The following is a 70,338-nucleotide window of genomic DNA, read 5'->3' as shown; positions in this document are numbered from 1 at the left end:
GCAAAGTGAAATAAGCCAGACACAAAAGGGCAAATATTACATGATTCTACTTGTATGAGGTATCTAGAAATATTGAATTCATAGAAACAGAAGGCGGAATGGTTGTTTCCAGGGGCAAAGAGGAGGGAGAAATGGGGAATTAGTGTTTAACAGGCATGTTTCTGACCCTTAGAAGCAGAAAATAATAAAAGGCATGGAGTTTCAGTTTTAGAAAATGAGTAAGTTCTAGATACAGATGGTGGTGACAGTTGCCCAACAATGTGAATGCACTTAATAATGCCACTGAACAGAACACTTAAAAAACTATTTGAATTGTAAATTTTACGGTATATACATTTTACCACAAAAAATAAAGTTTTTAAAATGCACATAATTTTACACCATAAAAAGTTAATTTTACTGTATGTATTTAATAAAATTCTTAAATAGTAACTAAAAAAGCCTTATCTTTGAGAGATACATGCTAAAATAGATAAAATGATACGATGTCTGGCATTTGCTTCAAAACAGTTCAGGAAGTTGGGATGAAAAGTATAGATTTAAAAAACGCCATGAACTAAAATCAGGTGAAGGTGGGTGATGGGTACATGCAGTATAGTTCATTATACTACTCTGTATTTGTAAATGCTTGGAATTCTCCATAATAAAAAGTAAAAATTACTGTTCATTCACATAATGAAATAGTGCAATCAATGAGAAAAGAATGAGGAAAAGCTTTGTGCAGACACGCAAACACTTCAAGATAAATAATTAAGTTTAAAAAAAGTAAACCACAGAGTAAGTTGATGTCTAGTGTGCTAGTATTACTATGAGCAAAGGGGACATGTAACAGACAAGAGACGGTAATAGAGGCTGCCTCTAGGAAAGGACCCAGGGAAAAGGGTATGTAAATAGGGAGACTGCCTTTTCAGTATGTACCCATTTGTACTCTGAGTATATCTACGGGATAAAGTCCTAGAACAAAACTGCCATGTTTAAGGGAATATACATTATAAATGTCATCAGATATTGTCAAAATGCCCCCCAAAGAAATTGTATCAATTTCTATTAACAACGTAGGAGTATACTTGTTTTCCCATACACTAACTTCGGATATTACCCATTGTATTGACTTTTGCCAATCTTATAGATAAAATATAACATCTCCTTGCTCTGATTTACTTAAAAAAAATAAATAACTTGGGGAGCTTTTGTTCTATTTTGTATAATGGAAGCTATCTCAATTCATCAAATAAATACAAAACAATTCCAACACACATATTTATTATCTCACAGGTCTCATGGGTCAAAGTATAGCTTATACTGACCCTACACTCAGGGTCTGATTTACTTTCTTTCTTCTTTTTTTTTTTTTTTTCCCGAGATGGAGTCTGGCTCTGTCACCCAGGCTGGAGTGCAGGGGCTTGATCTCAGCTGACTGCAACATGCACCTCCCCAGTTCAAGCAATTTTCATGCCTCAGCTGCCTGAGTAGCTGGGATTACAGGCGCACGCCATCATGCCTGGATAGTTTTTGTAGTTTTAGTAGAGACGGAGTTTCACCATGTTGGCCAGGCTGGTCTCGAACTCCTGACCTCAAGCGGTCTGCCACCTTGGCCTCCCAAAGTGCTAGGATTACAGGCACGAGCCACCGCACTCGGTCTGATTTACTTTCATTTAATAACAGGCTATTTCTTCATTTGTTTATCGGCCGCCTATTTATTTCCTTTTCTGGGAACTTCCTGTTCCATTTCCCTTTTCTCATTTTTCTATTAGTTTTCTTTTTACTTAATGACTTCTTACTTAATGACAAAGAGCTCTTTAGACATTAAAGAAACTAAGTCTATTGCAATGTATTGGGAATGTTTTTCCAGCATGCCCTCTGACTTTATTTACCATGAGAAGTTCTTAATTTTCAGGTAATCAAATATATAAAACTTTTTCTTTGTCTTTTTGGCTTCATAACTCATCACCACGCTAATATTTTTACTTTTTTTCTTCTGGCAAATCAGGCAGCATCCTGAACCACAAATGGTTCAGAGCAACTCCCACCATACTGATATATTCATTCATATCTTCTTTTACTCATTTTAGAATTTTTTAATTTTTACATTTAAATATCTGATTATCAAAAGATAACTTATATAGGTAGGATGAATCCAGCTTAATTTTGTCCCAAGTTCCAAATGGCTTGCCAATAGTCTCAACATCACGGATTTAAAAGCAAGGCCCAGACACAGCATGGTGGCTCACACCTGGAATCCTAGCACTTTTGGGAGGCCAAGTCGGGCAGATCCCTTGAGCCCAGGAGTTCGAGACCAGCCTGGGCAACACGGCCAAATCCTGTCTCTACAAAAAAATACAAAAATTAGCTAGGTGTGGTGACGAGTGCCTGTAGTCCCAGCTACTTGGGAAGCTGAGGTGGGAGGATCCACTGAGCCTGGGAAGTCAAGGCTGCAGTGAGCCGTGATCGCACTACCGCACTCCCGCACTCCAGCCTGTGTGACAGAGCAAGACCCCGTCTCAAGATATATAAATAAATAAAATTAAAATAAAATAAAAATAAAAGCAAGGCCATACATGATAACATACTTCACCCATACACATAGCCCTAACCTCATCTGCTATAATTAATTCTCCTTCCTACTCCATTAACAGCCACTCTGTTCTCTTTGTGGCTCCAAACACACCAGCCACACTCCCACCTAAAGGCGATTGCCCTGGCTTCTTCCTCTGCCTGAATACTCTTCCCCAGATATCCACCTGGGTTGCTCTTTCACTTCCTTCGGTCTCTGCTTAAACATCAGCTTATGAGAGTGACCTTCTCTTATCATCCCATAGGAAAAACCTCCTCCCCAACCCTTACACTCTGAATTATTTTTCTCTATAGCCCTTACCACTCCCCAGCTAGCATGTTACAAGCTCCATGACCACAGGGACTTTTATCTATTGTTATATTCCAGCAGGACAACAATGTCTGGCACTCAAATATCTGCTGAATGAATGAAGCTGAAATGTCACTTTTACCAAAACAAAATTCCTACTAAGCATACTGAACAGGAAAAAAAGATTTTACTCCCCAGACTTCAAGTGTTAAATGGAGTAGTCATACAGGCAAAGAAAAGGTGGGAGGATTACGGAGGGGGAGAAGCAGCATGCCTCTTTAAACAAAAGGGTCTGTCGGTTTCAGTTATCAATGCCAGATACGTCACAAGTACATCTTAACAGCCTCGCTCTGCATCCTAGACATACTGAACCCCAATTTTCAATTCAACTGCATTAAAAACTCACTTCACCTAAGCAAGACCAGGAAGAGACCTTCCAACTGCCGAGAACCGTCTTAAGCCCATAGGCATTCAGTTACGCCAGAGCATTAAAATAAGTCTGGTACGCCTTTATACTGAATCTACCTGAACATAACAGCAATCTTTTTTAAAAAGGAGTCTGTGGAATATCTCTTAAAAGAAACACAAGAAGCCAGTTATCCCGTGGGTAGCTGGTGGACAGGAAGGACGAGATCATTTTTTTTTTTTTTTTGAAATGGAGTCTCGCTCTGTCACCCACGCTGGAGAGCAGTGGCGCAGTCTCGGCTCACTGCAACCTCCGCCCCCCGGGTTCAAGCAATTCTCCTGCCTCAGCCTCCGGAGTAGCTGGGACTACGGGAACTCTCCGCCACGGCCGGCTAATTTTTGTATTTTTAGTAGGGGCGGCGTTTCGCCATGTTGGTCAGGCTTGTCTCCATCTCCTGACCTCAGGTGATCCGCCCGCCTCGGCCTCCCAAAGTGCTGGGATTACAAGCTTGAGCCACCGCGCCCGGCCAAGAGAGAATTTTCTATATACTCTTTTTGTAACTTTTGAATATAGAACCATGTCAATATTCTAGTCAATGGGAAAGTAAATTAAAACTAGACCAAGAAGCTGGGTGTGATGGCTCACGCCTGTAATCCCAACACTTTGGGAGACGGAGGCGGGAGGATCGCTTGAGCCCAAGAGTTCGAGACCTGTCAGGGCAACACAGCGAGACCCCCATCTCTACAGCAATTTTTTTTTTTTTTAATTTAGCGGGACATGGTGGCGCGGGAGTGTAGTTCCAGCTACTTGGGAGGCTGAAGCCGGAGATTCGCTTGAGCCCGGGACGTCCAGGATGCAGTGGGTCTTGATCGCGCGGCTGCATCACAGCCTGGGCGACGGAGCGAGCCCCCACTCAAAAATTAAAAAATAAAAAGGACGAGAGGCCGGACGTGGTGGCTCACTCCAACACTTTGGGTGGGTGGCCGAGGCAGGAGGATCGCTTGAGCTCAGGAGTTCAGACCAGCTTAGGTAACACAGACCCATCGCAAAAAAAGAACAATAATAAACAACAAGGGAGGGAGGAGGCAAGAAAATGGTGCAAATTTACCCGGATGTCAACAGCGGGAGGGGCCAAGCGCTGCTACCCAAGATGCCAAGATGGACGCCAAGCAGCCAGGAAAAAGACCCCAACCCCACCCGGTGTCCCCGAGGCCCCGCGCGCAGCCTCCTCACCCCCGCTATCCGCGGCCTCCGGGTCCTCCTCCGCCTTCCGCTTGAGCTTCTGAGAGGAGGGGCTCACCGGCGCGTCCCCCAGCAGGTACTTATGCTCCTGGCCCCGCAGGTGCTTGAGGTAGCGGTCCTTCAGGGACTGCCACGAATGCTGCGTGAGCGAGCTCTTCTCCATCGCTTTCCACAAGGCGTTACCAGTGACGGAGCTGGGCGAGCGGGCATTTTCCTTCACGTAGGTCAGGATGGCTACGTCGTCCGCATCCGTGAAGGCGATCCGCCCCGCGAGCCGCTGCGGCTCCGGCTCCGCGGCGCCCTCGGCCAGGGCCCCGGGCTTTGCTTCCGAGCCGGTGTCCGCCGCCGAGGCGGGGCCCAGCCGATAGGCCTCCAGCTCCAACCTCTCGTTGCGCTCCACGCAGTCCAGGATGTACTGCGTGGAGATGAAATCACCCGAGGCCTCGGCCAGCGCCTCCCCGGGCTGGGCCAGCAGCACGGCCCCGGGCTCCTGCACTCGGCACACGGTGCCGCCGCCGTGCAGGATGAGCGTCGACAGCCGACGCTTGGCCGGGCTGGGCCGCACGTAGAAGGACATGGAGCTGCCGTCGTCCCTCACGAACAGAGTCGAGGAATGGGTGGGCCCGTTGGGGTCTTTGCCCAAATCCATCGCCTCCGCCATGTCTGACGCCGAGCACTACTAGAAGAGCTGCCCCCTCGCGAGCGCCTGGCACACACAGCACAGCTGACTGAGCTGTCGCCGCAGACGCCTCTCTGGCGAAGCGCAGCACTGGGCCTGCGCAGCAGCCCCGGCGGCGTATCGAGAGTGCCCGCCCCCTCTCCCCCGGAAGAGGTGGGGCTTCGCACCTTGACCTGGAAATTAACGTACTATCCTCCTTACTTTTGGGTCGGGCCCTCCGGGAAGATGGCGGCCGTGCAGGCGGCCGAGGTGAAAGTGGACGGCAGCGAGCCGAAACTGAGCAAGAAGTGAGTGTCGCTGCGAGTCTTTAAAGCCTTTGCGGTAGGAGAGCCTGGGCTGGGAAGCGCCGCGAGGTTCCCGCCAAGGCTGCTGTGCCGGGGCCTTCTTGCCGGCTCTCGTGGGTACGCACATGGTGGGACGTGGTGGCTGCGCCCTGCAGACCACGTACCCCGGGATACCCCGGGCACGCCGGCTTACCGTTCCCAGCTGGCACCGGCAGGATCCTCCCTATCATACCCCTAGAGTTAAGAGACTGTGGGGGAGGAACTAGGACGAGAACTAAGAGTTATCAGGAAAGAAAAGCGAAACTTCCTGCTTAGCTTCATCCTCCTTCCTTCTGAGAAATGCATTATTTTGTCGAGCCACTCAGTAAACGTGGAAGTTGGAGAAATGTTAAAACCCTAGCTTTTCAGAAAGACCTTCAAAATTTTCTGGGCCTCACTAAGGTCGTTCTGAACGTTATGTATTAAAAGGGATCAGTTCTAAAACTGTCATGCATCTACCCGTATGGGTTATTCAGTAGATACCTGTGAGTATTAAGTGATCAACGTCTAACAGTAGAGACCATCTTAATTCAGCCTGATATCTTTGTTAACCACTCCCAAATCCCTGGAGTATGTAGGTTAACATAGATAAGTCAGGATTAGCCACCGTTTAACTGGCTGTCTTCTCATTAGCGTTCCCCATTTGAACCACAGAACACAGGTAATTGAGTGTTTTATCATTGCTAGGAAGATGATACATAGTACCATTCCAGAGGCATACGAGAGGGCTTAATCCCCGTGGCGCGCACTTGTTATCCCAGCTACTCGGGAGACTGAGGCAGGAGAATCGCTTTAACGCAGGAGGCGGAGGTTGCAGTGTGCTGAAGCCATTGCACTGCAGCCTGGGAGACTTGAGGTAGCGGTCCTTCAGGGACTGCCAGGAGTGCTGCGTGAGCGAGCCCTTCTCCATCGCTTTCCCCAAGGCGTTACTGAGACAGAGCCAGACCCTGAATGAAAAAGAAAAGAGAAATGATGTTTCCTTTTTTTTTTTTTTTTTTTTTTTTTTAAGATAGAGTCTCGCTCTGTCGCCAGGCTGGAGTGCAGTGGCGCAATCTCGGCTCACTGCAACCTCCGCTGCCAGGGTTCAAGCAATTCTCCTGCCTCAGCCTCCCAAGTAGCTGGGATTACAGGCGTGTGCCACCATGGCTGACCAATTTTTGTATTTTTAGTAGAGACGGGGTTTCACCATGTTGGGCAGGATGGTCTCAATCTCCTTACCTTGTGATCCGCCCACCTTGGCCTCCCAAAGTGCTGGGATGACAGGCGTGAGCCACCGCGCCCGGCCTGATGTTTCCTTTTGTGTCCCTGGCTTTTTGCTTCAAATATCTTAGAAAAAGTGTAAGAGAAATTGTCTAAGTTTATAGTTTGGTAGCACCTTAATATATTGTCCTTTATTAGAGCAATCCGATGGACTTGCATAAAAGTTTGGAACCTGGTCTTTGGACTGCTACCTTAGAGAAAATTGACTGGACTTTAATCTGTTAAGTCAAATTTAGTTGAATGTGGTATATCTGTGATATACAATCCTAAAGTTTAGTTCATTCTTTCAAACCACCTATGATAATCAATTACATTGAATTGAATTTTAGGACTATATATCACAGGTGAAAACAGCGTTTCCAGTTCAGAGTGTGTTTTTAGGTAAAGTAGATAAACTGAGAAAACTGGTTAATTCCTCTTTACTTTTTTTTTTTTGGAGGCAGAGTCTTTGTTGCCCTGGCTGGATTGCAGCGGTGCAATTTCAGCCCACGGCAACTTGCAACTCCCGGGTTCAAGCAATTCTAGTGCTTCAACCTCCCAAGTACCTGGGACTACAGGCGCATGCCACAACACCCAGCTAAATTTTTGTATTTTAGTAGAGATGGGATTTAACCTTGTTGCCCAGGCTGGCGTCAAACTCCTGAGCTCAGGTGATCCATCCGCCTCAACCCCACAAAGCGCTAGGATTATAGGCGTGAGCCACCACTCCCTGCTTCACTGACTTTTCTAAAATTAAATACAGCTACTACTTTTTTGACCAGCTTTTCTGTGCCAGGCACAATGCTAGATCTCTACAAGCTTTCTAATTTCAATAATAACCTTGCAAGAGGAGTTATTGTCCATTTTTCAAATTAATAAACTGAGGCCCTAGTAATTAAATGCATTATTAAAGCGTGCACTTCTAAAATATAGTCTAGCAGTGATCCAGAGCACTGGAGCAGGGATCTGAAGTCAGGCCTGTGACACCACAGTCCATGCTCTGTATCCTGACTGCACAGCACTACTCATGTTGTCTTACCTGTCATTGATGTCTATTCCTCTAGTTACCATGAGCTAAAATAATTTTTTTCTGATTAACATTTCCTTCCGTTTATTGTTCTGGGGAATTCCTTGGTCTGAAATTTTCAGTAAGCACCATTTTATGCCAGGTATTGACTCCAAGTTTAAAAACAGATGTGCTCCCTGCGCAAGTGAAATAGCCTCCTCAAATTTATTTGAACACGGTGAAGAAGGTGATCTCTGTAATTCTGTTGCCTTCCAGTGTTGATAAAGTATAAACATAATGCAGTCTAAGGACCTTCCTGAAATTCTCCTTTCCCCTTGTTCCTAGAGTTCCAAACAAGTCTTCTCTTTGACACGTATTTTTGTGTGGCTTGCATTTATCTTTGTCTAGAGTTGGCAATTGATAGTGACAGTTTCCTCTTACTTTATATGCTCCCCATTGCCATCTTGTGGCCAGGTATTTCCTCTCCAGGTGAGAAACCACACTTCAGGGCTTCAGAAAGTGCCTCACATCCTGTTCCCATATTCTAGGATGTTGTGAGCATTTTTACCTGTAAGCTATCCATTAGCTTGCTGTTGGCTTTACCCCAGATATGCATGTTTTTCCATAGTCAGTACTAAGAACATTGTCAGTTACAGTTGTAGCACAGGGAGTGTTACAGGGTTGCTATCAGTTAAGACAGTCTTAAATGGGACTAAAAGGTAGTAGAAGCATGGTCCCCCTCCCCAACCCATAAGAGAGTTGGTTGGGTATATGTATACTGTCTGTCCCATCTGACACCACATCTCTGTGTTTCCCACTAGGTGGTGGTAATCATTAGTTCCAGGGTGCTCTGCCATGTTGACGCAAGCTGCTGTAAGGCTTGTTAGGGGGTCCCTGCGCAAAACCTCCTGGGCAGAGTGGGGTCACAGGGAACTGCGACTGGGTCAACTTGCTCCTTTCACAGCGCCTCACAAGGACAAGTCATTTTCTGATCAAAGAAGGTTGGTGCCCATTACCTTCTTTATTGCTCTGGAAGCAAAAATTCTTTCCTTACTTGGTTCATTTTCTGTTAAGCCTCTGGCTAAGTCTTTGGACTTGTTGCTAAGGAAACAAGGAGCCCTAATACCAAAACCAATAGTCCTTTCTCATTTTCTCTTTAATAAATTCAAATCATCTCTTCTTAGAGTCTTGAGATGACATGTGGATCTTATTCTAGAAGAGTGCTGAGAACAAAAGCCTTGTTTGAACAAATAATTTCTAATGCCAGCTATTTCCCTTTTCTGTCTTTCTGGAGTTTTGTTTGCTCTTGAGATTAATTTGGTTTCTAGTCTTAGTGCTATCCCTAGGACCTTTTTGGATTATCCTTAAGATTGATTTGATTTAAGAGGAGCACCTGGTTGAGTGGAAAACAGATTTATCTTAATTCTAGAAGAACTAGACAGCCTAGTCTTAGCAGTCCACTGACTGAATTATAGCATGATAGCACCAGCACAGTGTTTTGGAAAGGTTGTCTTTAGAAATGTTATAAGACATTATATGTAGAAAAAGCTGTCAACTTTGAAACCATTCAGAATCTGTTTTTCTTTTTTCAAAGATGAAAGATTCGGCCAGGCATGGTGGCTCACGCCTGTAATCCCAGCACTTTGGGAGGCCAAGACGGGCGGATCACGAGGTCAGGAGATCGAGACCATCCTGGCTAACACGGTGAAACCCCATCTTTACTAAAAATACAAAAAAAATTAGCCGGACGTGGTGGCGGGCACCGGTAGTCCCAGCTACTCCGGAGGCTGAGGCAGGAGAATGGTGTGAATCCAGGAGGCAGAGCTTATAGTGATCCGCGATCGCACCACTGCACTCCAGCCTGGGCAACAAGCAAGACTCTGTCTCAAAAAAAAAAAAAAAGAAAAATGAAAGATTCAAAACCTCAATTCATTTTTTTTAAGTTATTCTAAATTCATATTGAAAATGAAGGATGTGTCCTGAAGCCAGAATGTTTGCAGGCATGACTTGGGATCTTTTGCTGTGGTTCACTATTGCAGAATATTTGATTATGTTCAGCGGTTTGAAAGAATGATCCATAAATTGTCTTTGAATAGTAAAGATATCCCTCCCTACACCAATCTGTTTAGTTTGTGGGTTCAGATAGCAAATTCAGACCATAAGAGACATGAACATATCATACGGAACAGCTCAAAGTTGTCCGCATTACTTTGGTTTTTGAGGTTCAAGTGATAAGTATCAAGAGTTTGGATACCAAGTGATTTAACCAGAAATGTATTCAAATCAGTATGGTTTCTATATGAGGCGCAGAGAGTAGAGGGTTAAGATACTGAAAGATGCCTAGAAAGCTCACATTTGGTTAGCTGAATGCCAGGGTCAGGGTAATCCCTTTATACAAACATTATCTCATTACACACCACAACAACTGGTGGGGGTTGTCTGTTATTATTTTCGTTTCACAGGTGAGAAGTTAATTCACTCGTCCAAGTCACGTAATTGACAAGTCTGTTGGAATTTAGTCCCAGGCAGCCTGACTACAAAGATGGTATATTATCCCCTGTACTTTGCACACCGTTCTACTTTGTTGTCCAAGTCAGGCTCCAGTGGGCAAAGTGAGACTAATGCTGACAGCCATTTTTGGAGAGACTGTTGGTGGGGGAGGTCTTGAGTGCTAAAGAGCCAGCTCTTCCTTACTATCATCCTAACTCACTCTTAGGGGAGGGATAGAGAGAGGGGGTGGCAGAGGGCTGGAGATGTTGCCTTATCATGTGTTAGATCTGGAATTGGAGGGGTCAGGTGGCTCACACCTGTATTCTTAGCACTTTGGGAGGCCAAGGCGGGCAGATCACTTGAGGCAAGGAGTTTGAGACCAGCCTGGCCAACGTGGTGAAAACTCGTCTCTACTAAAAATACAAAAATTAGTTGAGTGTGGTGGTACACACCTGTAATCCCAGCTACTCAGGAGGCTGAGGCACGAGAATCCCTTGAAACCCGGGAGGCAGAGATTGCAGTAAGCTGAGATTGTGACTGCACTCCAGCCTGGGCCACAGAGCAAAACTCTGTCTCATTAAAAAAAAAAAAGACGTGGCACTGTTGGAACTTCACCTTCTGGGGGATACTAAACAACTGAGATTCAGTCACTGTCCTCAAGGAGCTCCCTAACCTAATTAGCTCAAGAAAAGCCTATTCTAATTTTCTAGAAAACCTTTTCTCCTATTCAAAACTAATGCATAGGGTTTTCTTTGTCTTGGGACATCTTGGTTTTAGTTGGGACCTAATGCCAAGGACCTGAGACTGGCAAGCAGAGACTGAGAGTGATCTTTCACGTCTTTGTTCTAAGCTTATTTTTCCCTTTGTGTCTTTCACAAAAAGAGTTTAGTGACAAGCTACTTGAGCTGAGCTGTGGGTGTGGAATTGAGGGGTATAGAACTGAGCAAGAGCGTTTCTCCCAGGCGATTCGTGTTTTTGGTAAGTTGCTAGGGGCAGAACATAGAGGACTCTTCAGGCAGCTAACACATTGAACGCTTTCATCTTTCCAACAGTGAGCTGAAGAGACGCCTGAAAGCTGAGAAGAAAGTAGCAGAGAAGGAGGCCAGACAGAAAGAGCTCAGTGAGAAACAGCTAAGCCAAGCCACCGCTGCTGCCACCAACCACACCACTGACAATGGTGTGGGTCCTGAGGAAGAGAGCTTGGACCCAAATGTGAGTTCCCTGGGCCACCAGCATAGCTGGGCACAGGAAAGCTTCTGATGAGGCTTATGACAGATTCTTTGGGACTGGACAGTAGGAGGGACCAGTACGCCTGAGGTCACTGCCAGGGATAAGGGAGGGTCTGCTGCTCCATCTGGTTAAAGGCACAGACCCTGAGTGTTTTTTATGTCAACCCCCAAAAGGCATTTGGGAGAGTCCAGCATTCAAGTGAATTAATCTTCCTTGGAATTAGCTTGACCTTGAGGCCCCAGGGAAAGTGTCCCTCTAAAGATTGCCTGAGGTTTACTTTAGACCAGAGGCTGGCAAACTACAGGCCACCAGCCAAACCCACTTCTCCATGCCCCCACTTTATCCTTCCCTCCGTGGTTTTTTGTTTTTGTTTTTGTTTTTTTGAGGCAAAGTCTCATTCTGTCACCCAGGCTGTAGTGCAGTGGTGCAATCTCACTGCAACCTCCGCCTCCCCAGTTCAAGTGATTCTCCTTCCTCAGCCTCCCAAGTAACTGGGATTTGAGGCGCACACCACTACACCCTGTTAATGTTGGCCAGGCTGGTCTTGAACTCCTGGCCTCAAGTGATCCACCCGCCTCGGGCTCCCAGAGTACTAGGATTACAGGCATGAGCCACCACACCTTGCCTCTCCTTGGATTTACTAGTAAAATTGTATTGGAACACAGCTGTGCTCATTTGTTTACGTATTTCTGAGGCTGCTTTCCCCCTGAAACAGCAGAGTTGAGAAGTTGCATCAGAAAAACTTTGTGAGAAAGGCTGCTGTAGAGTATTCCTTGTTTACATTCTCCAAGCCCCATGCCTTGGGGAAAAGTCTGATGTGTTGCCAGAGGTAGGAGAGTAGTTAAGAACATAAGTGACTCGACTCACCATGCAAATGTGGTCTACAAAAGTTGACAACAAGGCCACCTATACCCATTAAAAATTAAACTTTTATGATTTTAGGCAGAACTTAGATTTTTCTTTTTGTTGACTCTTGCATTTTGAAATGCTGGCCTCTGGCCACCCTGCATATTCTAAATGCAAATCTCACTCCATATTCAATCCTGTAATGCAGAGGTCTTGGTTAAAGAAAACAATGTATTGGGGTCATGCTGGGGCAGAATACTGCCCTCTGCTAGGTGGGTCCCACTGGTCTGACCAGGTTCAACTTCTCAAGGGCTTTTTTTTTTTTTAACAGCAATACTACAAAATCCGCAGTCAAGCAATTCATCAGCTGAAGGTCAATGGGGAAGACCCATACCCACACAAGTTCCATGTAGACATCTCACTCACTGACTTCATCCAAAAATATAGTCACCTGCAGCCTGGGGATCACCTGACTGACATCACCTTAAAGGTGGCAGGTAGGAACTCTCCCTGGCAAATCACTGAACTCCCACAACAGGCAGGCCTGCGGCTTCAGTAGCACAAGGGAAGGTCTGGGTTGGTCTTGTTCTCAAGTAGCCTGTGTCTGAAGCTACTTTACTAAGGACAGTGCCATTATATCTACACAGAAAGAAACAGAGCAGCCCTGAGACATGGAATCATATTCCAGATGAGGTAGTGCTACAAAGAGAGGGGCTTTCTCCATAAGGATTCCCTTCCTCAGCAAGAATCAGCAGTAGAAGTCTCAGGCTTCTAAGAATTCCAGTCTTTGGCCTAAGAATGCTTTGCACTGAGACAGTATTTCTAGAACATTGCTCTTTTGGAGTTATAGTATCTTGGGTGAGATCTTCTTTTCCTAAATTAAAAAAAAAAAAAAAAATCACATCTTTTCCTTGCCCTCTCCCACCAAACAGTAAAACTATCAGTTGTAGAAAATTTAGAATAGTCAAAGAAGCAAGGAGAGAAAGTTTTGATTACCCATAATCCTGCCACCCAGAGAGAATTTCTGGCAGGACCTAAATGCCCAAAAGATTTCTTCTTTAAAATACAGTGATTTTACTAAAATCTTTTTTTTTTTTTTTTTTTTTGAGATATAGTCTCACTCTGTCGCCCAGGCTGGAATGCAGTGGTGCCATCTCAGCTTACTGCAACCTCTGCCCCCTGGGCTCAAGCGATTCTCCTGCCTCAGCCTCCCGAGTACCTGGGATTACAGGCAGCCACCACCACGCCTGGCTAAGTTTTGTATTTTTAGTAGAGATGGGGCTTCACCATATTGGCCAGGCTCGTCTCGAACTCCTGACCTCAGGTGATCCACCTGCCTCGGCTTCCCAAAGTGCTGGGATTACAGGCATGAGCCACCACACCCTGCCACTAAAATATTTATTGATGTTAGTTATTCTAGTTCAGTATTCTCAGATACACAGTGTGCTCTGAGATCTTTTCACATCTGTGTATTCAGATCTTTTTTTATTTTTTATTTATTTTATTTTTTTTTTTTGAGGTGAACTCTTGTACTTGTCCCCCAGGCTGGAGTGCAGTGGCGCAATCTCAGCTCACTGCAACCTCCGCCTCCTGGGTTCAAGCGATTCTCCTGCCTCAGCCTCCCTAGTAGCTGGGATTACAGGTACCTGCCACCATGCCCAACTAATTTTTGTATCTTTAGTAGAGACGGAGTTTCACCATGTTGGCCGGGCTGGTCTCGAACTCCTGACTTCAGGTGATCCACCTGCCACGGCCTCCCAAAGTGCTGGGATTACAGGCATGAGCCACTGCTTCCAGAAGATCTTTTTTATTTTAATTGTTTGTTTTTATTCTGTTTCTTGCTTTACATTTCCTTTGGGACTTTTATCTGCATACTGGATCATCTTTGATTCTTTTTGATAATTGTCACTTTATCTCAAATCCTTTTTATCTTTCTTCATACTTTGATTTTTAAATTTTATCCTCCTTTTCACTTTCTGTTTCTCTTAAGGCATTATTTGTTGTATTTAGTCACTATTATTTCCTTATAGTTTAGTCTGCGTTTTCTGAAAGATTTTTTACTTTAATTCTTTCATGTGTTATCACCTCATTTCTTAGTTTTTCTAGTTCTAATTTGTGTTCTTTCATGTTTTGTGTCTTTTTCTTCATGTCTTTCAGCTCATTGTTGAATAGTAAGTTAGAATTTTTTGCTTTTCACCGCACGTTCTCACTCATAAGTGAGAGTTGAACAATAAGAACACATGGACACAGGGAGGGGAACATCACACACTGGGGCCTGTCGAGGGGCGGGGGGAAAGGGGAGGGAGAGGATTAGGACAAATACCTAATGCATGCGGAGCTTAAAACCTAGATGACAGGTTGATAGGTACAGCAAACCACCATGGCACATGTATACCTATGTGACAAATCTGCGTGTTCTGCACATGTATCCCAGAACTTAAAAGTAAAATTTAAAAAAAAACAAAAAGGAATTTTTTTGTTTTTCTGAGCATGTCTGTCTTGAGTGCTTTTATTTTGTCTAGAGGGGTGTTATTCTCCTTCTATCTCTCCATTTTTAGTTTTTTAAGTAACTTTATATGGTATGTGAGCCCAGTGCTTTTATGTTGCTTACATTTACATGAAATCAGTTTTCCTGAATGTTCAAAGGAAGCTCGGTTTCGTTTTACCACTGAGCTCCCTCTTGTTTCTGTGGCATGTTCAGAAATACAGCAGCTTGCTTTTTGAGATTTCCCAGTTCTCTTCTTCTTCCTCACTTTTTTTGAGTCTTCTTTTTTTTTTTTTTTTGGTCTCTTTTTTCGTTGTCCTGTTCAGTTTTGTACGGTGTTGTCCTAGAAGGGAGCCTGGCTTTTGAGAGGGTGTCTGTGGGCTCTACTCTTCGTTCCCTTTAGATTTTTTTTTTTTTTTTTTTTTTTTTTTGGAGACTGAGTTTTGCTCTTGTTGCCCAGGCTGGAGTGCAATGCCACGATCTCAGCTCACCGCAACCTCCGCCTCCCAGGTTCAAGCGATTCTCCTGCCTCAGCCTCCCAAATAGCTGGGATTACAGGCATGCGCCACCACGCCTGGCTAATTTTGTATTTTTTTTTAGTAGAGACAGGGTTTCTCCATGTTGGTCAGGCTGGTCTCGAACTCCCAGCCTTAGGTGATCTGCCTGCCTCGGCCTCCCAAAGTCCTGGGATTACAGGCGTGAGCCACAGCACCTGGCCCCCTTTAGATCTTCTTAATGCACGCCTCACCTGTATGGAAACGGGCACAACCCCTCCTAGTTTCAGCTGCTCTCCCCCAGTAAGCCTGGAGGAAAAGGCTCACATTTTCCAGAGGATACCTTTGGCCATTTGGGGGTTTTCCAGAGGTCTTATGACTCTTGGTGGTTTGCCTTGTTGCTTATATTTGGGGGTCCTTGGCAACATCTTCCCACAGCATTTTGTTGTAAATTTTGTCCATGGATTTTTCACTTTGCGTCTCTAGCTGTGCTTTCTATTTTTATGTGAGGATTCAGGGAAATCCAAAAACTATGCTGCTACCAGCACCGCCATCTTCTAGGCATCCAGTGACTTATCTTGAAAGCTAGATCTTGAAAGTATGTCTTTAACTGGTTTGAATGGACATCGTTGGCTTGAGGGAAAAGATGGGGATTAAACGTCAAGCTAAAATCAGATTGTACTGCTTTGCATTGTGCCGTGACCAAAAAAAAAAAAAAATGCAGGCCGGGTGTGGGGGCTCATGCCTGTAATCCCAGCACTTTGGGAGGCTGAGGTGGGTGGATCACTTCAGCCCAGGAGTTCGAGACCAGCCTGGGCAACATGGTGAAACCCCCTCTCTACTTTAAAAAAAAAAAAAAAATTAGCCGGGTGTGGTGGTGCACACCTGTAATCCCAGCTACTCAGGAGGCTGAAACAGGAGAATCACTTGAAGCTGGGAGGCGGAGGTTGCAGTGAGCTGAGATTGTGCCACTGCACTCCAGCCTGGGCAACAGAGCAAGACTCTGTCCCAAAAAAAAAAAAAAAATGCAGACGGAGTTTTTTTTTTTGACACTGATACCATAAAATGACTTCTCGTTCTGTCAGTCAGTATTTTTGCTCTTCTTTTTCTAGGTAGGATCCATGCCAAAAGAGCTTCTGGGGGAAAGCTCATCTTCTATGATCTTCGAGGAGAGGGGGTGAAGTTGCAAGTCATGGCCAATTCCAGGTATCTCGAAATATCCAGTTATAGACCTTTCTTGGTTGGCCTAGAGCAACACAGCAATAGGCTGACGTGGTCTTACTGGTATTTGAAGTTAGAGTAAGAAGGAGTGGGACATGGTTGGGGAAGGCTGAGAAGAGGATAATGTGGCCACCTGGTCACCTGTAAAGTAATGACTACTCTCAAGTTATATGACAGTAAAGTAAAGGATAGTCCTTTTTTAATAGTGGCCCCTGAATCTGAGGTCCTTCTTGGGCTCACATTAACTAGGTATTAACAGTTGAGTGAGGGTTCCAGAGGAGACCAGTGGTCAGTGTTCATTTGAATTGTTGTTACTGAATTACATTTCCTTTTCACTCAGAAATTATAAATCAGAAGAAGAATTTATTCATATTAATAACAAACTGCGTCGGGGAGATATAATTGGAGTTCAGGGGAATCCTGGTAAAACCAAGAAGGGTGAGCTGAGCATCATTCCGTATGAGATCACACTGCTGTCTCCCTGTTTGCATATGTTACCTCATCTTCACTTTGGCCTCAAAGACAAGGTAAGCATTCATGGCCTCCTAGCTGTGGCCTCCTAGCTTTCTGTTTGTTTTATCATACCATTGGATCAGACATACTAGTGATTTCTAACTGCTGTTTTTGGTTTAGGAAACAAGGTATCGCCAGAGATACTTGGACTTGATCCTGAATGACTTTGTGAGGCAGAAATTTATCATCCGCTCTAAGATCATCACATATATAAGAAGTTTCTTGGATGAGCTGGGATTCCTAGAGGTAAGGAGAGTTCCTTGCCTGACATGATGAGCTGCCTTGCAATGCTTGCCTCCTCCTCTCCCTTGCCTTCCTTTTCCAAAGCGTATCCTGTGTCAGGATCCTTCATGCCTAATGAGAATGTCCACTTTCTTCCCGTCGTCTCTGTTCTACCTTGTCCTGATATAGGAAGGCAGGACCTGACTTCCAAGGTAATGGACAAGGTGTAGGGCCATCCACATGCTAATGATGTCACATTCAATATGTATTCACGTCATTTTGCTTTTTTGTACGTTAAGAAATATTTTTTGATTATATGAGAAAGGCAAACACACGTACCATAGAACAAATTCAAACAGTAAATTAAATAGAAGCAAAACTGAAAGTGCTCTTTCACTCCTTCTGACTAACTTCCCTACCCAAACTCGAGTTTGATATGTATCCTTCTGCACCATTTACTGGGCATATATACGTGTGTACATATGCATGTTGCAGATGAAGTGCACATATGTAAACATTTTGGAGGAGTTTTAATTTTGGTTTAAATATGAATGAAGTCACACTGTATGTATTGTGATGGACCTGCTTTTATTTCACTTAAGATATTCTGGATCTCTTTGTATGAGATAGATAGTTACTCTTTCTTAATGCTGCATTATTTGTTTCAACAAGCATCTTTATACACATGTTCAAATGTTTCTGTAGGATGGATTTCTAGAAGTAGAATAAGTCAAACAATATAAGCAGTTAAAATTTTTATTAAACAGTCAGTTGAGATAACTCACTACCTTCAGACCAGCCTAAATTTTTTTAATAAATACTGCGAATTGGGCCGGGCGCAGTGGCTCACACCTGTAATCCCAGCACTTTGGGAGGCCGAGGTGGGCAGATCACGAGGTCAGGAGATCAAGACCATCCTGGCTAACACAGTGAAACCCTGTCTCTACTAAAAACACAAAAAATTAGCCAGGCGTGGTGGCAGGCGCCTGTAGGCCCAGCTACTTGGGAGGCTAAGGCAGGAGAATGGTGTGAACCCAGGAGACGGAGCTTGCCATGAACCGAGATCGGAGCTTGCCGTGAGCCGAGATCGCGCTGCTGCACTCCAGCCTGGGCAACAGAGCAAGACTCCGTCTTAAAAAAAATTAAATAAATACTGCAAATTGAACTCAAGAGAGGCTGTATCCATTTAGATTCTCATTTACAGCTTGTGAAAGTTTGTGGTACTATATTAATGATATTAGGTATTAATAGAAATTGAGACACTGTTGTAAAAAATCATACTGTCCTTTTTTGTCAAGTACTTGCACGTTTCTGTTGAACTTATTAACATTTAGTTTGGGGTATAACAGGCTTAGACTATATTACATGCAAAGCATGATCTGTCCCCAAGGCCTCTGGTTATCTAAGGACTGATGTTTCTCCCTGCCTTTTTTAGATTGAAACTCCCATGATGAACATCATCCCAGGGGGAGCCGTGGCCAAGCCTTTCATCACTTATCACAACGAGCTGGACATGAACTTATATATGAGAATTGCTCCAGAACTCTATCATAAGGTAGTCAATAATAGTACACCCTTTTCCCTTAAAGAAGCAGAAAGCTGGAAAACCACTGGCTAGACGGGTATAGTCAGAAATAAGAGGAACAGAGAGTAAAGCAGCCAAGAAAGTGTTCTGATGGGTCAGGTGTGTGGATGTGAGTAACACTTCCAGAATTTCTCTACAAGATTAATAGAGCATTGCAGGGCAGAGACCAAAGGGGTTGTCTTTCCCATGTATACAGGCACTCCTTACCTACTTTGGTTCCCCTAAAACTTTTCAGATACAGTCTTACTTGGATTAGATCTGATTTAAGTCTTTCATAGAAGAAAGAGCCTAATCTCTCTGTGGAAGTTGGAAATAAGCATCTTCAGGCCTGGTGCGGTGGCTCACACCTGTAGTCCCAGCACTTTGGGAGGCCAAGGCGGATGGATCACTTGAGGTCAAGAGTTTGAAACCAACCTGGCCAACATGGTGAAACCCAGTGTCTACAAAAATACAAAAATTAGCTGGGCGTGATGGCGGGTGCCTGTAATCCCAGCTACCCGGGAGACTGAGGCAGGAGGATCGCTTGAACCTGGGAGACGGAGGTTGCAGTGAGCCGAGATCCTGCCACTGCACTCCAGCCTGGGTGACAGAATGAGACTCCATCTCAAAAAAAAAAAAAAAGTATCTTCAAATCGCTATAAAGATGTCTTTTCAAATTCCCAGGTAAATATTGAAGATTATTATTCAGGATTCTTAGTTGCAGACAACAGAACCTGTTATAACTAGTTTAAGCAAAATAAAAATTTATTCAGCTCTATAGGTGAGGTATTGCTCCTCACAAGAGGGCATTAGCTGCGGGGGTCTGCCTGCAGACTGTGACCTAAACAACGGATGAATAAAATGTACACTGAAACACAGATACTCCGTTTTGCCAGTCCTGCTGAGTGTCCGACCACCTGCACACCAAGAGAGGTGTATTTGTCACTGCGGCCGACCCTGAGCAGCTCTCACTCCAGGCATTTATTTAGTATAGAATTAACAGAAGCTTTGAGTAAACACACTTGTGGATAATTAACATGGTAAGAGAGTAGTTCTAGGAATTATTAAAGTCCAGGTACCATGGTCTAAAGTAAATACCATTAGGGGGCAGTATCTTTGGTCAGCCTCCCCCTAAGAGGGCCATCTGGCTGAAAGGTTAGTTAATGGAGGTAGGGTAAACAGACTTAACTGGGGAAGCCTCTGTTTTCCCTAGTATTTACCCTATGACCTAAAGCTCTAAGGTAAGAACCAGCTGCCTTCATGCCTGTTCAATTATTACAAGCTATGTAACCTTTCGGCCTTCCAAAAGGTTTGTGACTATTCCTTATAACTTTCCCCAGTATTTCCCTTTAATATTTCTACCACCATCCTGAGTGAATCCCAACATATAGGAAGCTCACAGTCCCCAGGAGGATCAGAGAATCAGGCTTGGAAACTATACAACTAGGAATGATTCTGAGTCATATTAGAATGGGCTGTTCTCATGGAGAACCCAGTATTTTTTCCTAGTAGGCACAGTTACTACAGCTCATAACCCTGGCGCTAGGCACAAGTCACTGCCACTAGGACCTCTGCAGTCTAAAAGCTACATGCGACTGTCCGCCTTCACCAGAATGAATTCTGTGCAATACCCACATCTTTTGTTAGTAGTTTCCATGCTGAAGTCTCACAAGTGTATCTGACTGGTGGAGCTTGGGTCACTTGCCTGCAGCCTAACCCCAAGAGAGGCTGCTTCCTTGGGGAGGTTCAGACTCAACGATGGGGGATGCCCAAGACAGGAAGAGTATCCAGAAGTCCTGGGCAGCCAAAAAAGAGGGGTAACTATCCACACTACAAGGGTATAAAGAGAGCAGGGTGCTTGGCATTTTGACTAGAGACCTGAGAGCATGCCTAACCTGTGAAAACCCAAGTTACAGCTTTTGGAGACAAACTTCCCAGAGCTGTTAATACAAGATTAGCTGTCATGGGGCCGGGCGCGGTGGCTCATCCCTGTAATCCCAGCACTTTGGGAGGCGGAGGTGGGCGGATCACCTGAGGGTCAGGAGTTCGAGACCAGCCTGACCAATACAGAGAAAACCTGTCTCTACTAAAAATACAAAAAAATTAGCCAGGCATGGTGGCACATGCCTGTAATCCCAGCTACTAGGGAGGCTGGGGCAGGAGAATTGCTTGAACCCGGGAGGCGGAGGTTGCGGTGAGCCAAGATCGCTCCATTGCACTCCAGCCTGGGCAACAAGAGCAAAACTCCATCTCAAAAAAAAAAAGATTAGCTGTCATGACCGTGGCCATGTGTTGTTGTTAGATACTTGTGGTTGGTGGCATCGACCGGGTTTATGAAATTGGACGCCAGTTCCGGAATGAGGGGATTGATTTGACGCACAATCCTGAGTTCACCACCTGTGAGTTCTACATGGCCTATGCAGACTATCACGATCTCATGGAAATCACAGAGAAGATGGTTTCAGGTGACTCCTGCTCTCTCATACTCATTGGGTGGTTGGTATGCTGCTTTCAGAGGAGGGCTTCCTGGGTTTCATTCCCACTAAATAACAGGTTTCTCTCCCAGGGATGGTGAAGCATGTTACAGGCAGTTACAAGGTCACCTACCACCCAGATGGCCCAGAGGGCCAAGCCTACGATGTTGACTTCACCCCACCCTTCCGGCGAATCAACATGGTAGAAGAGCTTGAGAAAGCCCTGGGGATGAAGCTGCCAGAAACAAACCTCTTTGAAACTGAAGGTAAAGTGACAACACTCACTCCTCCATTGTAAGGCCGTCCTTTCTGTTCAGCTCTGAATTTGATTGGGTCAGAGCTAGAATTTCCCACACTATTCTCTTTATGTACATTTTTACTTGGCTAGTGTGATGTCTCCTGCCCTAACTTGTGAATTTGTGTCCCAGAAACTCGCAAAATTCTTGATGATATCTGTGTGGCAAAAGCTGTTGAATGCCCTCCACCTCGGACCACAGCCAGGCTCCTTGACAAGGTGAGAGGCCCCGCCTTTGTTGTACATGTCCTCATCTGGTGCTGAACAGTTCCCTCTTCCCTGGGAAAATGAACCCCACTGGGGAGAGTTCATTTCTGCAGCTTCACAGGACAACCCTAGAGAGAGAACAAGAAAATTAACAGACTTTGAACTGTCATACTAAGCTCTGTGCCAAATAATTTATGTGTGTGATCTCAGTTAATCCCTTCCAGCTTTTAAAAAGCTGTAGGGTAGGGTGGGCGCGGTGGCTCACACCTGTAATCCCAGCACTTCAGGAGGCCGAGGCGGACGAGTCACCTGAGGTCAGGAGTTCGAAACCAGCCTGGCCAACATGGTGAAACCCTGTCTCTACTAAAAATCCAAAAATTAGCTGGGTGTGGTGGCGGGCACCTGTAATCCCAGCTATTCAGGAGGCTGAGGCACGAGAATTGCTGGAACCAGGAGGCGGAGATAGCAGCAAGCTGAGATCGTGCCACTGCACTCCAGCCTGGGCGACAGAGCAAGACTCCATCTCAATAATAATAATAATAATACAGAGCAAGACTCCATCTCAGTAATAATAATAATAATAAATAAATAAATAAAACTATAGGATAAACCCATCTGGATGGGAGCTGAGGTCTTCTGTCTGGGCTGGAATGATCAAATACTATTCAGAAATGGTGACTAACTCTGCTTTGCTTTCTCATTAAGCTTGTTGGGGAGTTCCTGGAAGTGACTTGCATCAATCCTACATTCATCTGTGATCACCCACAGATAATGAGCCCTTTGGCTAAATGGTAAGATTCCAGCTACCTATTGCTGCATAACAGCCCCAAAACTTAGTGGTGTTAACAATTTATTATTGTCAAGATTTTGTGGTTTGACTGGTGGTCTTTCTGCTGGGTAGTGTTGACTAGGTTAACCCAAGTGGCTTTTTTTCAACTGGGGATTCTGCCAGGGCACTTTGGTTCTCCTCCATGTGGTCACTCCACATACAATCTTGTCCTCCAGGGCCTCTTCATGTGTCCTGTCTGGCAGCACAGCCTGGGCTTCCCTTCACCATGGTGGTTGGGCTCTAAGGGGAAGCTTCCAAAAGAACAGACCTCATTGTGCAAACACGTATCAAGCCTCTGGTGATAACCCATTGGCCAAACCAAGACATGTTGCCAGCCCAGAGTCCAGGTGAAGGAGACTACACGTGGGCATGAATACAAGAGGTGTGGTCCATTGTAACAGTCTGCCACACTGGCCTGTTAGGAAGAGCATTAAGCCTTCCTGGTCTCTGACCCTCCTCACCGTTGTACCAAATGATTTGTTGCTGAGAGTGCATGCAGGCTTCCGACTGCAATCAGTAACGCTTTTGAGTCCACTAGAATTCCGTTATTGTATTAGATGTTTGATCATTAGACCAACCTGGCCAATATGGCAAAACCCTGTCTCTACTAAAAATACAAAAATCAGCCAGGCATAGTGGCATGCGCCTGTGATCCCGGCTACTCAAGGCTGAGGCAGGAGAAGTGCTTGAACCCAGGAGACAGAGGTTGCAGTGAGCTGAGATCACACCACTGCACTCCAGCCTGGGCGACAGAGCGAGACTCCGTCTCAAAAAAAAAAAAAAAAAAAAAAATTTAGCTCATTAGGGGCCTCTATATTCAGCCTCCTCTTTGGTCTCCTGTCCCTAGGCACCGCTCTAAAGAGGGTCTGACTGAGCGCTTTGAGCTGTTTGTCATGAAGAAAGAGATATGCAATGCCTACACTGAGCTGAATGATCCCATGCGGCAGCGGCAGCTTTTTGAAGAACAGGCCAAGGTGAGAAAGGGGACTGTGAGCAGAAGCTGTGCCAACTCACCAGGAAATACCAGCCTTAACCCTGATCTGTGTCAGCATATACGTTCTTGGTGACTTCAGAAGTGAAAGATAAAGCCTTAGGCTTTGCTGGAGGAGTCACATTTCAAGATGGTGACTTCACCTGGTATTGACTCTGTCGTACATAAGAGGAACGTCATTATTAATCTCCATATGGAAAGCGTGACGCTTGCCTTGAAAATACACTTGCCAAGCAAGAACATTATTTTCTTAGATTGTACATGTATTGAGGTGGCTTAGGGCTGGGAGGTAAAGATGAATGGAGAAGACAGAGCCCCCACAGGCTACCTGCAGCAGGTGCTGACACTGAGGGCTGTTTTCAGGAAATGGGAGAAAGACTCTTGGAATTGTCACAGTCTCTGAGAATTAACCTATTTGGAGTCCCAGAGCCCCAAGCAGCGGAAGGGTTTTCTTTCAGAGAAATTTGTATGTGTTCTGAGGTCGATTTCATCAGTCCTGACCTCCAGGTCTTTGAAAGAAACAGCTGCATCTTGGAGTTACTAGGAAATGAATTCCCAGCAAGTCCTGAGTGTCAGGAGCATCCCTGGAATGCTGGTACTCCCACCTCAGAGCCTGGTAACATGTTCACTCACACACTGAGATATCTTAGAAGAAGGTCATCTTTTGGTGCTCTTTCCTCTTCTAGGCCAAGGCTGCAGGTGATGATGAGGCCATGTTCATAGATGAAAACTTCTGTACTGCCCTGGAATATGGGCTGCCCCCCACAGCTGGCTGGGGCATGGGCATTGACCGAGTCGCCATGTTTCTCACGGACTCCAACAACATCAAGGTACGCAGCAGCCCTCCACAGAGCACACTGCCCTGAAGAAGCTCCATTGTGTTTGAGCCAGGGCATGGTGGGCCTGGAGGATAAAATTAAGGAAGGGCTTCGGGCTGGGAAGAGGAGCAGGCAGAGGAGTTCCATGCCACTCACAGGAGGGCCAGAGCCTCTGACCTTAAAGGATTTGGGTTTTTTCCTACCAGAGGCAGAAGGAATACTAATTGTTTGTATTTCTTGAGGATCTAGGGAAGTCTCCGTGCATTATTGCAGCTAATTAAGTCAGCCCTATGAGGTGTAGAAACTGTTGTTTCCCATTTTTATAGATGAGGAAATCAAATTTTCATAGAAATGCGTCTATTCATCCTTTTGACATAGTGCCCTAGGCAGTGCTATGCATTTGTTGTTTGTCATCTGTAACTGAGAGGGTCTGAGTTGAAATAAAAGAACACATGTGCCTTTTCAGCTGGAATATACTAATCTCTGGATTTTGTTGGTAACAACAGAGGCAAAAGGAATGGGTAGTAGCTGTGAAACAGTGTTGAGAGTGCTTCTCAGCTTCAAGGTACATTCTTATCTCCCACAGGAAGTACTTCTGTTTCCTGCCATGAAACCCGAAGACAAGAAGGAGAATGTAGCAACCACTGATACGCTGGAAAGCACAACAGTTGGCACTTCTGTCTAGAAAATAATAATTGCAAGTTGTATAACTCAGGCGTCTTTGCATTTCTGCGAAAGATCAAGGTCTGCAAGGGAATTCTTGTGTGCTGCTTTCCATTTGACACCGCAATTCGGTTCAGCCATCAGAAGAGAGACAAAGAATTAAAAATTTCTTTTTAAACCTGTTACCAAATAAGCCATTTGTCTCTTCTCTTTACTTTTAGAATGTCAACTTTTTTTCCCAGACTTCTGGCCTAATGAATGTTTAGGATTTTACCATCTTATTCATTTAACAAATTTATATTAATGTCTGCCCTGTGCCAGGCATTATTCTAAGAGATTGGGGACATAGCAGTGAACAAAAGCCAAGTTCTTGCTTTTGTGGAAATTGTATTCTTTCTTTGGGGTAGGGAGAAGAAGTAGACAAACAAAAAACAAGTTAAATACATGTTCTTTCTGGTGGTGGTATATACTAAGAAGAAAAATGGAGCAGGGTAAGGGGACAGAGGTGCTATTCTAGAGGTGGAGGGAACAGTGCTACTTTATGGTGGTCAGGAAGACCTCTGCTAGGCATTTCAGTAGAGGTCTGGAGACTGAGCTGGGGAGGTCTGTGGGAAAAGGCCATTCAGACTAAAGGACCATGTTTTTGAGGAATGGCAGAGGGTCTGATGTGACTGGACAGCGATGAGTGAAGGTCAGTGAGGGGCCAGATCACGCAGGTCCCTGGAAGCCACCCAGAAAAGTATGTTTTCTGAGGGAGATGAGATACCGTGGAAGGATTTTGAGCAGAGGAGTGTTTTTCAAGGATTATTCTAGTTTCTGTGTGGAGGACAAGAGCAATGAAGGGAGACCAGCTGAGCAGTCACCATGGGCTGAGGAGACAGTGGCTGGGACGTGCGTGGAGTAGTGGAAATGGTTACAAGTGGTTGTACTTTGTCTGTGTTCCTGAGGGCAGAAGAATTTGGTGATGGAATGTGGGTTGTGAGAAAAAGAAGCCAAAAATGATTTCAAGGTTTTGGGCCTGAACAGCTGGAAGAAAGTTGCCCTCTACTGAGATGGGAAAAACAGGAAGTGCAGGTTTCAGAGGGAAGGTTGGAAGTTTGGTTTTGGACATGTTAAATTTGACATGCCTGTTAGCCAGATGGAAATAGCAGAATGTTGAGTAATGAATCTGAAGTTTTCTCATTATTTTCAGCTCCATTCAATAGAGCTAAGAATGTGACAAGGGTGTGGCTGAGAGCCTGCTGTGAAAGTGGAGCCCCTGTTTCCTGACACGCAGACAGCTGGGAAGACCTTTTTTTCACATGACGGAAGACTTTACCTTCTGCACCTCAGCAAAACCTCTGCAAGCATCCCAGTTTGGGAGCAGCCAGTCTCCTTTCACATAGCAGGTTTCTGTTTCTGTAGCTGGTAAAACAACCTAAGCATTCAGAATTACGTAAATGAACTATCTCAAGCAGTGCGGAACATCCCCACCCCTGCTGGTGTTTAAGCAGTACGTGACCAGGTGGCATGTCAGAAGAAACATTTTCAGATGGCACATCCTCAGAAAGGGAGTGGTAACTAAAACGGGAGATAATCCTCTCACCAAAGGAGGTAGTGGAAGGTCAAGGCCAGGTAAGGGACTAGGTTTCGGGTAATACTGTCAATGCAGACGATTGAAAAAGGCTACAAGGATTGATGATGTCATGAGTGACTTTACAGAGTGGTTTAATGGAAGGATGGAGGCAGAAGCCAGCTGTCTGGTCTTAAGGAGGCTAGGGATAGAAAGGAACTGAGGCAGCAGTAGACAACTTGTATGTGGGGGTTGGCAGGAAAAATGACCAAGAGTGTGAAAGCTAGAAGGGACAGAAGGGTCATAAAGTCCCCATTTCTTCTTCAAACAGTTGCAGGCTCACAATTTGCTAACTGCTCTGCTGGGGTGAGCAGAAACAGGCATGGTCCCAAACTTCATCAAGCATCTACACTTGTAAAGAAAATAGATATGTAATAAATCATCCTCCAAAATTGTATAAAATGGCAGCTCAGGTAACTGGTTTGAAGGAGAGGTCCATGGGGTATTGAGAAACTATAATGGACCTAGTTAGAGGAGGTTTCTCTGAGGACATTAGATCTGAAGGGAAGAAGGCTTTCTATGGTATGGCAACAAGTGCAACAGCCCTGTGGTAGGAAGGGACATGGAGACCGGTGAGAGAGTATAGAAGCCCAAAGAAATATGGCACCAGGTGAGGCGGGAAGGGGCTGGCCATGCAGGACTGTGAGCACTACTATGGGATTTTTGTCTGTATTTTAAGAGTACTGGGAAGCCAGTCGGGCATGGTGGCTCACGCCTGTAGTCCCAGCACTTTGGGAGGTCAAGGCAGGCGGATCACTTGAGGTCTGGAGTTCGAGACCAGACTGACCAACATGGTGAAACCCCGTCTCTACTAAAAATACAAAAATTAGCCGGGTGTTGTGGCATGTGCCTGTAATCCCAGCTACTCGGGAGGCTGAGGTAGGAGAATTGCTTGCACCTGGGAGGCGGAGGTTGCAGTGAGCCGAGATTGTGCCACTGCATTACAGCCTGGGCAACAGAGTGAGACACCATCTCAAAAAAAAAAAAAAAAAAAAAGTACTGAGAAGGCATTCACTGAAGTATTATTTAAGCAGTAAATGTGTAGTAGTCACAAATCTGACATCAGATTTGTGGTTTGAAAGGATTAGTCTTGCTGCTCTGTGGAAAATGAGTTGGAGTTAAGCAAGAAAAGGTGGAAGTTCAGAGATGAGTGTAGCAATCCAAGAGGAATACCATAGTGGCTTTGACTAGCATATCAGCATGCAAGTGGAGAGATGGATGGATTCAAGAGATAGGAAGTAAGATCAACAGGACTTGGTAATGGATTGCACTAAGGGGATTAAGGGAGATAACGAGATGACTCACTTTTTAGTTACACAACTAGATTGCTAGTAATACCAATCCCTGAGATAAAGAACCCTAGAAGAAGGTCTTTGATACCCCTTACCCCCACTGGAATATTTCTTTAAAGACAGAAGAGGCAGTCACTTGCAGATTAAAGATATTGGAGAGGAATGAAGAGCAAAGTCTTTGGCCTTGGAGGAGGGCCATGTCCCATTTCCTTTGAACTAGAGAGAAGGATGGGGTTGAGCAAGTTGCATAAATTTTTGAGGGGTAACAAAGAAAAATGAATTCTTTCATTTTTAGTAATAGAGGCATTCAGTTACTGGGTGACAAAGGCCCCTGAACTATCCAGGCAGCTATATTACTTATTCCTGGTAATCCAAAGGTTTGTAGACCTGTTCTGTCCACTACACTGTAGTAGTACTGTACTACAGTAGCCACTAGCCACATGTGACTATATGGCATCTGAAATGTGGCTGATCCAAATTGGGATGTATTCTAAGTGTTACACACACCAGATTTCTTAAACTTCGCATTAAAAACAGAACAGAAGTATTTTTTAAAATATTGAGACTGGGCGGCCAGACGCGGTGGCTCACGCCTGTAATCTAGCACTTTGGGAGGCTGAGGCGGGCAGATCACGAGGTCAGGAGATCGAGACCATTCTGGCTAACATGGTGAAACCCCGTATCTACTAAAAATACAAAAAATTAGCCGGACGTGGTGGCGGGCACCTGTAGTCCCAGCTACTCCGGAGGCTGAGGCAGGAGAATGGTGTGAACCTGGGAGGCGGAGCTTGCAGTGAGCAGAGATTGCGCCACTGCACTCCAGCCTGAGTGACAGAGCAAGACCCCGTCTCAAAAAAAAAATAGAGAGAGAGAGAGAGAGAGAGAGGGAGGGAGAGACACCCCGGGCATCGTGCCTCACGCCTGTAATCCCAGCACTTTGGGAGGTTGAGGCTGGCGGATCACTTGAGGTCAGGAGTTCGAGGCCAGCCTGGTAACATGGAGAAACCCCGTCTCTACTAAAAATAACAAAAATTAGCCAGGTGTGATGGTGGGCGCCTGTAATCCCAGCTACTTGGGAGGCTGAGGCAGGAGAATCGCTTGAAGCCGGGAGGCGGAGGTTGCAGTGCGCCGAAATTGCGCCGCTTCCAGCCTGGGCGACAAAGCGAGACTCCATCTCAAAAAATTTTTTGATTATATGTTGAAATAATACTATTTGGGATGTATGGGTTAAATAAAATATGACTGTTTCTATTTTGACTTTTTTAATGAGGCTACTGGAAATTTTTAAATTACGTATATGGTTCGAATTATATATCTATTGGACACTGATGTTACAGATAGAAATACAGCATAGTCAGGAGAATCGCTTGAACCGGGAGGCAAAGGTTGCAGTGAGCCGAGATCGCGCCTTTACACTCCAGCCTGAACAACAGAGCGAGACTCTGTCTCAAAAAAAAAAAGAAAAAGAAATTCAGCCGAGTGCTGCAAGATACGTCATTCTAGTTGAAGGCATATGTAAGCCAACAGGCGTCTCCCACCGTCCGGTTTCACGCCTCTCTAAGACGCTGCCAGGGCTGCGGGACTTGAAGCGCGGGAATCTCGGCCCTGGCACCGACTCCTCGGAAAAACTACAAGGCCCGGCGTGCACTGCGCGCCTCTGGGAACGGGAGCTGGAAGGAACCGGCGCTTTGTGACGTCACGTCCGCCTTACCGGCGGATTCAGTTTGCTTTCTCCTAGGCGCGTGTCCTGAAGGTGGGAGGGGAGCGTCCGCGAGGCACTGGGGCGACGGGGCAGGTGTATCCGGGCTAACTTTACCGAGTCTGTTTTTGAGGGAAGAGGTTGTGAGGACCGTATCTTCCGGGACGCGTTTCACGTGGGAAGGCGCTCCACGCCCGGATGTCAGCAGCCGGCGCGTGAAGAGCCGCCGCGGGCGGGCGCGGGGCCTCTGGCCTGGCAGCCGCAGGACCCAGTGGGTCAGGCGCTCACGCTGTTCCCACTGCACGGCTTCAGTGCCTTGCCTGGCACCTCCTATCCTGTAACTGGCCGACTCGGGGTCCCACCCAGGCTTCTCCAACGGCCGGGAAGGGGCTCTGCTTCCGGAAGTATTTAGGAAGGGAGCCAGCGTAAAGCAGGAGTCCCTTCCTCCAAGCATCGCTAAAGCCTTTTCTCCCCTGGCTGCCGATTTCCTTTTCTTTGGAAAGGACGTCAGTTTTTTAGCTTGTTGAAACTGTTCAGAGATGCGGTCTTGTGGGCAAATCAATGCCTGTTTAGCTGAGCTGTTATTTTCAGCTAAGAAGTTCTTAAAGTTTTTCAAGATCTAGGAGGGGGTGTAGGTTCGAATTATAATGGACCCAGTGTAGCAAAACATTTATTCATTTAAACGATTGTGCATGCTCATTCAGACGCACTACCCGAGTGAGATGATGCCGTTCTGGGCTGCTTCATCTTAAAGAGAGTCACTGTTTCTTCTGGCAACTTCTACCTGCCTTGGCTATTGAGGTTTGTGAATTGCACCTCTGGTTTAATTTCAGGTCGATGGCCAGGTGGTCTTCATAAACTATACTGCCTTGTGATGCCTCCCTAGAAATGAGAGGTGAGTCCCTTCCAAACGAGGATTCTAGGATCTTATGCTTTCTTTTCTTGACAAGGCTTGCCCTGGCCCTCTGACTTTCAAGTCATAGTGTCTCATTTCCTGCAGATTTTTGTTTTAAATCACTGTGGTCTGATTTACCAGTATCATTCACTACAGTAGCGAGCCTGCACATTGCGCTGCAGGGGATTCATAACAATACCATCTTTCAAAAGCTGCATGCACTGGAGGTCAGGAAAGCCTTTTTTGTTTTTTTGAGAGGGAGTCTCGCTCAGTCACCCAGCCTGGAGTGCAGTGGCACAATCTCGGCTCATTGCGACCTCCGCCTCCCGGGTTCAAGCGATTCTCCTGCCTCAGCCTCCCGAGTAGCTGGGACTACAGGCACGCACCATCACGCCCGTATTTTCAGTGGAGACGGTTTCACCACGTTGGCCAGGCTGGCCTCGAACTCCTGACCTCAGGTGAGCCACCGCGCCCGGCCTTCAGTTTGTTTTACAGTGCTTAGCTTCGTCTGTCACCATACAAGCTCATCTTCTACTGAGAAGCTTTTTGTATAATTGAGTCCAAATGAGATCAGGATGTGCCTAGTGAGCATTGATAGGGCCAAGAGTGAGAGATTTCCCTGCAAAGTATCCTAGGGATCTGCTTGATGGTTTTTTTCTTCATGGCTTTCTATGCCCATTACAGCCCTCCCCCTTTCACCCCCACTACCAAGTAGCTCAAGGCAAATTAACCAGGAAAATCATCAAATGTTATTTCTTGTAATAGTAATCACAGTTGACCTTAATTAGGCTCAACATTGTAGCAATTGCTTTTTATAAGTATTACTTATTTAACCCTCACAGTAACCCTAAGTATTAATCTTCACAATAATCTAAATAGGTTAGATACTATTATTATCACTATTTTCACAGATGAGGAAACAGACACAGCAAGGTTAAGTAGTCTATTCAGCATCACAGTTAATTTGTGGCAGAGCCAAAATTAGAACCCAGAAAGGGTGAATCCAAAGCCCACACCCTTAAGTAGAGCTCTATGAGAACACGTAACTGCTGAGAAACATTTAAGTGGGAATTTACTAGAGGGCGGTAGAGAACCACTCTGCTGTAGGGGAAAGAAGAGAAAAATAAAATGCGTGGAAAAAGAAGATAGATAAGAACATCTGTCCAGAAAGATAAACCTTATACAGTGAGGGTCTGCCGAAAGCAAGTGAGTCTGCAACCCTTTACATGCTGTTTCCAATGAAAATTGGAGTAGTGAGGACATTTCCTTCTCGTGTCCTTTAATGTTGAGTAGAGGATGCAGACTCCTTAGAAATGTATCAGATATCTAACATTAAAAAAAACTTGAAACAATAATTTTGGGGATTGGTAGAATTTGGGGTTTCTTTGATCTTTCATTAAAGATGAAAAGGGGGCAGGGAGATAGTGGGAGAAAATGATCCATAGAGTTCCAGATAGGGAAACCTCGATCTGCTCCACTGAAAGACTCGAAGCATGGATATGAGAGGCTGTAGCATCGTGCACTGGTTCTCCTTTCCGTACTTCTTATGGTTGTGGTTTTTGATCAAGGTCTCAATACCAGCTCAGACCATGTGGACCGCGGATGAGATTGCTCAGCTGTGCTATGAACACTATGGGATCAGGCTGCCCAAGAAGGGGAAGCCTGAGCCAAACCATGAGTGGACGTTATTGGCAGCCGTGGTGAAGATACAATCTCCAGCTGACAAGGCCTGCGACACCCCTGATAAGCCGGTGCAAGGTGAGACTTTTCTCCTTGGCACGCTCCTCACTGTGGGAGATGGTAAAATTATGCATTGCTGTACTGTGTGGGTACAGTCGTGGGTAGGGTGTGAACTACGATGTTAGGCATGTGTGCTTGTTCTCCGCTAGGTGGCGCAGTACCTCTGATGGCGGGAGACCGCCGTGCTGGAACCGCAGCCCTTGGTTGAGTGGGCCTCTGGGAATCCCCTGGAGTGTGCAGGCTGATCACACCTGAACACCGGGGAACATTCCGTTTCTCAGAACTCACACGATTTGCTTTTTTCCCACAGTGACAAAGGAAGTTGTATCAATGGGAACAGGAACAAAATGCATAGGCCCGTCCAAAATGAGGAAAAGCGGTAAGCAAGGGTGGGAATCTAAACAAAAATTTAGCTTCAAACCAGTGTCCATGTTTTACTCTCCTTGTCAGGGAAGAGGGGCCATGTCAGATGAGGTGCATGGCATTTGTTTCCTACTGACTATCAGTCCAGTTGGAAGGACAGTACTCACTTGGAGAATGGAAATCCACCATCAAAGCAGAGGCCTCTAGAAACATGCTTTCCGAATAACTGAAAGTTAACCAGTATTTTCATGCTCAAACCACAGAGTCCCTGGGATTAGCTACTCCACATTAGGTCTGGAAGGCTTTGGGGCTCTATAGCAGGTAGAGGATGCAGCTTGAGTGGCTTCTGAAGCCCAAGAAAGCAATCTTTTTTTTTTTTTTTTCTTTTTTGACTCGGAGTCTTGCTCTGTCACCCAGGCTGGAGTGCAATGGGCGATCTCGACTCACTGCTCTGCAACCTCCCCTTCCTGGGTTTAAGCAATTCTCCTGCCTCAGCAGGCACCCACCATCACGCCCAGCTAATTTTTGTATTTTTGTAGAGATGGGGTTTCACCATGCTGGCCAAGCTGGTCTTGAACTCCTGACCTCAGGTGATCTGCCCACATTGGCCTCCCAAAGTGCTGGGATTAAAGGTGTGAGCCACCGCACCTGGTAAGCAATCTTGAATGACAGGAAGCTTTGGGCCTCAAGAAGAATATGAAAATTCCTTAGAGATCTGGGGGTTTTTATTTGTCTGTTTCATTGGGTTTTTTTTTAAGAGACAGGGTCTCACTGGGGTATGGTGGTACCATCATAGCTCACTGCAGCCTTGAACTCCTGGGCTCAAGTGATTCTCCCACTTCAGCTTCCTGAGTAGCTGGACTACAGGTGTGCACCACTATGCGCAGCTAATTTTTTTCATTTTTATTTTGTAGAAATTTGGTCTCACTGTGTTGGCCAGGCTGGTCTCAAACTCCCAGCCTCAAGCTATCCTCCTGCCTTGGCCTCCCAAAGTGCTGGGATTACAGGCATGAGCCACTGTGTGCCTGGCCGAGATCTGGGGTCTTTACCTCTTCTTCTAGCTAGCAGGTTCCTCTTTGAGTTGGCTTCCACCATTCTCCTTGCCTTAACCTCCTGTATATGAGGAACCTGTTACAGGATCACTGTGGATTGGATTAGATGGAATTGTATCACCATGAGCACAAGTAGGATACCTCTGTACAAAAGATCTGGACCCTTGTTCTCCGAATGAGGTTTGTCTATAAATTAGTGTTTCTCAGCTGGGGGTGATTTGCACCCCAGAGGACATTTGGCAATGTCTGGAGACATTTTTAGTTGTCACAACTGAGGGAGGGGTGCTAGTGTCATCTCATGGGTAGAGGCCAGGAATACTACTAAAAAACAGTCTACAGTGTATGGATGGAATAGACCCCCCACAACAAAAAATTTTCTGGCCCAAAATGTCTACGGTGCTGGGTTGAGAAACCCTGCACCTAATGCATTGTTATTCATGATTGTGGTACCTTCTGGCAAAGCTCTCCAGGAGCTACATGGCCATCCTGGGTGCTGGTGGGACTGCTGTGTTCTGCTTCTAGGAACCGGACCCTCTCCAGCTTCCATATGTCTTCACCTGGTGTCCTATCTTTGCCGCAGGAGACATCCTCAATGATAGCCATGCTGAGGTCATAGCCAGAAGGAGTTTCCAAAGGTAAAGCCACATCTCCAGAGTATGGTTCAGCAGGACTGGGGTGGGAATCCCGGAATTTACTTTTTTTTTTTTTTTTTTTTTTTTTTTTTTTGAGACGGAGTCTTGCTCTGTTGCCCAGGCTGGAGTGCAGTGGCATGATCTCAGCTCACTGCAACCTCCACCTGCTGGGTTCAAGCAATTCTCCTGCCTTAGCCTCCCAAGTAGCTGAGACTACAGGCCCGTGCCACCATGCTCAACTAATTTTTTGTGTTTTTAGTAGAGATGGGGTTTCACCATGCTGGCCAGACTGGTCTTGAACTCCTGACCTCGTTATCCACACGCCTCAGCCTCCCAAAGTGCTGGGATTACAGGCGTGAGCGACCGCGCCTCGCCCAGAATTTACATTTCTAATAAGCTTCTAGGTAATACAGATGATATTAGTCTGTAAACTACACTTTGAGTAGCAGTGTGGTCTAGACTAGTGGTTCTCTCTGTTTTTTTTTTTTTTTTGACACAAGGTCTTGGTCTGTCATCTAGGCTAGAGTGCAGTGATGTGATCTCAGCTCATTGCAGCCTTGGCCTCCTGGGACATAAGCAAGCCTCCCACCTCAGCCTCCTGAATAGCTGGGGTTACAGGCGCATGCCACCACACCCAGCTAACTTTTCCTGGGGTTTTTTTTTTTTTTTTTAAAGACAGGGTGTCACTCTGCTACCCAGGCTGGTCTTGGATTCCTGGGGCTCAAACGATCCTCCTGCCTCAGCCTCCTAAAGTGCCGGATTTATAGGCATGAGTCACATGCCTGGCCTGGACTAGTGGTACTTAAACTTGATTGTGCATGAGAAGAACTTAGAAGGCTTGTTAAAACCCAGATTGCTGAGCCCACCACAGAGATTCTGATTGAGCATATCTAGGGTGGAACCTCAGAAATTGGGTTTCTTCTTTTCTATTTTTCTAAAAAAAAAGAAAAAAAGAAAAAAAAATAGAGTCTCACTCTGTCACCCAAGCTGAAGTACAGTGGCAGAATCATAGCTCACAACAGTCTCAAACTCCTGGGTTTAAGCAGTCTTCCTGCCTCAGTCTCCCAAGTAGCTGGGGTTACAGATATGAGCCACCGAGGCCAGTTGAAATTGGAGGTCTAACAAATTCCTAGGTGATGCTGATGCTGCTGGTGCAGGGACCACACTTTGAGAATCACTGGTCTAGAGCATTCTCATAATTCCCCATCACTACCAGTCCCATTAGTCTACAGTAAGCTGTCTTAGTAATCACCCAACCAGAGGCTTTCCCCTTACCACAGAGATTGGTTGTTCATCCTAATAACATCTTGCAACCCTTAGGTACCTTCTCCACCAACTCCAGTTGGCAGCCAGCCTGAAAGAGGATAGCATCTTTGTCCCAGGAACTCAAAAAGGAGTGTGGAAACTTAGACGAGACCTCATTTTTGTGTTTTTCTCCAGCCATACACCCTGTAAGTATATTCAAGCCTTTGGATTAATGTTACATGGACTACTTCCTTATGTTTGTGTTATCCATAGATAGGTTTTTTCCTAAAAAGCACTAATGGCTGAAGTAGCCACACGTAGTCACAAGTAGCCACAAGTAGTGACATTGCCTTTTTATGATAGGCCAGTGTACCTAATCACTTCTAAAGGTTTCATCTAAAGAGAAGACAGAGGCAAGGGCTGCAGAGTCTCACTCATACTATTAGTCAATTCTCAGAATCAGGATTAGGAGCATAAGGCTGAAACCTCACAAGATGTGAAGCCAACATGGGGCTTAGAAGTCCTATAGTAACTTATCCTAAAACTCATTTCATTCATTCAGTCATTGAACAAATACTTTCTACTATTTGTCAGGCACGATATGACATACTGAGTATACAGAAATGAATAAGACTAGCATATTGCTTACCTTCGTAGTCTTTTAAGGAATGTAGATAGTCATGGTTAGGGTAAATTTTGGTGGGTTATAAGGGTGTGTTCAGGTGCTATGGTTGCATAAGACAGGAAGACCTAGCCTGGGGTGAGGGGGGCGTCATTTCTATCTTTTGTTTTTCTTTCTTAAAAATTGAAAATAACTTCTACCTTTTGTGGACAACAACTCAGGATGGCAGCAAAATTTTCTCACCCTAAAAACTTTGAAATAAGGATATAAGATTAAACTTTAAAACTTTTTTTTTTTTTTTTGGAGACAGAGTCTCTCACTCTTTCGCCCAGGCCAGAGTACAGTGGCGCAATCTTGGCTCACTGCAAGCTCCGCCTCTGGGTTCACGCCATTCTCCTGCCTCAGCCTCCCGAGTAGCTGGGACTACAGGCGCCAGCCACCGCGCCTGGCTAATTTTTTGTATTTTTTTAGTAGAGATGGGGTTTCACCGTGTTAGCCAGGATGGTCTCGATCTCCTGACCTCTTGATCCGCCCGCCTCGGCCTCCCAAAGTGCTGGGATTATAGGCGCGCATCACCACGCCCAGCCTAAACTTTAAAACTTTTAAGCTTTAAAGCTAACACATGCAATTAGAGCAGAGATAAGAAATCACTATGAAGAAATAGAATAGCTGTCTAGATTTGATCATAACTCAAATTGAAAATATAGATATAGCTTAAGAAAGAATGAGGCCAGGCACGGTGGCTCACACCTGTAATCCCAGAACTTTGGGAGTCCGAGGCGGGCGGATCACCTGAGGTCGAGAGTTCCAGACCAGCCTGACCAACATGGAAAAACCCCATCTCTACTAAATATACAAAATTAGCTGGGCATGGTGGTGCATGCCTGTAATCCCAGCTACTCGGGAGGCTGAGGCAGGAGAATCATTTGAACCCAGGAGTCAGAATTTGCAGGGAGCCGAGATTGCGCCATTGCACTCCAGCCTGGATGACAGGGCAAGACTCAGTCAAAAAAAGGAAAAAAAAAAGAGAGAGAAGAAAGAAAGAGTATGAGAAAAGAGTTTAAGAGTCAAAGCCCAGAAAAATGACAGGCAGCACTCATCCTTGCTCTATTCTTAGCTGTAAGGGCCCTAGTCCAAGGCCCAAAGGATGTTTCCTAATCAGCTCCTCTCAAGCTGTAATATGCACATGAATCTCCTGGAGAACATGCAGATTCAGATTCATTAGGTCTGGAGTGGGGCCTGAGGCTCTGCATTTCTAGCCAACTCCCAAGGCATGCCAGCAGTGTGGGTCCATAGACCACACATTGAGTAGCTAGGACCGGGGCGATCCCAGTGACAGTATAGCTTTATTGTGGAGAAAGAAGCATCTGAGGATCACAGCCTGATGGCCTAATCCAAACTTGTCTAACCCACGGCCTGCCTGGCTACATGCAGCCCAGGACGGCTTTGAATGTGGCCCAAAACAAATTCTTAAACTTTCTTAAAACATGAGATTTTTCTTGCGATTTTTTTTTTTTTTCAGCTCATCAACTATCGTTTGTGTTCGTGTATTTTGTGTGTGGCCCAAGACAATTTTTATTCTTCCAGTGTGGCCCAGGGAAGCCAAAATACTGGACACTTACGGAGTTTGATTATGCCCTTATCAAACTCCTTAAGTCAGTGGTCAACAAACAGGTACTGATCTGTGAGCACAGTCCCTGAAAAAAAACCAAGAAAGCTCAAGACTATGTAGTGAATTTTGCAAAACTAATTTCTTTCACTTTAAAGGATATGAGAGGTTTTTTTTAAGTGATGGTGATTGGAATTTTTTTTTTTTTCTCGATCTTGGCTCATTGCAATCTCCACCGCACGGGTTCAGGCGATTCTCCTGCCTCGGCCTCCCGAGTAGGTGGGAATATAGGCATGTGCCACCACGTCCAGCTAATTTTTTTGTATTTTTAGTAGAAACAGGGTTTCACCACGTTGGCCAGGCTGGTCTCGAACTCCTGACCTCAAGTGATTCACCCGCCTTGGCCTCCCAAAGTGCTGGGATTACAGGCATGAACCACTGCGCCTGGCTGGTAATTGAGATTTTTAAAGATCTTCCTTGATGGAATAAAAAGTTGGCAACCCTCTGTTCATCTTAAAAATCTTCTGGAAATTTTGCTGGTAATCTTTTAAAATGTGATGTCCTCCCATGGTTTGTCTGCAGAGAGAAAGAACATTACCTAGAGAATGTGCCTCTCTGGCTCCCTTGGCATTTACATCCTATGAGTAATTAATAATTTGTTGGCTGGGTTAGCTACTTCAGGCTCTTGCTTACGAGTTTTATTAGCATGAGTCAGGCTCTTGCGTTCAGGCATTCTGTCAAGATCCAATTTCCAAGCCTGCAGAGTGAGAGATGGACCCTGGTGAGTTCTCCAAAGTCACTGTGACCTTGGGAGGTCTCTGGAAGTCAGCCAGCCAACCTCTCCAGATATATTCCCACTTCTGTATCTCTTGCCTTTCCCACTCTTAGGTTACAAAGATTATAGATGTATTATTTATACACTTTAGAAAAGCAACACTCATCAGGTTAGTGTTTGAAGAAATCTTTCGCTTCTCAAGGGAGAGCTGTGGTTCTTACTGACCTCTAGTTTTCTTCTTTTTCCTGTAAGGACAGAGGATGTCAGAAATCTCTAAACCAGCAAGAGGAAACACTGGAAATTTTGGAAACATTGGTTTAGACTAGGTGTGTAATTTACTTTAGAGTCTTTACTGTGGGGCCATGCATCATAAAATCTCCAAGATGGGGAAATTTTGAGCAATGGTTGCCAAATTTCTTTTCCTTTTTTTTTTGAGACGGAATCTCCCTCTGTCACCCAGGCTGGAGTGCAGTGGCGCAATCTTGGCTCACTGCAACCTCCGCCTCCCTGGGTTCAAGTGACTGTTCTGTCTCAGCCTCCGGAGTAGCTGGGACTACAGGTGCGCGCCACCACGCCCAGCTAATTTTTATATTCTTAGTAGAGACAGGGTTTCACCACATTGGCCAGGCTGGTCTCGAACTCCTCACCTCATGATCCGCTGACCTCGGACTCCCAAAGTGCTGGGATTACAGGCATGAGCCACCGCGCCCTCCCTGCCAAATTTCTTTATGAAATAAACCACCCACTTTTGTTTTCCAAAGCATCTTACGGAATAGCATTCCACAAAATGCACTTGGGAAACCTTGTTCATTCTAAGCCAGTGGTTCTCAGTTTGGAAAGTTTTGCTCCCCAGGAGACTTTTGGCAACATCTGGAGACATTCTTTATTTTCATACTGGGACTGGTAGTGCTATTGGCATTTAGTAGGTAGAGACCAGGTATGCTGCTAAATATTCTATAATGTACAGGACAGCCCCCACAGCAAAGAGTGATGCAGTCCAAAGTGTCATTAGTGGCCGGCCATGATGGCTCACACCTGTAATCCCAGCACTTTGGGAGGCCAAGGTGGGTGGGTCACTTGAAGTCAGGAGTCACTTGAGGTAAAGACCAGCCTGGCCAACATGGTGAAACCTCGTCTTTACTAAAAATACAAAAATTAGCCAGGCATGGTGATGTGCGCATGTAATCCCAGCTACTCAGGAGGCTGAGGCAGGAGAATCACTTGAACCCAGGAGGTAGAGGTTGCAGTGAGCCGAGATCACACCACTGCACTCCAGCCTGGGCGACAGAGCCAGACTGCATATCAAAAAAATGTCATTAGTACAGTGGTTGAGAAACCCTGGTCTAAACCCGTGTTTCCAAAACTTCCTAGTGATAAAAATTAGCTCAGATCTTTGTTAAAATATTCCATTTTGCATACCCTTCTCCAGAAATTCCAACTCACTGGGTCCAGAATAGAGTCTTCAACAAGAGCCCTAGAGGATTCTTATTAGGGAATTGTGTGCATGTGCTCTTAACTCATGTCAGGTCAGCTGGGAGAATAGATGAAGTCAGTAGTTCTCAAACTTGAGCTTGCATCAGAATCACCTGGAAAGCTTGTTAAAAACACACTGCTGGGCTCTGCCTCCCGAGTTTCTGATTCAGCAGGTCTGCTGTGGTTCCCAAGAGTTTGCATTTCTGATGAATTCCCAAGAGATCCCATTGTGGCTGGTCCAGGGACCTCACTTGAGAACCATTTGTTTAAGTGGGTTCATTCTCTGCAGGTGGGGATGCCTCCATCATTCCGATGCTTGAGTTTGAGGATCAGCCTTGCTGTCCTGTCTTCAGAGATTGGGCCAACAACTCATCAGTAGAAGCCAGTAGTAACCTGGAAGCTCCTGGAAATGAAAGAAAATGTGAAGACCCTGACAGTCCTGTAACCAAAAAGATGAGGCTTGAGCCTGGGACTGCGGCCAGGGAGGTCACCAACGGAGCAGCTCACCATCAGAGTTTTGGCAAGCAGAAAAGTGGCCCAATCTCACCAGGCATCAACAGCTGTGATCTCACTGTAGAGGGACTGGCTGCTGTCACCAGAATGGCCCCTGGTAGTGCCAAAGTGATAGACGTTTATAGAACTGGAGCCAAGTGTGTACCTGGAGAAGGCGGAGACTCCCGGAAGCCTGGTGCTGCGTTTCACCAGGTGGGGCTGCTCCGAGTGAAGCCAGGCCGTGGAGACAGAACACGCTCCATGTCCTGCAGTGACAAGATGGCCCGATGGAACGTCCTCGGATGCCAAGGGGCACTGTTGATGCACTTCCTGGAAGAGCCCATCTACCTGTCAGCTGTGGTCATTGGGAAGTGCCCATACAGCCAGGAAGCCATGCAGAGAGCACTGATTGGAAGGTGAGAGGGTAGGGAGGGCTCAACTGGAACAGTCATTCCAAGAGGGAGTCTGAGAATAAGGCCTAAGAGCATTAAGAATCTCCATACCTTTTGATCCAGCAGTTCCACTTCCAGGAATTTGTCTTAAGGAAATAATTAAAGTATTGAACATTTAGCTTTGTATATAATTTTTTTTTGTTTTTTTGAGACGGAGTCTTGCTCTGTCACCCAGGCTGGGGTGCAATGGCGTGCTCTGGGCTCACTGCAGCCTCCGCCTCCTGGGTTCAAGCAATTCTCCTGCCTCAGCTTCATGAGTAGCTGGGACTGCAGGCATGTGCCACCACGCCTGGCTAATTTTTGTATTTTTAGTAGAGACAGGGTTTCACCATGTTGGTCAGGCTGGTCTCAAACTCCTGACCTCAGGTGATCCACCCACCTCGGCCTCCCAAAATGCTGGGATTACAGGTGTGAGCCACCGCGCCCGGCTAATAATTTTTTTAAAAAAGAAAAAGTAAACAACTGAAATGCCCAGTAATAGGAAATTAAGTGTTTTCTTTGTTGCTAAAAATAATATTGATGAATGGCTGGGCATGATGGCTCACGACTTGTAATCCCGGCACTTTGGGAGGTTGAGGGGGGCGGATTGCTTGAGCACAGAAGTTCAAGACCAGCCTAGGTAACATGGGGAAACCCCGTCTTTACAAAAAATACAAAAACTAGCCAGATGTGGCACACACCTGTAGTCCTAGAATAGGGGAGCTGAGGCAGGAGGATCACCTGACCCTGGGAAGATTGAGGCTGCAGTGAACCAAGATCGTTCCACTGCACTCCAGCCTGGGTGACAGACCCTGTCTCAAATAAAATAATAATAATATTGATGAATATTTAATGTGGAAACATGTTCATAGTGTTTAAAGAACAGTTTAGAAGATAAAAAGCCAATTTTGGTCTTTAAGTACATCCACACATAAGAAAAATTATAAGAGGATGAGCACCAAAGTATTATTAATAATCTTTGTGTTGTATTATGGGTGGTTTTTTTCTTCTTTGTTTTTACTATATTTTCTAATTTTTCTACAGTGCACATATATTGCCATTATATATGTTTTTTAACCCTAAACATTAGTTTGGGACTTTCAAAATGTTTTTGTAGGGACAAGGTTTCACTGGGTCTCACCCGGGCTGGAGTACAGTGGTACAATCATAGTTTACTACAGCCTCCAGTTCCTGAGCTCAAGTGATCCTCCTGCCTGAACCTTCTGAATAGCTAAGATTACAGGCACAAGCCACCACACTTGACTGATTTTTAAATTTTTTTTGTAGAGACGGGGTGTTGTTGGGTTACCCAGGCTGGTCTTGAACTCCTGGCCTTAAGTAATTCTCCCACCTTGGCCTGCCAAAGTGTTGGGATTATAGGTGTGAGCCACCTCACCCAGCCCTAAACATTAGTTTTAATTTTTTTAAAGTTAAAAGTCAAAGGATGACCACTCAACTGTAGTCTCCCTAAAGGAGGCAGCCAAACTCAATGCTATAGGAAATGAGGCAGGGCAAAGCCATGGCCAGGGCAAGCCTCGTAGGCCCATATCAAATGTGAAACCTCAAGATATGGTCCAGCAATTCCACTCCTAGGTACAACCCAAAATAAATGAAAACATACATTCACACAAGTAGGCCAGGTACAGTAGCTCATGCCTATAATCCTAGCATCTTGGGAGGCCAAGTCAGGCAGATTGCTTGAGTCCAGGAGTTGAAGACCAACCTGGGCAACATGAGGAAACCCTGTCTCTACAAAAAATACAAAACTTAGCCAGGCATGGTGGCACACACTTGTAGTCCCATCTGCATGGGGAGCTGATGTGGGAGGATCACCAGAGCCACGGGAGGTTGAGGCTGCAGTGAACCGTGATTTCACCACCGCACTCCATCCTAGACAAGAGAGTGAAACCCTGTCTCAAAAAGTATATATGTATATAACAAAAACCTGTACATAAATGTTCACAACAGCATTAATAGACAAAAAGACAAATGTCCATTAGTGGATGAATGGATAAATCAAATGTGATATATCCATACAATGGACTATGATTCAGCCATGAAAAGGACTGAAGTACTGTTACATGCTGCAGCATGGATGAACTTGAAAACATAATGCTGAGTGAAAGAAATCACATATTGTATAATTTTATTTATGTGAAATATCTAGAACAGGCAAATCCATAAAGACAGATAATAGCTTAGTAGTTACCACAGGCTAGGTGCTGTGGCTCATGCCTGTAATGCCAGCACTTTGGGAGGCTGGAGTGGGAGGATCGCTTGAGCCAAGGAGTTCAAGACCAGCCTGGGCAATATGGCAAAACCCCATCTCTATAAAAAATTTAAAAATTAGTCGGACATGGTGGTGCATGGCTGTAGTCTCAGCTACTTGGGAGGCGGAGGTGAGAGGATCGCTTGAGACCAGGGGGCAGAAGTTGCAGTGAGCCGAGATCATGCGACTGCACTCCAGACTGAGCAACAGAGACCCTATCTCAAAAAAACAAAAAATTTAAGTGGTTACCAGGGAATAGAGAGTGAATGCTAATAGGTATGAGGTTTCTTTTTGGGGTGATGAAAGTTCCTTAAATTACATTACCATGATAGTTGTGCAGTTCTATGAATATACTAAAAACAATTGAATTATCCACTTTAAATGAGTGAATTCTATGGTTTGTGAACTATATCCCTATAAAGATTTTTTTTTTTTTAAAGCCAACCCTAGGCACTGTGCCCGGGATGTTTTCTGTTTTTCCTATTCTGGTACTTGCAGTTGCTATCTGCTTCATTCTAGACCAGCATCATGTTGGCATCTAGTTTGTTTAAAGATACAAGAGAAAAAAATGAAGCTTTTGTATTATAGGATAATTTTGGGTTTTGGGGTGTTTGAAGGATTCCCTAGGAAGCAGGTGCCAACACATTAATGTTTCTGCTTAAACTTTTCAAGTTTCTCAAAGCTGATACTAGGAATGGAGTTTGGTGTTACATCCCTGAAGGGTGTTGACTTGATTCTTAGTTATCCCTGCAGACTGAGGGAGAAGGATCTTCTTCCAGCCATGAGGTTCTTCCAATCTTGATTCTATTCTGGAACACTGTCTGCCCAAATAAATAAACAAATCCCCACACCTGCTAAGGCTCAGGGGTGATGATGTGAGCCACAATCCTAGATACTGTTTTCTCTAGGCATGCACCTAAACTGAATGCATTTTCCCTTACATTTAGGTGTCAGAATGTGTCTGCTTTACCAAAAGGCTTCGGAGTTCAAGAACTAAAAATACTGCAGTCAGATTTACTATTTGAACAGAGCCGCTGTGCAGTGCAGGCAAAAAGGGCTGACAGCCCAGGTCGACTTGTTCCTTGTGGGGCAGGTAAGAGATCCAGGTTAGACCTGCCCTGGAGTAACTGCTCCCCTGACTGAGAGTGGCCCCGGAGGGTCTGCATCCTCCCAGCCTAGGAAGGCAGTTCACCACTCTAGTGGCCAGTAGCGTGGGCTTTAGAGACACCCATACTGGGTCAGGTTTATGCTCTTGTGACCCCTGGCATGTTATTTACCCTCCCTTGGCCTCAGTTTCTTTGTCTTCAGATTAGAAGAATATCATTTATCAGGGTTATTGGGAAGATTCAGTGAGAAATTCTGTTTAATGCATTTACTCTGTGCCCAGCAAATAATAATGCTCAGTGATTGTTTGCTATCATAATAATAATGAATTATGAACCACTTAGACTACTGTACCCTGGAGGCCAAGCATCCAAGTAGCAGTAATTGTCTGTGACATCATATCCAGCTCTCATGGGTCTGTAGAGTCAGAGAAATATTTTTATTAAAATACTTCTGACTTTCACAAGAAATTGAACAGTTTTAACCCTAGAATCTTATCTTTTCATAGCCATCAGCTGGAGTGCAGTTCCTGAGCAGCCTTTGGATGTTACTGCCAATGGCTTTCCACAGGGAACAACAAAGAAAACAATTGGAAGCCTTCAGGCAAGGTACAGCATATTGGGGCAGGAGGAGATGGTGGCTGTGAACTCACACTCTACCACTATCTATTTCTAGAACATTTTTATTACCCCAAAAAGAACAACCATACCCATTAGCAGTCACTACCTATCCCTTCCTCTCCTCAACCCTTGGAAACCTCTAATTTACTTAATTTACTTCCTATCTCCGTGGATTTGTCTAGTCTGAACATTTTCTATCATTGGAATCATACAGTATATGACATTTTGTATCTGGCTTCTTTCACTTAGCATAGTGTTTTGGAGGTACATCGTGAGGTAGCTGTGTCAGTACTTCATTACTGTTCATGACTTGAATAATATCCCATTGTGTGGATATACCACATTTTGTTTGCCATTCATTCATGAATGGACATTTGGGTTGTTTCACTCTTTGGCTGTTGTGAATAGTGCTGCTGTGCAGAACTATGAACATTTCATGTACCACTTTTTGCGTGGCCATATGTTTTCAATTTTCTTGGGTATACCTAGGAGTAGTATTACTGGGTCATATGGTAATTGTTATGTTTAACTTTCTGAGGAACTGCTAAACTGTTTTCCATAGCAGCTGTACCATTTTACGTTCTACCAGCAATGTATGAGAGTTCCAATTACCCTGAATCCTTTACAACACTTGTTATTGTCTTTTTTATTGTAGTCATTCTAGTGGGTATGAAATGGTATCTCATTACAGTCTTTTTTTTTTTTTTTTTTTTGGAGATAGAGTCTTGCTCTGTCACCTGGGCTGGAGTGCAGTGGCGTAATCTTGGCTCACTGCAACCTCCGCCCCTGGGGTTCAAGCGATTCTCCTGCCTTAGCCTCCCTAGTAGCTGGGACTGTAGGCATGTACTACCACACCGGCTAATTCTTGTATTTTTAGTAGAGAGGGGTTTTGCCATGTTGGCCAGGCTGGTCTCAAACTCCTGACCTCGTGATCCACCTGCCTCAGCCTCCCAGAGTGCTGGGATTACAGGTGACAGCCATCTCACCTGGCCTCCTTACAGTTTTGATTTGCGTTTGCATTTCCCTAACGACAAACGGTGTTGAGCGTCTTTTCATGTACTTATTAGCCATTTATCTCTACAGCCTCCCAAGTAGCTGGGACTACAGATGCCTGCCACCACGCCCAGCTAATGTTTTTTTGCATTTTTGGTAGAGACGGGGTTTCACTATGTTGGCCAGGCTGGTCTTGAATTCCTGACCTTGTGATGACTGCCCACCTCAGCCTCCCAAAGTGCTGGAATTACAGGCGTGAGCCACCGTGTGCTGCCTATAACTGGTAGTTTTTGAGTGTTCACTTATTGAGGTCTTCTTAAATATATTTCAGCAAGTTTTATAGCTTTCTTTATATAAATCTTTCACATCTTGTATTAGATTTATTCCTTGAATGTATATTAATCTGTTTCTATATAACAGATTACCCCCAAAATAACAGCTTAAAACAACAATATACATTTATTATTTCACATAGTTTATGTGGGTCTGGAATTGAGGAGCTTAGCTAAGTAATTGTGGCTCAGCAGTTTATGAAATTGCAGTCCATTATGGCAGCCAGGGCTGCAGTCATCTGAAGACTTGACTGGGGCTCAAGGATCCAGTTCCAAAATGGCTCCCTTGCATGGCTGGCAGGTCGGTGTCAGCTGTTGGCAGGAGGCTTCAGTTCCTTATAACAAGGGCCTCTCCACAAGGCTACCAGAGTATTCAGCTTCACGACCCAGTGGCTGGCTCCCCATAGAACAGGCAATCCAAGAGAGCAAAGCAGAAGCCACAGTGTCTTTTATGACCTAGCCTCAGAAGCCAGAGTCTATCTGTAATATCTTAGTGGTTATTCAGATCAGCCCTATTAAGTATGGGAGGGGATTGCTAAGGGGCACGAATACCAGGAGGCAAGAATCACTGGGGACCATTCTGGAGTTTGGCTATCACAGATGCTATTTTACGTAGCTTTTTATCCCATTTTCTGGTTATTATTGTTGCAATTAAGCTTTTGTTCCTCTTTGTGGCAATTACTGTGGGTTGCTAGATAAAAACACTAACCTTACCATCATCACTAGAATAATAATTCTACTCCTATAATCCCAGCACTTTGGGAGGCTGAGGTGGAGGATTGCTTGAAGCCAAGAGTTCGAGACCAGCCTGGGCAACAAAATGAGACCCCCCCCCCCCATCTCTAAAAAACAAACAACAGCAACAACGACAAAAATCCAAAAGAATAATAATTCTACTAATTTGTCTGGGAATTCTTTTGGGATTTGGGGATTTTTTTTTTTTTTTTTTGGAGACAGAGTTTCACTCTTTCCACCCAGGCTGGAGTACAGTGGTGTGATCTTGGCTCACTGCAACCTCTGCCTCCCAGGTTTAAGCAGTTCTCCTGCCTCAGCCACCCGAGAAGCTGGGATTACAGACACCTGCCATCTCACCCAGCTAATTTTTTGTATTTTTAGTAGAGACGGGATTTTGCCATGTTGGGCAGGCTGATCTTGTACTCCTGACCTCAGGTGATCCACCCGCCTCAGCCTCCCAAAGTGCTGGGATTACAGATATAAGCCACCGCACCCAGCCTCTTTCGGGATTTTTTAAATGTAGATCATCATATACAAATACAGCTGACTTTTGAACAGTGTGAGTGTTAGTGGTGCCAACCCACCTTGCAGTGAAAAATCTGCATATAACTTTGGGCTCTGCAAAAACATCAAGCCTATTTTTGACCAGAAGCCTTGACATAAACAATTAACACATATTATGTATGTTATGTGTGTTATATACATATTCTTACAATAAAGCAAACTAAAAAAAGAAAATTATTAAGAAAATCATAAGGAATAGGCCAGGTGTTGTGGCTCACGTCTGTAATCCCAGCACTTTGGGAGGCTGAGGCAGGCAGATTACCTGAGGTCAGGAGTTCAAGACCAGTCTGGCCAACATGGCGAAACCCTGTCTCTACTAAAAATACAAAAATTAGCCAGGCGTGGTGGTACGTGCCTGTAATCCCAGCTACTTGGGAGGCCAAGGCAGGAGAATTGCTTGAACATAGGAAGCAGAGGTTGCAGTGAGCCGAGATCATGCCACTGCACTCCAGCCTGGGCCACAGAATGAGACTCCATTTCAAAAACAAAAAAGAGAAAAGAAAATATATTTATTCATTAAGTGGAAGTGGATCATCATAAAGGTCTTTATCCTCATCATCTTCATGTTGAGTAGGCTAAGGAGGAGGAGAAGAAGAAGAGGGTTTGGTCTTGCTATCTCAGGGGTTGCAGAGGCAGAAGAAAATCTATGTGTAAGTGGACCCACACAGTTCAAACCTGTGTTGTCCAAGGGTCAACTATAGTGTTTCTTTCCAGTCTTCTGTTCCTCTTATTTCTCTTACTGTGTTGACTAGAACTGACAATATCAAAATCATCTGCAGATGATGACTTGGTTTTTGTTTTTCACTTCTCTTTCTTTTCTGTCCTGCTGGCCAGAACCTTCTGTATAATGTTGAATAAAAGCAGTGATAGCAAGTACCGCTTGTCCTATTCCTGATTTTAAGGACATATATTTGCTATAGGTTTTTTATAGTTGCCCTTTATAAATTTAAGTACTCTTCCCGAGTCCTAGTTTGCCAAAAGGTTTTTAATCAAAGGATGTTGAATTCTACCAAATGCTTTCTTTGCATATATTTTCCCCATAATTATATATGTGTGTGTGTGTGTGTGTGTGTGTGTGTGTGTGTGTGTGTGTGTGTGTATTTTTTTTTTTTTTTTTTGAGGCAGAATCTCACTCTGTCACCCAGGCTGGAGGGCACTGGCACAGTCTCGGCTCACTGCACCCTCTGCCTCCAGGGTTCAAGTGATGCTCGTGCATGAGCCTCCTGAGTAGCTGGGATTACAGGCATGTGCCACCACTCCCAGCTAGTTTTTGTATTTTTAGTAGAGATGGGGTTTCACCATGTTAGCCAGGCTGGTCTCAAACTCCTGGCCTCAGGTGATCTGCTCATTCACCTCAGCCTCCCAAAGTGCTGGGATTACAGGCATGAACCACTGTGTCTGGCCGTCCCTAATTATATTGTTTTTCTTTAATTTGTTCATGAGAGTTCCATTAATTTTTGCTTTGTTTTCATGCTAAAGTGGCCTCATCTTCCTGAGTGCCAGCAGCCACTCCAGCTAAGGCCTTGGGAGAGCAGTGTCTGAGGGCTCAGGGTTCCCCTTTAAGCAGCAATTCCTGAAGTAGGCTAGGTTCCAGCCAGGTAAGGGAGATTTTGTGCAGACTCCATAATTGCCTATTTTACATGTAGCAGTGATGGTCACTGTGTCCAAGCTGAGGGTGCGATCTGCTAGGATGATGCAGAGTGTGGTGTGTAAAAGTGAGACTGCACATTGTTGGTACACACAGCATTTCCCAATTTCTAGATGCAGCTCATGAATTATATACATGAGGGAAAAGAAGGCAACCACGAAGGTCTGGGTGGGCTCATAAAGAGTCAACACTCACTTCCTTAAGTATTCCAAACCATGACCTTCACCCAGAATTTTGTTGTTTAGGAACAAACGCTTGGTGTCCAAAGGCCTGTGATGCCCATGGGAGGAGTCCAGGGATTCTGCCTCAGGTGGCTCGTCCAAGTGGATTTTATAATGACAGTTCACACAGGGAACAGCACTCAAGTCTCTGAAACAAAGCTTTCCATTTCTTGTAAACCCACAGGGGCCAGCTCCCTTGAAAGGATTTAGCCAGAAGTGTCTTACAGATATCCTGGGGCAAAATTTCGTAATTGCACCTCAGGGTACCCGTTTGGGCTTGTCACTTTAATGATCCCATTGCTGATGACATTTCTTAAGGTTAGACTCATTTTTGTACCTCAACCTAATCAGACATCCAGGTCTGGATTTTCTCCTCACCAAGTACAAGTGAAAATGAGGGGCTCTGGCACCTTCAAACCTAAAAACCACATGAAGCCTGGCATATTTGATAGGGGCTTGGAACATACTAAACACTTAATAAATCATCTTTGCCTTCTTTTTCCAAACAGATCCCAAATCAGCAAAGTGGAACTCTTTAGATCATTCCAGAAGCTGCTAAGCAGAATTGCAAGGGACAAGTGGCCACACTCCCTCAGGTGATGCTGTTGACCTATGTTTTCTCATATTTAGGAAGACAACTGTTTTGATTCTGGCTTCTGAGTAGCAAGAAGCTTTGGCAGGAGTGGTGGTTCAGCAAGCCAGTGGCACTTATTGTTGACCACAAGTTCTTCTTTCCCCATAGCCCTATTTGCAGATACGTGCATGATCTGAGATGCAGAGGATGGGTAGTTTGGTGGTATAGAGTTATAAAAAACTAAGGATAGAACTGAGACTTGGCCATTCCAGGCCCTCCTTTGATTCCACCTCTAGATGGAGATCACTGTGGAAATGGGAGTGCTCTAAGAGCAATATGTTCTGTTACAAGTGTTACTCCTCTTTTCCTTTTGAACTTGCAGCTCCATGACTTAAATTGCTCTTCAAACAAAAATTCAAAGAACTTTAAAACCACTCTTGGGAACAAGTAGGTGGGTTCAGTGACTTTCTGACAGTGACCACCTAGAGTTAGGTGAAGTTTCACAGGTGAAGGACACAGTTCCCACGAAACTGTCTTCATTTCAGACAACTACCACAAGTTAAGGAAAGCCCCAAACCACCCATACTTCTGACCAATTGGCTACAAATTTGAGTGTCTCCACTCCCCCTCATGTTCAGTCATTCACTAGAACATCTCTCAGAACTCAGAAAAGCACTGTAGTTGCCATTAAAGTTTTATTATGAGAGCTACAGATCAGTAACAGCCAAAAGGAGAGAGATACAGGGTAAGGTATGAGAGGGTCCCAAAGGCAGAGCTTCCATGTCCTCAGGACACATCACCTTCCCAGCACATTGCTGTGCATCACCAACCAGGAATCTCACTCAGACATCAGTGTCCAAAGTTTTTGTTGGAGTTTCATTAGCTATTATGATTGATTGAATTATTGGCCACATGATGTGATTGAACTTAATCTCCAACCCCCTCCTCTCCCGAGTTCAAACTGATACCACATGTCTCAGAGCCCTAATTTTCTACATGATTGGTCTTTCCAGCATGGCCAGTATCATCCTGAAACTATCTCGGGGGCCCACCATGAGTCACCTGGTTAAACATAAACTCACGTGTGATCAGAAAGATCTACCATACAGGACAAAGACACTTCCAGAAACTCCAAAGCTTAGAGGCTCCCAGGAACTGGTGACAAAGACCAAGTGAATCCTTCATTATATGACAGTGGGGAAACTAAGGAGTAGCTAGAAACTTCTGTATGAAGAGGCATCGCCATCACACATACTGAAGTGATGCATCTGTGGTCAGTTGGCTTCTTTCTTGGGTTTCCATATATTCTATATGTCAAATCTGAATTTAGGTGAGGAGATACTTCTAAGACAGAGTTTTGCTCCTGTTAACCAGGCTGGAGTGCAGTGGCGCAACTTCAGCTTACTGCAGCCTCCGCCTCCCGGCTTCAAGTGATTTTCCTGCCTCAGTCTCCAGAGTAGCTGAGATTACAGGCACCCGCCACCACGCCCGGCTAATTTTTTGTATTTTTAGTAGGGATGGGGTTTCACCATGTTGACCAGGCTGGTCTTGAACTGCTGACCTCAGGCAATCCGCCCGCCTCAGCCTCCCAAAGTGCCAGGATTGCAGGCGTGAGCCACCGCCTGGCATGTATGTTTGTTTGTTTGTTTTTGAGACAGGGTAGCTGAGACAATTAAGGGAAGTGTTGCATGTGACCAAGAGCCTTGTTTGTAGTAGGGTTTTGATAACTGGTAGTTACTATTTTTTTTTTTTTTTTTTAATTAATTTTTTTTTTTTTTTGAGACAGTGTCTCGCTCTGTCACCCAGGCTGTGTAGTATAGTGGCGCAATCTTAGCTTACAGGAACCTCCGCTTCCTGGGTTCAAGTGAGTCTCCTGCCTCAGCCTCCCAGGTAGCTGGGACTACAGGTGCCTGCCACCACGCCCGGCTAATTTTGTATTTTTAGTAGAGATGGGGTTTCACCATGTTGGCCAGGCTGGTCTCAAACTCCTGACCTCAGGTGATCGCCCGCTTCGGCCTCCCAAAGTGCTGGGATTATAGGTGTGAGCCACCGTGCCTGGCCTAGAAAACTTTTAAACCAAAAAAGTAGACAGTTATTTTTATTTTATCTGATTCTACTAGGACCATAGAAACCTAGAATTCTGTTCATTCTTAACTGTTTCAATTCATGTTGCTTTCTTGTGAATTCCCTACAAAGGAGACAGAGTTGCTCTAGGAAAGTGTCAAAAGTCAAAATAAAAATGTAAAGACAAGTCTCTAAATTTAATGTTTTATTTGGGATACAAGAAATTCAAGACATACAGACTGGGTGGTCTTCAATATGTCTGAAGAACAAAGGGAAGGTTAGAGGTTTTATTTTTCAAAAAAGAAATGTAACATATTGTTCAAGGAGGTTCATTGGCATGAGTAAAGTTGTGAGGAGCTGCCAAGTGATGGCATTGGGTAAAACTATTCTTAAAGTCTGCAGCAGGTTGGTTCAGTAGCTGTTAGATAAAACTGGCAGGCAGTTTTAGCAGCCAGGCTTGCAGAAAATGCATTCTTGGAGCAATGTTATGTGCCCTGAGTGTTTTTTACCCCTGGCTTCTCAACTCTGTTTTAGTTGAGTATGACAAGAATAACGTAGTTTGTATGATCAACTTTCACAAAAGCATACTGAACTCCTCTCTTCCTAAGTCTCTCATTACAAGTCTGTCCAGTTGCTTGCTCAGGTGTCTGGTGGCCCCCAGGGTGGGCCATTCAGTAAGAACCTGTGTATTTGGTGGCCTGTGTGCATTAGGGTGCAGAAGCTGGATACCTACCAGGAGTACAAGGAGGCTGCGTCCTCTTACCAGGAAGCCTGGAGCACACTCCGGAAGCAGGCATTTGGATCCTGGATCAGAAACCCACCGGATTATCACCAGTTCAAGTGAGAAGGAAATGTTTGCTCTGGTAGCAGGACCCTTCATCCTGAACTGCCTTCCTCCACGTAGGACAAGTCTTAGCTTTTTTGGTAGTTAAATCAGGGAACATTCTTTCTGAGCATTGCATCTCTGTTGTGTAATACAGATTGAATCTGGAACTTAGAGCAGGCTATACTTGATTGAAGTAGCTCTCTGCTAAAATGGCATCTCACTAATGACCTCACTATCTGACTTCCATTGTGTTTTATTGCTTCTCTAAAATATGAAATCAGAATTTGGAACATGATGCTTTCAAAGTACTCTGCAGCAGCTCTGTTTTATGGGTTCCTACATTGATTCAGCAAATATTTATTGAGCTGAAATGATGTTTGACACTCTGCAAGTTTTACAGCTTTGCCTAGCATAGCGAACATATATTTTGTATTCCCAGCCTTTCTTTCTCCAGGGAGCCATTCTTTTCCCATTCTTCAGTGATCCTGCTCTGTGCCTCAGACTTGGCTGAAGCTAACCTTACTCCCTGGCTCTAGGAATAGCCTGTGAGGCAGCCCCGGACCGCCCTGGACTTGTTCTCAGAGGTATCAGGAAAGGCTTTCTGTTTTGATCTGGAGCTGTAAGGGTCACATAATCATGGGACTGCCAGTGGCCATCTTTTCCTACTACCTGGAGAAAGCCAGCAAAGAATGAAGGCAACAAAGGAAACAGCCAAGAGGATCAAGATCTAGTAGCACTGTTTAGATGTCTCAATTATGTGAGACAGATTCCTATTGTTATTTTGATTAAGCCTGTTTGTGTTGGTTTTCTGACTTACAATTGAAAGAGTTCTGTCCAAATAGCCAAAAGGTGGCCAGGCTTGGTGGCTCAGGCCTGTAATCCCAGCACTTTGGGAGGCCCAGGCAGGCAGATCACTTGAGGTCAGGAGTTCAAGACCAGCCTGGCCAACATGGTGAAACCCTGTCTCTACTAAAAATACAAAAACTAGCCGGGCGTGGTGGCATGCGCCTATAATCCTAGCTACTCAGGAGGCTGAGGCAGGAGAATTGCTTGAACCCTGGAGGCGGAGGTAGTGGTGAGCAAAGATCGTACCGCTGCACTCCAGCCTGGGTGATAGAGCAAGACCCTATCTCAAAAAAAAAAAAAAAAAAAAAAAAAAAGAAGCCAAAAGGCCCTGCAGCAAATCAGCAATAGACCCAGCACCCAATCCTGTTTTAACATCGAATTTTAACACTCAACTTCAGACCTTGAATGATTGACTGAAAATAGAAGCTCCCATGTTGGGGTTACTCAAGGTCCTTATTGGTTCTTCAGCATTTTGTGGCTATAAATATTTTTAAATAACAGTTGTATTGAGATACAATTCACAGACCATAAAATTCACCCAACTAAAGTATGCAATTTAAAAGTTTTTAGGCCAGGCACGGTGGCTTACACCTGTAATTCCAACACTTTGGGAGGCCGAGGCAGGCAGATCACCTGAGGTCAGGAGTTCAAGACCAGCCTGGCCAACATGATGAAACCCCGTCTCTGCTAAAAATACAAAAATTAGCCGGGCATGGTGATGCACGCTTGTAGTCCCAGCTACTTGGGAGGCTGAGGCAGGAGAATCACTTGAACCTGGGAGGCGGAGGTTGCAGTGAGTCAAGATCACGCCACTGCACTCCAGCCTGGGTGACAGAGTGAGACTCTGTCTCAAAAAAAAAAAAAAAAAAAAAAAAGTTTTTAGTATATCCACAGAGTTGTGCAACCATCAATTTTAGAACATTTTCATCACAAATTTTGTGCCTGTAATAGTTTCCTAGAGCTGTTTCTTAACGAAGTACCACAAGCTGGGTGGCTTAAGACAACAGAAATGTATTCCTGGCAGGGTGCAGTGGCTCATGCCTGTAGTCCCAACACTTTAGGAGGCCGAGGTGGGCAGATCACGAGGTCAGGAAATCAAGACCATCCTGGCCAACATGGTGAAACCCTGTCTCTACTAAAAATACAAAAATTAGCCAGGCGTATTGGCGCACGCCTATAGTCCCAGCTACTCAGGAGGCTGAGGCAGGAGAATCCCTCAAACCCAGGAGATGGAGGTTGCAGTGAGCCAAGATCGTGCCACTGCACTCTAGCCTGGGTGACACAGCAAGACTCCGTCTCAAAAAATAAAAAGAAAAGAATGTATCCCCTTTCAGTTCTGGAGGCTATAAGTCCAAACAGGTTGTTGGTGGGGCTTCTGCTTCCTCTAAAAGCTTTAGGGCAGGGGCCCCCAGCCCCAGAGCCACACACCGTTACTTGTCTGTGGCCTGTTAGGAACCAGGTCACACAGCAGGAGGTAAGTAACAGGTGGGCACGCGAAGTTTCATCTGTATTTACGGCTGCCCCCCATCACTCACATTACTGCCTTAGCTCCTCCTCCTGTCATACCAGCGGTGGCATTAGAGTCTCACAGGAGCGAACCCTAGTGTGAACCGCACATGCAAGGGATCTAGGCTGCACACTCCTTATGAGAGTCTAACGCCTGATGATCTGTCACTGTCTCCCATCACCCCCAGATGGGACTGTCTAGTTGCAGGAAAACAAGCTCAGGGCTCCTACTGATTCTACCTTACGGTGAGTTGTATAATTATTTCATCATGTATTACGATGTAATAATAATAGAAATACAGCACACAGTAAATGTAATTCACTTCAGTCATCCCGAAACTATCCCCCTATCCCCACCCCTGGATCTGTGGAAAAATTGTCTTCCATGAAACCAGTCCCTGGTGCCAAAAAGGTTGGGGACTGCTGCTCTAAGGAAGACTTTTTCGTGCCTCGGGGACTGCTGCTCTAAAGAAGACTCTTTCATGCCTCCTCCTTAGCTTCTGATGGCTCCTGGCAGTCCTTGGCTTGTGGCTGCATCACTTCAGTTTCTCCCTCTGTCTTCACATGGCCTTCCGTGTCTGTGTCTCACGTGGCCTTCTTCCCTGTGTCTGTGTCTTTCCATGGCCTACTTATGAGGACCCCAGTAATTGGATTTAGGGCCTGCTCTAATCCAGTCTGATTTCATCTTAACTAACTATATCTGCAAAGACTCTATTTCCAGCTAAAGTCACATTCTGAGGTTTCAGGTAGACATGAAGTTTTGGGGGACACCACTCAACCCATTGCAGAACCCATTAGCAGTCACTTCCCGTTCCTCAACCCCCCCTACCCCAGGGCAATCAGTAATCTACTTTCTGTCTCTTTGGATTTGTCTATTCTGAACATTTCATATAAATGGAATCATACAATATGTGGTCTTTTGTGACTGGCTTCTTTCACTTAACGTTTTCAAGATTTATGTTGTAGCATGAATCAGTACTTTATTACTATTTATGGAATAAAAATCAGTTGTGTGGATATAAATGTTTTGTTTATCCAGTCATCAGTTGTTGGACATATGGGTTGTTTTCACTTTTTGGCTCTTATACATCGGGTTTCTATGAACATTTGTGTACAAGTTTTTGTGTGAGTATATATTCTTTTTTTGTTTTTTTTAGATGGAGTCTCGCTCTGTTGCCCAGGCTGGAGTACAGTGGCACAATCTTGGCTCACTGCAAGCTCCGCCTCCCGGGTTCATGCCATTCTCCTGCCTCAGCCTCCCGAGTAGCTGGGACTACAGGCGCCCACCACCACGACTGGCTAATTTTTTGTAGAGACGGGGTTTCACCGTGTTAACCAGGATTGTCTCAATCTCTTGACCTCGTGATCCGCCTGCCTCAGCCTCCCAAAGTTCTGGGATTACAGGCGTGAGCCACCGCGCCCAACCTGTGAGCATATATTCTTAAAATGTTTTTTTAATTACAGAAATAATACATATATGTCATAAGAAGTTATCCTTGAATTTTTTTCCATAAGAAATCCTTTTAGATAGGAAAGAAAGAAGGCCAGGCACAGTGGCACCTGTAATCCTAGCACTTTGGGAGGCCAAGGTGGGCGGATAGCTTGAGGCCAGGAGTTCGAGACCAGCCTGGCCAACATGGCGAAACCCCATCTCTACTAAAAATATAAAAATCAGCTGGGCGTGGTGGCACATGCCTGTAGTCCCAGCTGCTTGGGGGACTGAGGCACGAGAATCGCTTGAACCTGGGAGGCGGAGGTTTCAGTGAGCTGAGATCGCGCCACTGCACTCAAACCTGGGCAACAAAGTGAGACTCTGTCTCAAAAAAAAAAGACAATGACCAACATGGAGAAACCCCGTCTCTACTAAAAATACAAAATTAGCTGGGCGTGGTTGTACCTGCCTGTAATCCCAGCTACTCAGGAGACTGAGGCAGGAAAATCGCTTGAACCCAGGAGGTGGAGGTTGTGGTGAGCCAAGATTGTGCCATTGCACTCCAGCCTGGGCAATAAGAGTGAAACTCCGTCTCAAGAAAAAAAAAAAAAGCAAAAATATCACTACTTGAAGGCCAGGGTCTCCAATATTCTGCTTTAATCAGTTTCTTTTGCCTGGCCCCAAATCTTATATTATGACAGCAGCTGGGACACCTGGGCTGGCAGGAGCTTTTATCTAAAGGATGATGCATCTCTCTCTTTTATGAGATCTTATTTTAAAGGATAAAGACTTATATTAAAGCATAAAAGGATAATTTTTTATGCCTAAATTTTATGTTAAATTTGCACCCCCCAAAAAAACCAACAAATTTAGACTTCAGAATAGAGACTAGAAAAAAAACCTGAAGGCTAGAGACTAAAGGCAGCTTCACTTTGGACTGTTTACCTGTTTTCTCAAGAGCTAAAAGTAGGTGCTTAAACCATCCTACATTTTATTTTAATCTCTTAAAACCCAAGTTTAAAATATCATCTGTGCCTTAAAATCACATCTCTGCAATCTTGGCAGGCTCTCAGATTTCATACATTTATAAAATGTGTTTTCACTGTTTTTTATTTTTAACGGCAAGTGAAAGGATTTTTATTTTACTAATGTTTCTTAACCTATATTTGGCTGATAACTGCTTCTAATTTTTAAATACATTTTCTTCTTTGAACTTGTTATGGAAATTTTTAAATAGTCACAAATATAGACTAGCACAGTGGACTCCCTGAACCACCACCCAAACTTAGCAAACATCAGCTTTATTGCTGCTCTTGTTTGATCTATTGCCTCGTCCCCTCCAATATTTTTTTCTTTGACCATTTAAAGCAAATCCTAACCATCGTATTTCACCCAACAGAATTAATATGTAGTCTGCTCAGTTTTCCCATGTTGTCTCAAAAATATATTTTGACTGTTTATTTGTTCAAATTAAGATCTAAATAAGAGCCACACTGTGCATTTGATTGATAGGTCTTTTGTCTCTTGAAATCTGTAACAGTTACCCTTTTTTCTGTGTTGAAAGGTGGGTTTTTTGTCCTGTAGAATTTCCCACATTTTGTATTTCACTGCTCATTTCCTCCCACTGTTGTTTAAAGGTTCCTATCTCCCCAGTATTTCCTATAAATGTGCAGTTACACAAAGAGCCTTGATTAGATTCAGGTGCGGTTGATCTGACATGAGTACTTCCTGAGTGACTCTGCATCTTTGTTTTGCATCATATCTAGAGGAACGTGACATCTGGTGGTTCCACATGCTGTGACTGAGCAATGGGGTCTGTGGTGTCAGTCTGGTCTTTTCCATTATAAAGTACCCCACCAACCCTCCACCTGATGGTTCTAGCAGCCATGTCAGGGGTCCCTGAGACCACCCTCATGTTTGATGATTCACAAGATAGATTCACAGAACTCTGAAGAGCTGTTATACACATCATTCCTGTTTATTTTAGTGAAAGGATACAGATTAAAATCAGCAAACGGAGAAGGTGCATGAGCGAAGTCCAGCAGAAAACAAGCACAAGCTTCCAGTTGTACCCTCAATATGAACCGTGCATGTTTGATTCTTTGACATGGGAGGGGCCTTGCTCATTCGGTAGAGAGATTGTTCCTCCCAAGGCTAGCCAATTCCTGGAGAGAGTAAATGACTCAACTATGACTGTTCCTTTCATATGTAAACCAACCAATCTGGAGCCCATACCCCAACCTCTCCTTTACAGGACGTCTCATACTCTGGGCCAATATCCCATACTCTGGGATATCCTCCTGCCCTAATCACCGCAGGGCCAGGTACCAGAAAGCTAGGGACAGCCCCTAGGCCCCAGAGCCCGCTGAAATTATTCAAACTCGCCAGTCTGCTTACTCGGCCTTGCCCCTTCCTTCCCATGGAGATCACAAGGCTCTTACTCCACTTGATCCCCTCCTTCCCCTCTGCCTCCTCACTGACCCTGGGCTTCCAGTGTGGCTCCCTGTGGTGTGCCATGCCCCTTTTGGAATCTGTAAGTATAACAAGCTTTCTTGTCAATGGCAGTCACCTCATCTATTGCCCTCACCATACTTGAATAATAATAAAACCTATATTTTATATTTTTTTATCTTTTTTTTTTTTGGAGACGGGTATCTTGCTGTGTTGTCCAGGCTAGTCTTGAATGCTTGGGCTCAAACGATCTTCCCACCTTGGCCTCCCACAGTGCTGGGATTATAGGCGTGAGCCACCACTTCGGGCCACCTAAAACCGATATTTTAAAACACTCCCCCAGTGGTGTCGCACAGACAGCACTTAATCCTCCCAGCAATGATGTATGGCAGTATGTGCCAGGTGTTGCCAATTATAGAAGCTCACTGAGCCTTGGATGCTGCTAACATCGCATGATGCACAGGACAACTGCCCTGTCCCCACCTCCACTCCCCACAAAGAATGATCTGGCTCAAAATGTCAGTCGTGCTGAAGTTAAGAAACCCTGCTTCCAACAATTGTCTTTTAAAGTCACTTGAAATAGTTCCTCTCTAGTTATTGCTCCAAATCTGTACATAATTTTACTTTCGTTTTTAGGGATGCCTTTTTAAAAATTATGTAAAATGTTTGTATGATTCCAAAGTTGAAACTAGTTTGGTTTTGTTTTTTATTTTTTATTTTTTTATTTTTATTTTTTTTTTTTTTGAGACAGAATCTTGCTCTGTCATCCAGGCTAGAGTGCAGTGGCGCGATCTCGGCTCACTGCAAGCTCCGTCTCCTGGGTTCACGCCATTCTTCTGCCTCAGCCTCCCAAGTAGCTGGGACTACAGGCGCCCACCACCACGCCCAGCTAATTTTTTGTATTTTTAGTAGAGACGGGGTTTCACCATGTTAGCCAGGATGGTCTCGATCTCCTGACCTCATGATCCACCCACCTTGGCCTCCCAAAGTGCTGGGATTACAGGCGTGAGCCACCGCGCCTGGCCCCCTTGTTTGCTTTTTAAAAAATAGAAACGGGGTCTCACTATGTTGGCCAGATTGGTCTTTAATTCCTGGCCTCAAACGATCCTCCCATCTTGGCCTCCCAGAGTGCTGGGATTACAGGCATGAGCCACCACACCTGGCTAGAACTAGTTTTCTTTGAAGAAAGGTACATTCAGAGAGGTCTTTCATCCTTGTCCCCTCCCTGGTTTTTTCTTCCCTCTAGCAGTAGTCATAAATCCATATCATATATACAACAATTTGTGTTTTTGCCACTGTATCTTTTGGATAGTCTTAGAAGTGGGATTGTTGGGTCAAAGATTAAATAAACATATAATTTTGCTTGATTTAAATATATCTTCTAAGTTCTATTTCTAAATACAATGAATCCAAAGAAAGCAAAGCACTGAACAGCATTACAACTATGCCATTTATATTAAAAAAGCATGAAAGAGGCCGGGCGCAGTGGCTCATGCCTGTAATCCCAGCACTTTGGGAGGCTGAGGCAGGCGGATCACCTGAGGTTGGGAGTTCAAGACCAGCCTGACCAACATGGAGAAACGTCGTCTCTACTAAAAATAAAAAATTAGCCGGGCATAGTGGCACATGCCTGTAATCCCAGCTACTCGGGAGGCTGTCAGGAGAATCGCTTGAACACGAGAGGCGGAGGTTGCGGTGAGCCAAGATCAGGCCATTGCACTCCAGCCTGGGCAACAAGAGCAAAACTCCGTCTCAAAAAAAAAAAAAGCATGAAAGATATGTAAGTAACTGTTTAGCTTGTATATACTAAAGTATCTCTGAATCGACTTACAAGAAACCAGCCATCAAACAGGAAAAAGGATGGCTGGGGTCCAAGGAGTGGGAGGGAGACTTCTTACTGGATACCCTTTTAAAATTTTGAACCATGTTAATATATGTCTATTTTTTAAATAAATTTTTTAAATAAAAATTAATGGAAAAAGATTTCTCTATCTTAAACTGCATTAACACCGGAAAACACGTAGAGGCAATGTTGCATAGGGAAGAGGAACCTCACACGCTGCTTTAGACAGCTGAATTCCACAGAATTACTGTCTTCTGGAATTTGGCTCTTTCAGGGAAGTTTACACTTTCAGCATTGCTGTTTATTCTGTGCCCATGAGTGGGTTCTAATGTTATGACTGTGTTGCATAATTTGTATTTTCTTCATAATGTTCAAAACTTGGCTTGATTTAAGTAATTGTGTGTATAGGTTTCCTGTAGTCATTTCTGCATAGGGTTAAATGCCTTGTTTTATGGAGTTGATCAGCGCCAAGCATGAGCTCACTGTCTGGGGAAACGAGGCTGCTATGGAGATAATGACCGACTTTGGCTGCCAGTGCCTCTGGTCGGAAGAAATGCAAGCCCTGTCTGATTTGGTAGTGTCTGTGGCTGGGGGAAAGCTGCCTCCACCTGGACCTTGGCAAGACTTTTTGGATTTAAGACAGTGTTCTGAGCAAGCCTTAGCCAAAATTTTCCAGCTCCTAAAACCCAGTTCCCTTCCTGGCTAGTGAAATGGCTTAGGACAGTGTTATCTTTTCAACTGCCACTGCCTCCTGAGATGGTGTCTGGGAAAGCCAGAGGAGCTGTTAAAATGAGTCCCACCGCAGCAGAAAAGCTATTGAAACCAGGAGACAGCTTCCAACTGGAAAAATACTTAGTATATAAGTGCTTACTTTCAAGAGCTCAAGCAGCTCTTCCCATAGGCAGCTATCCCGAAGGAATGGTTGAATACAGAAACAGCCAAGGAGGCAGATATTTTAGACAAAGCACATTTATTTTCCAGAAAGAGTAGTTTTTTTAATACCCCATATTGAAGAATTGTTGACCTTCATATCCTATAAACGTGAATCCTTTTAAACTTAAACGTGTCTGTACTGGGGCTGAGACTGACTTGCTGTAACACCATCCAGATGAATCCAAAACAAATCTTTACACCTGTGGTCCAAAAGTGGTAGGAAAATTCTGTAAAGACTTAAGGGCTTCAGGCAAAGTTGTTTGAATTCAATTTTTATTTCTTAAAACTGGGGACCCAAAATAAATCAAAAGGGATAGATGTCAGATGAGTGGTTATTGCCTGATGTGGTGGGGGATGGGGAGCAGGCGGTTGAGTAGAAAGAGGCACAGGAGCACACTCTGTGCGATGGAAACATCCTGTGTTTTGATTGGAGTGTAAACATTTGTCCAAATTAAGTCTACACGTTAATGTTCATGTACTTTACGTAATTATACCTCAAATTTAAAATGCAAAAAAACAAAAACATGGTCCTTATTACTTTGTGTAGTAGAATAAAACTGGGCCTAGATACTCAAGCAATTGTGTCCTAGTACCAGTTCTGCCACTAACTTCTATGTGGATGTGGGGAAAGTATGTAACCTCTACTTATAACTTCTCATCTGTCCTACAAAATTAGATCCTTGCATTTAGGATGCTCAGTTTTTTTCAACTGTTAGGTAGGATTCTCATAAAAATTATTACTTGGATAGTAACACAAAGAGAAATTTTCTCTAGGAAACTGCCCATTGTTGCTATGACTACATATGGCCTCAGTCATGTTGGTGACAAGGGAGGGATGGAAATAACTTTTTTGTTTTTTAGACAGAGTTTCACTCTTGTTGTCCAGGCTGGAGTACACCGGCGTGATCTGGGCTTGCCACAACCTCCACCTCCCGGGTTCAAGCGATTCTCCTGCCTCAGCCTCCCGAGTACCTGGGATTACAGGTGTGTGCCACCATGCCCAGCTAATTTTGTATTTTTAGTAGAGATGAGGTTTCTCCATGAAGGTCAGGCTGGTCTCGAACTCTCATCCTCAGGTGATCCTCCCACCTCTGCCTGCCAAAGTGCTGGGATTACAGGCGTGAGCCACCGCACCCGGCCTGAAAATAACTTTTGTCTCAATCTACTAACCTGGGCTCTGAATTTGGGTATGGATTTTTTGCCCCTCATTCATATGAGCCAGTAGGGTTAGGAATCAGCTTTTAGAACAAGCCTGTCCGGCACTGCTTTTCAGTGACCAAATGCAGGAAAATGTCTCTGTGGGAGGAAAGGGAGTGGCAGAAAGTCACTCTAAGTGGGACCCAGGCTGCCAAGTGTTGATCTCCAGCACATGTTCCCTGTACTTGGGCTCAGCTCCCAAAGGGGAAGAGCTCACAATGGAAACAGTGATGGCCATTTGCTCAGGCAGCCAAAAGAATGAAAAGTACATTGAAACTAAGCAGTGTCTCCACAGGAGAGGTACGGTGGGCCCCTTGCTGGTGAAACCAACCTGACGACAGAGCAGGATCACAGAGCCATTCCCAGCATCTTTCTTCAGTTCAACAACAAGACCTTTCTGTGCAACCTCTCGAGAAATCTCTGGGAAATGATACCGTGGGCAGTATTACTAAGCTTTACCCAACAATAGAGGCACACTCAGTCCAGTTCACCCATTTGCTCTGAATTCGATTTTGTTAATTGAAAGAAAAGAGCTTTTCTTAATGTAAGTTTCAGGACCTGCATCCCCCTAACCCAAAGTTTCATCAGCTTCCCCGTTTATTGCTGCCTCTTGTGAACCGTTTTGACCTCCAGTGAATGCCTTTTCAGCTGGCATTTTCATGCTGTACTTTTGTTCTTCAGCTTACCCAGTGCCACTGTGAATGTCCTTCTTTACTAACATGTCAGTAACTGCTGGGCTGTGAAGCCAGCTAACAGTGGGAGAAGGCAGTCTTGGGGTGATGGAGTGGCAAGTGCAGTTAAACCAGCTCCGATGACAGTGCTCAGTCACCTGTGCTAAAGCAGGTAGGTGGTGCAGCCCGGCTCTGTGCCTCCTTCATGAAAGATGAGAGCTGCTATGGTCTGAATGTTTGTGTCCCACCCCGATTCCTGTGTTGAAATCGTAACTCCCAGAATTATGGTATTAGAGGTGGGGTCTTTGGGAGGTGATTAGGTCTTAAGAGCAGAGCCCGGCCAGGCACGGTGGCTCACGCCTGTAATCCCAGCACTTTGGGAGGCCGAGGCGGGTGGATCACCTGAGGTCAGGAGTTCGAGACCAGCCTGGCTAACATAGTGAAACGCCATCTCTACTAAAAATACAAAAATCAGCTGAGTGTGGTGGCGGGCGCCTGTAATCCCAGCTACTCGGGAGGTTGAGGCAGGAGAACCATTTGAACCTGGGAGAAGGAGGTTGCAGTGACCTGAGATCGCGCCATTGCACTCCAGCCTGGGCAACAAGAGCAAAACTCCGTCTCAAAAAAAAAAAAAAAAAAAAAAAACGCAGAGCCCTCATGAATGGGATTAGTGTCCTTATCAAAGAGACTCCAGAAATTCCTTACCTCTTCTGCCATGTGAGGACACAGTGAGAAGACGGCTGTCTGTAAACCAGGAATCGGGCTCTCACTAGACACCAAATCACACCTTGATCTTCGACTTCCCAGCCTCCAGAATGGTAAGAAATAGAGCTATATTGTTTATTAACTATTCAGTCTATGGTGTTTTGTTATAGCAGCCCAAACAACAAGGGCCCACATGGCTTAGTATTTTGCTTGCATATACTTTGAGGGTATTATTTTCTAAAATAAATGGGCCGGGCATGGTGGCTCACACCTGTAATCCCAGCACTTTGGGAGGCCAAGGTGGGCAGATCACTTAGAGTCAGGAGTTCAAGACCAGCCTGGCCAACATGGTGAAACCCCACCTCTATTAAAAATATAAAAATTAGCTGGGCATGGTGGCAGGCGCCTGTAATCCCACCTACTGGGGAGGCTGAGGCAGGAGAATCTCTTGAACGTGGGAGGCAGAGGTGGCAGTGAGCCAAGATTGCACCATCGCATTCCAGCCTGGGCAACAAGAGCAAAACTCTGTCTGAAAATAAAATAAAAACTAGGCCAGGCATGGTGGCTCATGCCTATAATTCCAGCACTTTGGGAGGCTGAGGTGGGTGGATCACCTGCGGTCAAGAGTTCCAGACCAGCCTGGCTAACATGGCAAAACCCCGTCTCTACTAAAAATACAAAAATTAGCTGGGCGTGGTGGTGCTTGCCTGTAATGCTAGCTACTCGGGAGACTGAGGCACAAGAATCTCTTGAACCTGGGAGGCAGAGGTTGCAGTGAACCAAGATCATGCCACTGCACTCCAGCCTAGATGACAGAGAGAGACTCTGTCTCCAAAAAACAAAACATATTAAAACTAGCTGGGCAAGTTAATCCTGTAATCCCAGCTACTCAGGAGGCTGAGACAGGAGAATCATTTGAACCCGGGAGGCGGAGATTGCACCACTGCACTCCAAGCTGAGTGACAGAGCGAGACTGTCTCAAAAATAAATAAATGATAGTGTGTAAACTATGGTGCGATGGTCACAAACCCAGTCTTTTCAGGAGCAGGAAACTTAAGGTAGGTGGAATGAACTGGAGCCGTTTTTGTTGTTGTTCTAGCTGATTGTTGCTAGATCTTAAGAATTTTTCAGGAGAAGCAAGAAAATTAGGTATTTATATACATGTCTGTGGCCCACATTGAAACACAGGCCTTTAATTCTCACTGTCTGGACTAGCAAAACAAAGATGGGTTTTGGCATTAGACCGAAGTGTGAATTTTGGCACCAGGATGTGCTAGCTGTGTGATGTTGGGTAGGTAACTTCATTCTCAAAGTGTCAGTGTCCTCTCCTTTGAAATGAGGGCAGCTCCGCCCACTTGGCAATGGGGTTGTGATAGGTATAGGAGGGCTGTCTACCACACATGCAGTGACTAGCACTTAGGAAACTCCAGCTGAGGTCGTCTGTCTGCCAGCTTCTAAGTGACTCCTTCCAATTTGCTAGTCCCAATTTCCAGAGCTTTTGCTAATAAACATGACTGTCCTCAGGAGAAGCCTATTGGGCAGATGTTTGTAGAGTGTCATGCTGCACACCAGGTGTCTGCACATGTGTTTGCACCACTCCATCCCACATCTGGAAGCAACAGCTCCAGATGAAGGAGCAAAGCTGTCGATCACAGAGGTGTATGTGGATCCTCCGACCAAATTGTGGCTTTGCTTCCTCAGTGTCAGCCACCAGGATTGGTTTTAGGTGTGTTAGGCCATTCTTGCATTGCTATAAATAAATAGCTGAGACTGGGTAATTTATAAGAAAAGACATTTGGCTGGGCAAGGTGGCTCACGCCTGTAATCCCAGCATTTTGAGAGCCCAAGGCCGGCGGATCACTTGAGGTCAGAAGTTCGAGACCAGCCTGACCAACATGGTGAAACCCCGTCTCTACTAAAAATACAAAAAAAATTAGCCAGGCGTGGTGGTGGGCACCTGTAATCCCAGCTACTCAGGAGGCTAAGGCAGGAGAATCACTGGAACCTGGGAGGTGGAGGTTGCAGTGAGCAGAGATCTCTCCACTGCACTTCAGCTTGGGTGACAGAGTGAGACTCCGTCTCAAAAAAAAAGAAAAAAGAAAAGACATTGAATTGGCTCACAGTTCTGCAGGCTGTACAGGAAACAGTGCTAGCATCTGCTTCTGGGGAGGCCTCAGGAAGCTTTACTCATGATGGAAGGTGAAGCGGGAGCAGGCATCTCACATGGTGAAAGCAGGAGCAAGAGAGAGAGTGGAGGCAGGTGCCACACACTTTGAAATGACCAGATATTGTGAAAACTCACTATCACAAAGACAGTACCAATCATGAGGGATCTGCCCCATGATCCAAACACCTCCCACGAGGCCTCACCTCCAGCATTTAGGATTATAATTCAACTTGAGATCTGGGCAGGAACAAATATCCAAACTATAAGAAATAAAGATGAAAAAGGGAATCAGTTGTACATTTTAAGGCTTTCCTTTTTTCTGTTTAACGAAGAACGAGTCTTTTGAGCATAAGAACATTTATATTGCCTCCTTCCAAATTCTCCTTGAAAGAGATCCTCTGGCCACCTTTGGGATTGCACAAGCCTGCCTCATGCCCTCTTTGGGGCCAGTGTGTTTCAGCTGCTGCTGCAAAAGTAAGATGTGTCGGTGCTTGTTAAGTAAGCTCTCAGTTCCAGGTAAGAGCAGTCATACACCTCCTGGATGCCATCAATGTGCCAGGCATTTTGCTCTGCAGCCGGGGTACAAGGATAAGGGAGAGTCCTCATGTTGCTCCTGAGTAAAGGAAGATGGGCAAGTGACTTCATGGTGGAAGAGCGCAGTGTGAGGATGACTGTGACAAAGGTCTAATACCCAACCTGGGAGAAGGGCGCAGGGTTCTTAGCAAACAACTGGTGAAGGGGAAATATTAGTGGATAGCAAGCAAAAAGAATTGGGGGTACATTTGGGGACAGTTTAGAGGGAAGGGTATTTGCAGTGGAGAGACATCATAATCAAAGTCTAGAGGTGAGAGCGCAGCATGGCTGGGCTAGTGGAGTATGGGAGACGCTGGGGATGAGGCTGAAGGTCACAGCAGGGAGGACTCTGAGTGCCTTGCAAAGGAGAACAGTTTTATCCTGACCGCTCTGCACTTCAGTGATTTTGAGAGATGGGTGCTAAGATGAAGTTACATCTTAGAAATATAACTCTTTGCTGTAGCAAGGAGAACAGACTACAGGAGCAGGGATGATGGTGAGGAGACCATAGCTGGGGGATTACTGTAGTAACTTCAAGAGAAATGATGAGGCCCAGGCAATAGAGGCTTGAGGAACCACAGGGAGGGGCCGACTTCAGAAACAGGCAGAGGGCGAGGCGAGTGCAGGGAGTGGAAGAGGGGAGTGGTTGAAGATGACTCCCAGGTTATCGTGTTGGTGACAGAATGGAATGTTGTGCCATGGATCGTGAAATGGGACCCAGGAAGAGGAGCTGGTGTTGGGGGGGCCAGGAGATGTAGGCAGGGGATGTGCCCAGTTTCAGAGGTTAAGATTTTGGCAGGATAAGGGCCTATAGTGGGCATTTAGAGGGACTGGTTTAGTGCTCAGGAGAGAGATGGGATTGAGATAAAAATTTTGTGGAGTCATCATTAAAGACATGGGTTAGATGAAATCATCTACAGAGAATGTGCAGACGGAGAAGAGGAGACACTGGTGAGGAGGGAACCCTGGGGAAATGGAGACTTCAGGAGCAGGTAGAAAAGCATAGAAACGAGAGTGACTGAGAGACCCGAGGAAAATCAGGAGAAAGCCAATCAGGAGCTTCCAGGAGATAGTAACGTAAAGTAGAGAATATATTAAAGAGAGGCAAAGGTGGTTGGTGAAAAAAAAAAAAAAAAAAGTGGCCGGGCGCTGGGGAGGATCCCTTGAGGCCAGGAGTTTGAGACCAACCTGGGCAACATAGTGACATCCCATTGCTACAAAAAAAAAATATATGAAAATTAGCTGGGTGTGGTGGCAAGTATCCACGGGCGGGGGACAAGGTTATTTTGGCAAGCCTAGCAAACTCTGGGGCAGAGAAGTGGAGGGGTAGAAGCTTGCCTATCTTGAGCTGAGGAGGGAAGAGGAAGTGAGAAATGGCGGCAGCCAGATGCTCTCCTTTGAGAAGGACCCAATTTCTATTCTCACTGGTGTAACTTAAAAACAAAACAAAAGTGATGAAATATTTCAAACATAAAAGTAAAAAGAAGCTAGGCATGGTTATATGTGCCTGTAATCCAAGTTACTCAGGAAGCCAAGGTGCAAGGGTCGTTTGAGCCCAGGAATTCAAGACCAGCCTGGGCAACACAGTGAGACCCTGTGTCTTTTAAAAAAAAAAAAAAAAAAAAAAAAAGAAACACTCATGACCCAATTAACAGTAAACATTTTGCTGTCTTTGCATCAGGTTTTTACTTTTTGGACAAAACATGACTAGTGTTTGAAACCCCACATTTACCCCTTCCTGATCCCATTTCCCTCCCTCCATGAGGTAACCACAATCCTGAATATGATGTTTCATTCCCTTGCGTGGTTTATACTTTTATTACATAAGTTTAGATCTGTAAGCAATAAATATAATTGTTTTGCAAATTTTTAAAGTTTATTATAGAGATGGATCATGCTGAATATACTTCTGCCTCTTGCTTTTTTCATTATCAGTACTGTTTTGGAGATTTATTTACGTTGGCACATGTGGCTCTAGTTATTTCAACTGCTATACAGTATTCCTTTGTATAAATACACCACATATCTCTCCATTCTCCTGTGGTGGACATTTAATTGGTTTCCAATTTTTTGTTCAAACAAGGTTGCAATGATCATTCTTCTACATATCTCTTGTACACATGTAGGGATATTTCTGGAATATATAACTAGAAGTGGAACTTGCTAAGCCATGGATTACAGGCACCTTCAACTTCACTAGATACCGTGTCAAACTTTTTCCCAAAGTGATGGTACCAGTTTACATACAAAACAGCCATTTATGACAATTCTAGATGCTTCACATCCTCACCAATATTTCATTTGTTGAAAATTTAATTTCGGCCAATTTGATGAAGTTATATTCTATAGTTTCCTCTAGATTTTTACAAGGCCACCAATAACATAGTGTAGATACCACACAACTCTAGGAGGTGCTGTTCACATTTTAGTCTTTGTGAATGGTGCATTCTAGAGTTGATACAGTAACCGTGGTCTTGAGCGATGTTAAGAATTTTGTTTATTGACCTGTTTTCTCTTTTGTAGGAATTACACAAAATAATTGATTATATACATATGAAAAAATAGATTCCTATATTAATTATACATAAAATAAATTCAAGGTAAATTAAAGATCTAAATGCCAGGCCGGGCATGGTAGCTTAAGCCTGGCCAGCACTTTGTGGGGCTGAGGCAGGACGATTGCTTGAACCCACGAATTTGAGGCTGCAGTGAGCTATGAACATGCCACTGCACTCCAGCCTGGGCAGCAGAGCAAGACCCCATCTCTTTAAAAAAATAAAAACTTTATGATTTTTCTATGTTGATAAATGAGATCTGTAATTTCTTTTTTCTCTTACACTGTCTTTTTGTTTCTGTGGGTTTTGTTTTGTTTTGGACACAGGGTTTCACTCTGTCACCCAGGCTGGAGTAAAGTGGCACGATCATCACTCACTGCAACCTTAAACTCCTGGGCTCAATTGATCCTCCCACCTTGGCCTCCCAAAGTGTTGGGATGGGATTACAGGCGTGAGCCACTGTGCACGGCCTCATGT

At 44.9% G+C, this 70,338-nt stretch overlaps 3 protein-coding genes across 16 annotated transcripts in view; 2 read left to right on the top strand and 1 right to left on the bottom strand.

Annotated features, from left to right (window-relative positions):
• Positions 1-5,322, bottom strand: part of TERF2IP (TERF2 interacting protein) — a 9,641-nt gene extending 4,319 nt beyond the window's left edge. The window contains exon 1 of the mRNA XM_054453576.2: positions 4,503-5,322. Within this exon, the coding sequence (XP_054309551.1) occupies positions 4,503-5,172 (670 nt within the window). The 5' untranslated portion in view covers positions 5,173-5,322. The remainder of the gene's footprint in view (positions 1-4,502) is intronic.
• Positions 5,296-25,290, top strand: KARS1 (lysyl-tRNA synthetase 1). 3 transcript variants are annotated; one of them, XM_063654556.1, is made up of 15 exons: positions 5,334-5,477; positions 8,580-8,759; positions 11,301-11,460; positions 12,656-12,821; positions 16,416-16,509; positions 16,865-17,051; positions 17,158-17,283; positions 18,695-18,814; positions 21,126-21,288; positions 21,390-21,563; positions 21,726-21,811; positions 22,505-22,590; positions 23,476-23,602; positions 24,306-24,449; positions 25,024-25,290. In XM_063654556.1, exons 2-15 carry the CDS (start codon positions 8,614-8,616, stop codon positions 25,120-25,122), a joined length of 1,878 nt encoding a protein of 625 aa, XP_063510626.1. In that variant the 5' UTR covers positions 5,334-5,477; positions 8,580-8,613; the 3' UTR covers positions 25,123-25,290. The 3 variants fall into 3 exon arrangements, with proteins under 3 accessions (XP_054309541.2, XP_063510626.1, XP_054309540.2); XM_054453565.2 differs by having other exon boundaries at positions 5,346-5,591; XM_054453566.2 differs by lacking the exon at positions 8,580-8,759 and having other exon boundaries at positions 5,296-5,477.
• A 4,378-nt stretch (positions 25,291-29,668) lies between these two features.
• Positions 29,669-61,200, top strand: ADAT1 (adenosine deaminase tRNA specific 1). 12 transcript variants are annotated; one of them, XM_063654562.1, is made up of 12 exons: positions 29,705-29,757; positions 30,537-30,598; positions 30,857-31,056; positions 32,167-32,356; positions 32,649-32,717; positions 34,334-34,388; positions 35,706-35,836; positions 40,399-41,017; positions 44,249-44,394; positions 44,914-45,013; positions 50,028-50,114; positions 52,868-61,200. In XM_063654562.1, the coding sequence occupies exons 4-12, from the start codon at positions 32,188-32,190 to the stop codon at positions 52,998-53,000; spliced, it is 1,509 nt and encodes a 502-aa protein (XP_063510632.1). In that variant the 5' UTR covers positions 29,705-29,757; positions 30,537-30,598; positions 30,857-31,056; positions 32,167-32,187; the 3' UTR covers positions 53,001-61,200. The 12 variants fall into 12 exon arrangements, 11 of the variants coding, with proteins under 11 accessions (XP_054309549.2, XP_054309545.2, XP_063510632.1 ...); XM_063654560.1 differs by lacking the exon at positions 52,868-61,200 and adding an exon at positions 51,106-52,343; XM_054453574.2 differs by lacking the exon at positions 30,857-31,056 and having other exon boundaries at positions 29,669-29,757.
• The last annotated feature ends 9,138 nt before the right edge of the window (positions 61,201-70,338 follow it).

This window comes from Pongo pygmaeus, chromosome 18 (assembly GCF_028885625.2).
Source record: "Pongo pygmaeus isolate AG05252 chromosome 18, NHGRI_mPonPyg2-v2.0_pri, whole genome shotgun sequence".
Taxonomy (NCBI): Eukaryota; Metazoa; Chordata; class Mammalia; order Primates; family Hominidae; genus Pongo; species Pongo pygmaeus.
The sequence above is the reverse complement of the archived record's forward strand: the minus strand, read 5'-3'. Positions and strand labels throughout refer to the sequence as shown.

Excerpts from the sequence above, each read along its gene's own strand:
- KARS1 (XM_063654556.1), top strand. The coding sequence starts at position 8,614 with ATGTTGACGCAAGCTGCTGTAAGGCTTGTTAGGGGGTCCCTGCGCAAA. Across the intron at positions 21,289-21,389 it reads CACAGAGAAGATGGTTTCAG|GGATGGTGAAGCATGTTACA; the intron begins GTGACTCCTGCT and ends TTTCTCTCCCAG. Across the intron at positions 21,564-21,725 it reads AAACCTCTTTGAAACTGAAG|AAACTCGCAAAATTCTTGAT; the intron begins GTAAAGTGACAA and ends TTTGTGTCCCAG.
- ADAT1 (XM_054453570.2), top strand. The coding sequence starts at position 32,188 with ATGTGGACCGCGGATGAGATTGCTCAGCTGTGCTATGAACACTATGGG. Across the intron at positions 35,837-40,398 it reads TTTCTCCAGCCATACACCCT|GTGGGGATGCCTCCATCATT; the intron begins GTAAGTATATTC and ends CATTCTCTGCAG. Across the intron at positions 44,395-44,913 it reads ACTTGTTCCTTGTGGGGCAG|CCATCAGCTGGAGTGCAGTT; the intron begins GTAAGAGATCCA and ends ATCTTTTCATAG.